Here is a 72,089-nt window from a genome sequence, read left to right on the forward strand (position 1 = left end):
GATGTGTTGCTGATGGTTCCACGTCTCTGTCCAAACGTGTACGAGGGACGGGGAGAGAGAGAGAATATTATATGTTTGGCTACCTAATGAAAGCTCTCATTGATGACCAAAAGCAAACTACATAACATAATACAAAATCCAAGTACTCCACTTTCTACATACAAAAAGTACATTAAAATAAACAAGCAATTACCCCTCTCTCCCCTCTAAATGGATAGAGAAAGAATGTTGTTGCTTTCAGTACATTTCAGACGAAGGTGTCAGAAGAAGTAAGAAGATATGGATTGAATACACAGAATATTCAATTACTAGAGAGAGAATATCGTTCATTAGTTGCTCTTTTTTTCCTTCACTGCTTGTATTTCCACTCCACGTCACCAGAGGAAGCGGAATATTCCATTTTTTACCAAAGAAAAGACGTACGTTATACGATCCACAGTTTGAAACTTTTACGAAAGTATTCTTTCTGTATACAAAAAAAAAAAATCATATTTTCATTGAAAAAAAAAAGAAAATCCCAACTTCTATTAGGATTCAGCTCTCATTTTAAAGCCTGCAAAATGACAAAATATTATTGAATTCTGAGATTATTAAGTAGATATATGCAATTCTTCTGCAAGTGCCATGTATTATGTCTTTTTGTATCACGCATGGAGTGGGTCTGGATCTGGACCCACTACTGCATGGACCGGGCCCCGCATGATGAGAACCATAGGATGGGACAGGCTTAAAATCCGATACCCATTTTGGACAGTAGAGTGGAGCTGGAGGATGTCCTCCCAGAGCGTGTACGCCTGCTCTACCATTCACGAGTGAGTCGGCTTGATGATGAGATGAGAACGTCCGAGTTCGACGCTACACCTACACAGTATACACCCTTCAATCCAGATCTTATAATGATTCCACGTGTAATAAGTTAAGAAGGTAGAGAAGAGAGAGGTGATGAGGGCATTTAGGTGATTGAAAGGGCAAAGACAAAACATACGAAATCGAAAGTCTGGAAGCCTATCTCAGACTCTCAGACAGACTCTCTCACTTAGAAGGGTGGGGGGCCGGCTTCGGGAATGTGAAAACTGAAAAGGAATGGAGTTAGGCATTCACCAACGGTCAGACGCGTAGGGCAAAGGGTAGGCCCCACCCAGTTCCCGCGCTAGTGGACACGTAGTTCAGGTTTTGTTGACGTCAACCGGCTGGGGGCATCGAGCGTGACGTCCAAGCGTCATCCACTGTCGTCCCCCGTCGCCACTTGTGTGGGGTTGTCCCACACGCATGCAATCATGCCTCGTGTTTTACTACTTTGGGCCCACCCTCAGCTGGAGCCTGGAGTGTGCTTACGTGGAAGAAATGGAATGGATTTTCGAATCTTCGAGGGGATCCATTGACGATGATGGACCTTCATTTACATCACAACACTTCCTTATAAAATATATTTCCTTAATTATTTAGCACAGCCACAAATAATTGAAGAGTGCACTCCAGTGCTCCAATCACCACGTCCCGCGTACCCTGCCCCTTCCGTAGCAAAACGGGTCCCGCGTATACATGTATCGACCAATCAAAACCCTTCCCTCTCAATGTTCTCCTATAAGGGTACAAATGTAATTTTCCTTGAATTTAAGAAAATTCTATTTTAAGGGGCACGACCGCCAACCCTGCTTTTCTTTTTCTTTTTTTTTTAAGCCTGACAAGTTTTATATATAACTAAATAAAATTAATATCTATTTATAATTACTATTATTAAGATTGGTGTGAATGTGTTTGTTTATTAAAGAGTAATAGGTTCAAGTCTCATCAAAGTTATGGTTTTTAAGTCATTTTAAATTTTTAACGAAGATATATCAGCTGAATGTAGTAATATATAATAATGACTTGACTTATTAATAATGATAAAGAAAAAAAAAGGAATCATCACCCAATGTTTGGTCACAGCTACCTGGGTCTTGGGAGGGATGAATCGGATCCACACCTAACTTTTGGCACACTGATGACATTCATGAATTTGAATATGAGTTCTCACACTAATCATTTTTTGTTTGATCCTATACCATTTATCTTGGAAGGGGGCCGATTAGAATCCGATCCATTTACAGCGCTACTGGTGTATATGACCCTATGATCCACTAAGGCACACTATTTCCTTCCTTTGAATTAGTGTTATATGATTATATTTGTGCTGAGTGTGCCTTATAGTGTCATGGGTATATACAAATTAAGTGGGTGTTTTAGGTAGCAATTTTTATATTTGGACATAATCCCTACAAGCAAAAAGCATGACCGAACCCTAATGCCATAAATTTATAAATTTATGCAGGGCCTAAGTTGATGTTTGTCAGGTAACATACATCAATAGGCAATAGCTATTGCAGATGTTCATTAGGTTTGGATATCCTAAGCGAATAGTACTGGATGTCTGCTAATTTCTTACTGCACCGAAATACAGAACACTGACTGATGAACACTAGGGATATTGAAGCCTGCAGATCATAAATGAATGACTAAGGTTACATTTGGACAAGTCTGTGATGAAAAACAAAAATTGAGTTTCAAAAGGTATTTTGTGCGTTTGGTAAGAGTTGTTGAATAACATGACACTCTGAAGCCAAAATATATCCAAACACAACCTAATTTTAGGCTATTAGGGGGCTTGATCTCACAGTCATAATTCATAAATATTAATGCTCCTTCATACAAAACAATACTACGTAAACAGCACATGGCACTGTATAACCAAAGACCCTAATTTATTTTTTTAATCAACTAATCATCTGCTTTAATTTGGAAACATATATAAAAAGTGGATTAGCTGTGATTTGGTGAAGATTATCATCATTAATTTTTTTTATGGGTTCCAGTCATCGTCATTTATTTGTTGTATATACAAACAAGAGTACTCCAATATCATATATGAGACATGAGGCAATGAAACTCATTACAACCTTCCCTCTTAAGGAAAGAATGAAAGTTTTGGATTCATCCAAGTGAAATTTAACCAACTTGGGTGGTGGAAGAAATGTATATTATTATCCTTGCTCTCAGATGTTGTTGTTTCTGTTGCAATTTGAAGAGATCATGATGAGGAAGAGGAGATCAGAGAGAGAGAGAGAGGTGTCAGTACGTGTGTCACAATCACTCGAATTGAAATAATATTTTGATACAAATGAAAAATCATGATCACACTCCTTCATCAAGAAGGTAGTGTGATATGCATGGGCACATACCTTGAGACTAGGGCATCAATGTACAGGTGTCAGCCCATCTGTCGTGGCCTGGTTTACAAGGATAAGTTTAGGTCAAGAACACAACAAATATCTCTCTATCTTCTATGATGCAAGCTTCCCAAGTGGGAATAGCCTGACGATTTCTGTTTTGGGTTAGCAAATCAATTCTGAATTGGGGGCTTGCATCAACATAATGCGTGTAGTTACTGATCAGTCCAGTATTTGCTTTCTTCTTGTGGGAGAGGAATTGGAGCTGCAAACCATCCAAATGTGAATCCACAACATCCTTTATTTTATGCAAAGAGATTGGGTCGATCCACATTAATTCCACACCTCTTGCATCATCCTCATCATGGTATTATCTAAGTATTCATCATTAATTAGTAGTACCAAGATTAGCTTAGAGCTGATTGAAAAAGGATGAATAACGTTTCGTGTAGCACATCTTAATCTTATATACGTCAAATTTGTCACGTGTAGCAGCTGGCCGTATCATACGGTAGATGATGTGGATGCCTAAATGGGTAGCTTAAACGAGTCGTCACTGTGCTTTGACTCTGTAGCCCAAACGGATCGAATTACTCATTCTCTTGCTTTTGCTTGCATCCGTGATGCACTCGCCTGTAGTAGTGGTTGGTGAAAATGGATAACAGCTGAAGTTGGCTGAATTAAACGACTTATTAATTGCTTTGTCTTTTAGTGGATATATATATATATATATATATATATATATATATATATATATATATATATATATATATATATAAGATAAAACAACCATATAGCAAAAGTAGTTAGGAACATAATACTCAACCTAACAAGTCATTCAGCCATTAAGGAGCTCACAACTTGTTTAAGTTGTCTTGAAGCGATGTAAAAATTTACGTCGGTTTGGTTTTGTGGATAGAGTGGAGTTTTATGTCATAAATTGATGTAAACTTTATCAGAAATAAAGTTTTATATTCATTTGCTTATTTCATGTTTTTGAAAGTTCAATGATAACTTTTTTAGGTTCGATAAAAAACCTTATCAATGTATTTTTACATTGATGACATTACATCGCTTTCAAATGCAGCTTTAATGATATTTTTTTTCCTTTTATATATAGTCATGATTAACTAAGATAAGCAAATAAATCATTTGGTTCATTCACTTGAGCCGTTATCATCAAACATGCCCTTAAATACATGGAGGTTGTGGAGGAAGATAACAAGGTAGATGGAACCTAATGAATCAATTTTTGTTGATGTATCGATTTTTTGGCTAAGTACCTCGTCATTTGGTTTGTTTCCAAGTGGCTGATGACTCAGAGGCCAAAGTGGAGCTACCCTAGGTGTCGAGCTGCCTGTGAGGTGCCAAGTTGCCTGTGAGATGCTGATCTGACCACCTGGCGAGCTAGATTGATGACCTTCATTGCTCTTTAGAGATCTGCAAGGAACCAAATGTCAGAGGACCCGGGGTGGCTAACCCGGCGAGGTCGCTCTGATGCTTAAGTCAGTACTCTCATAATAGACTGCGAGCTAAAAATCACACTGTATGAAAGCTGGAATTTTCTTACTTGCTTGCTTGCTCAATTGCCCCTTGTCATTGGGGTTGGTGCCTTTATATAGGCCTTGCTCGTGTACCGCCCCCGAGATCTCTGGGAGGCCGTGTCTAACTGGTCTGAGATTCGTAGAGGTAACCGCCATGCATGTTGACCACCCTCTAGATCGTTTGGCATGTGGGCCAACTTCTAAGGATCGTGGGTGCGTTAGGATATGCATGCCGAATTTGTCGGTGAGCATGTCTCGCATGCTGCCAGGTTGCGCCTAGGCCAGGCCGCTAGGTCGCGCCAGGGCCAAGCCGCCAGGCCATGCCTGGGCCGCCAGGTGAGACACCATCAACTTGGCTAAGGCAAGTTGTTGCCAAAGTGGTTCCGGGTGTCACCTATTTGTTCTGAGGTGCCATGTGTCACAATATTATTGGAAGGCCAAATCCGCTCTCATCAGGAGATCCCCCAAGGTCAAGAGGATTAAATTAAAATAAAGAAGTAGAAGAAGAAGAAGAAGAAGAAGAAGAAGAAGAAGAAGAAGAAGAAGAAGAGGAGGAGGAAACATTTAAATGATTGTATCATCATATTCGTAGAATTTTCAAGTGGTGGAACAACCGTGGTCCATGGGGGCTAAATATATGGAATAGGTCAGTACTAATCTTGATGAAATTTATGATGACCTTAATTAGACTTTCAACTCAAAAGGTCCATGAACATATCTGCAGGTTGAATGAGTGTGACTAGGCCAATTCCAAACTACATTAATTAACAATCTATTATCTATATGGGTTTGGTCAGACCTTAAAATTCCCTTTGAGGAATGAGGATTTCATCAATTCTAAGTGGTCACAATGGGCCCAAACGAACAAGGCATTTATTACTAATAGACCCAACAACAATATTAAATAAGAACAGAGGAAGAACTATAGCAAGCAGGGTTTAATTAATTAAAGAGACTATGATGCAATAAATTAAACATGAGAAAACACACCAAGGTTATTTCAGTGGAGGGCCCACGTTGAGAGGATCACCATCAAGTCTAGTCTCATGCATGCACCACATCAAAAAGATGTCTATTATTTCTCTGATCCCACAATGCATCTCTTCAGCACAAATTAATGGCATTCTTTAATTACTGGTATATTTTATATCTTGCTTCCTCTAATTTTCATTACAACAATGCTAGAGAGATATATAGGTGTGAAATGGTGCCAATCTATGGCAGTTCATACACGGCTAGCAGTAGGCAGTAGCTGCTGTAATGCTGTACCACCATTCACACAAGGCCCAGCTTCATTTGGATCAATGGTCCAATATCTGTAATGCTATTATTGCTCTCCTAAAGTTCTCTCTATATCCAGTAGCATACTACCATTAGGGTGAGAGATACTGGCGAAATCCATGGGCTCCGTAATAGAAGGAGCTATGGCCTACGGCTAGCCGCGATTCTGCGAAGAGCCCAAGCCCAGTCCAGGTCGATCTCACAGATTAATATTAAGACTCAGGGTAGCGCTTGGCTTAGTTTGGCTCGGTCAATTTAGATTGCTTTCAAAGGATGCTACAGATGACTAAACTTGGACCGTGTCAAGCCCACCAAAGCTTGGCTCAGTTTGATTTAGCTAAACAACCTTAGATTGAGGTCTCTGGGTTGACTTGCAAGCCTGAAAATTGAACTCGGCCGGGTTCAGCTAAACTGGACGTGAATCATGATTCAATGTGTTTGACAACCTCAAGATAGAATTCACATAAGCTAGCCCATGCTTGAATTCATAAATTTGGATTTCTATATAGAACTCAAATTGTCCTCGGACTCAACATCCATTGGTTTTGGATGTTGAAATTTCTTCTGGTGAGACTTTTTTTATTCCTTTTGTTTTAGGTTCGAGATGATGTTATTTACATTTCTACATTTGTATTTTTAATTTACAAGATTGAATGAATGTAGCTATCTTTTGAGATTTATAGAAGAAAAGAAAATTAGTAAAACAATAGTGTTTCAGCATGGAAATTTATACTTTATAGAACATTAAAACACCAACTGTTTAAGCACCATACTCGTTCCACAGCAAAAGTTGGAAAATATCAAAACCCAAAATACTATTGACCCCGTCAAAGGCTCAGTTTCATTTTCATCATGCTTGGTTAATCAAATTAAACATCGAAACACGTCCTTTTACCCATTATTAGAGTTACAAAGAGTCTGGAATCGGATTGACCTGTCTCTACAGTCAAATTACTACAATGACTCCTCATGAATGATAAGATGACATGCATGAAATTAAATGCATTGCACCAAGAACCCTTAAGATATTTTACAAGGAATTGCATAAGCTTGCTGATTGCACCAAGAACCCTTAATTGATACCCTGGCTGCACTATCAATTCGTGATATTTATCTGTTAAATTCACCAATCAAAGTAATAAAAGATCTGTTAAATTCAGTTCTCTTCCAATGTCAGAATCCACATCATTACAGTTCTTTGTTTCAAATATCATTTCTGGGAAAACAAAAAAGTTGGGTTCTGCAGGTTATGTGATTTATACATTTATAGCACATTAACAAAGTAATTTAGCTAGCTCCAATTGACCAGTTGTAATACTTTGAACAACTCAGGATAATGCCATGCATATTTCATGCCATGCATATTTCAGGCAGAAAAGTGAAAAGAAAAGTAATTAAGCATAAAAAATGTGGACCTAACTTGGCCACTGGAAAGCATTTATCACTAAAGAATCATCAACAAGCACATAATAAAAAAAGTAACTTTTGCCAGTTGTTTGAATTTTGAAGGTCTAATTTTCATGCCCAAATTTCATTTGTTGCTAAAAGAAAATTTGAGATTGATTTCTCTTCCCTGTCATCAGGTCAATAGATAATGAATGTTGAGGTGGATAAGGTTTATTCTAAAATTTGGCCTTTATTTGGTGTGACTTCACATAATTCATCATACATGCATTTCTCTTATTCTCCTTCTTTTTAATTAAGTTAATCAATATATACATTCATTGCAACCTTGGCTGCCATGACTTCAGCCCGTCACTTTCTTCTCACTTTATGCCCACTACTTGTTTGTTGTGAAATACTAGCAGGCAACCGCTGATCAGCTGCAACATTACCCCGCTACTGACAATTTTTGGAGCCATACATGCATTTCTTTTTGGTTGGTCGATTTTGATGATTTTCAGAAAATCGGCCAAAAATCAGTTTTTGAATTCAACCCTCTTTTTTTTTTTGTGATTTCTTGAGTTCTAGTTGATTCAGTTTTTCTGAAGATGACATGGCATTGAATAATAACTATAATACAAACATAATCGGCCCTTGAGAATCATCATCGATGTCAAACATCACCAATAACTTTTAAGGGGTTATCCTATCTTCTTCACCTTGAACTTGAACTACTTTTAGTCTATTCTATTGATTTTATATATATTCATTTAGCAGCTTCTTTAGTGACTCCATCAATTTAAGCAAACCTTTTTCTGTACCTCTTCTGCCCAACTTTTAAAATTTACTGTTGAGGAAGGAACATACAGGATCTAAAAACGATTGGCAAATGGAAAAGACAAGAACAAAACAAAGAAGACAGCAATGTGTTGTAATTAGTATATTCAAATTTGAAGAAAATAGAGCACTCAAAGCACAAATACAGATTTATGTGATTTGGCTTATAACCTGCACCCGTGGACATCTCTCTCTCTACCTCTATCTTGAGATACAAGATGGCTTGTTGCGGAAGATACTCATGACAACTAAACCCTAATAAGGTTCACTTGTGGGTTGGATTCAAATATTGACAAGGGGAGCGGATTAGCTGGAGATAAAAACATACACACCCAGCTAAATTACCTATCACAGTTGAACACACCAGTATTCAGTGTAACTGGGTCCCAGATGGAGCCCACAGTGAGCACTGGCCGGCTCAACTGTGATAAATATATAGTTCAGCCGGTTCAACTGTGAGCACTGGTGGTTAATAGTGGATTCTCTGCTTCTCGACTTAATTCGGGGTAGATCATACAACGAAATTCATGGCATCAAACCCAGTTTGTTATATATCCAGTTTATGTATGGATGGACCCAACGCGCTCAGTACCCCCCCCCCCCCCTCCCAAGGCTTCAGTGGATTTGGCCTCTCTATGTCATCTTCATGAATCCTTCAATTATGCTATTTGCAAACAAGACAAGCTAAGTTCTCAAACAAATAATAGAGATCCCATGCTGCATGATTCCGCATACATATGATCTCTCCTTTTCATATACAAAACTTTTATGTGTTTCGCCATTACTTTACAATTAACATGCTGGCGTTTGGTTTATATATTAAAAAAAAAAAAGGAAGAACACGACAAACAAGTTATATTCTTATTCAATTTCTGGAAGTGTGAACCTTTTCCTTTCTTCTGGACTTTTGTTATACTTGTATTAGCATTCAAACTCATGATCAATGATAATTTCTCAAGTTTTAATCATGAATTTCGTGTAGAACATGAAAAATAATAAGTGGATATTCGTTAAATTTGCAATCAACTTGAGAATTTTTTTTTATTCATCTCTTACTTTTCTTCTGAGATCTAAACTAATTAATGAATACATGAAATTTAGCTATACTACTAAATTCTTGGTACAAGAGCGAAAATTCTCATACACCACATACAACGGCTGTGTGCTGAAACCCCAACTCCCAAGTAAACCTTTTTTCTAGGCTATAAGCAACTCAACTACATTTTCTGTTGAAGGCCTGACGTGAATTTTATATAGTTTATATGTGGCTTAGAATAATCTGGATATGGATATAGAAGGATGACGACTAGGGGTTTCTATTTTATTGTTTGAGTGTATCTGATCGAGAACCTACTACCCCTTTTCATGCTTTCTTTAATCTGCGAACAATAACAATAATGGCCGGGCATCTATAAGATATGGATGAATGAGTGACGACGACTTCACATAATAATATATTGATGAATTTTCTTTTATAAACTTAATTAGTTGATAGACCGTGTTCTTCTTTCCCATGTATTCTCATTATTAAAAGATATTTGGCTCTGAAAACAACATCATCATCATTCATCAATTACCCAATGAAAACTGAAACTGATGCCAACTGAAATCCTCATCAAATGCCAACAAAATCCACTTGGACCCGTCCACCACCTGCTTGTGTATAAGCATGTATGACTTCAAACTTCAATCCTCTGGGATTCCAACTTCCAATCATAAAGCAAGTCAAACAATATACATGAAGAGGAAGAGGAAGAAGATGAGTTTTGCACGAATCTTCTTCACTTCACTTGCTCTGACCAACCACCAGTTTCCCTCCTTTTTGAACCACACCCACAGAGGAGAGGAGGAACACTTCAAATATGAATTTTATATATATATAAATTAATTAATTAAAATTCTGTTTGGATAGATTTTTATTAAGTACTTCTATACTTTTGAAAGTATAAAAGCACGATATAGTGTTTGTATTATGAACTTTGTACTTTTTGCTTTTACATTTTTAAAAGTATGAAAAACTTCAAAAACACAAAATCAGCTTTTTATACTTCATGCTTTGGCGAAATTGTGCTTCTGTTTTCGTGTGAACGGGTGGTTATATGCAACCACCCTTTGATAAAACTATCAACCCTACCTCCACTCATGGCTGCTAGAGTCAGACTGCCATGACTGGTCTCAAACCCCAAAACCACCGGAAACCATCACCAAAAGTGCAAACAGATGTGTTTTTGCCAAACAAAAAAGGATACTTTCATTTTGAAAAACATATTTTTCAAATATTTTTACTCAAGTGATTTTAAAATAAAAATACCAAAAAAATAAAAGCATCTTATGTACTTTATACTTTGATATTTTTAAATGTATAAAATTATAAATCTATCCAAATATCACGCGTAAATTATAGCAAGGGATAAGATGGATGGGGTTCCCACGTAGTCTAGCTAAAGGTGGACATAAAGAGTGGGTGCCCTACTACCCTTCTTTTAGTTATAGACCAGTGATGGTCTTAATTAATTCCAATTTATTGCATTATTCCTTAAACTAGAATTGTTTTGAGAATTTTATGATTTATTTTCCTCACAAGATTTTATTGGTTTTATGTACCGAATCCCTTGTGCTACAGTACCCTTTCTTGAATTGTAATAAATTCTCCCACCTAGTACTGTTGAGGTGGAAGATATTCTTTTATTAGCGTCGGCGAGAAGAAGCCAAAGAAAGAATGTATTCAACGGAGGCTGCCAAAGGGAGAGGGACCCCACACACATGTAGCAAGGTCATCAGATAAGTGGGCCACCACCTAAGCCCATGTGTGGTGGCCGGTTTCAGTTCATCTAGCATTTTTAATTAGTAAATTCTATGGACGTCAGTCAGGGACTTGAGCTTTATGCTTGGGGTTATAATTAGCATAATCATCTGATTAATATTTTCTTACCTCTTTAGACGTCATTGGAAATGGATAACTAATTGGTCAAGGGCCTCAAGGCCCATAGATAATAGGATGTAATCTATCCTCTGGATGATAATTAGTTATATTATCCATGTTGGGTCCTCACTGTTGTGTAACCTGATTGGTGGAATTACTTCCGAAGCTGAACCATCATCCATTTCATAAAAGTAAATACTGAACAAACAACGTCTGATATCTTTCTTGCTCATGTAACTTGGGTTCGAAAGTCACCACAAATTATACTAAATGTATGGTATGGTAATTAAACAACATTTCATCACATGTCTGTAACATAATTTTGCTTTTGCACCTCCGAGTAGGAAACAAAGTAATTTAGAGGAAAATTTTTGTACAATTGTTCAACAAAAGAGGCTGGTTTTAACCAAGCCAGATATCACTGAAAATCGAATAGTGGGTTGATGAATATTGGCTGGTTTAAGACAGTATTCTGGTTCACTTGAAACTTGCTGGTTGGATTTGGGAACTGGAAATCCATATCGCCGGAATGAAGTATGCCAACGTCGTGACTGTTGCTTTCATCGGTTGTCCAGAACTCGATTGGTGGTGAATTCAGTGCTGAATTGTCATTTAAAAGGTGAGAAATGGATAGGTACTCCACCTCCAGAAGATGGGCTAGAGAACACGTCCTTGGAAATATCAAAGGTTGTTGTTGTTCACTAGCATCTAAACTGGTTTCTGCCGTCTCTTGAAAAGATGATTCCTCTTTCTGCTGCTCCACGGCTCTTCCCAAATGCCTCTTCCTATAAATCCTGCAGAGCACCCAGTCGTCCAACTGGGAGTTGCATGAAAACAGAGTTACTCATCAAGCAATTAAAATTGTGATCAAACCAAACACCTAAAGGGAAGTAAAACCCTGCATGAATATTGAAAGCTCTGGCCGGGGTATTATTCTATTAATTATAAGCCTTGTCATAGAGATGCAACAGAACTTACTTTCATGGATCCATTTAGTTTGTTGGGGCGTCTGCTTGAACCATCCAACCGATACTCATGCATGATCCAATCTGTCTTGACACCCTTGGGCGGCCGTCCCTTATAAAACACAAGAGCTTTCTTCACCCCGACGTACGTAGACCCACTGTGGATTGCCTTGTCCGTGCCGGTGGCCTTCCAATAACCCGAACTGGTTGCTCGATTCGGCCGCACCCCATTTGGGTATTTCCGCTCCCGTGAGCTGAAGAAATACCATTCTGTCTCACCAAATTCTGCTTTTTCTACAAACCACAACCAACTGGACGATTAACTTAGAAACAAACAAACAAACTATCAATCTATGACTTATTAGTAATCAAAACGCTGAGCTTTGCTTTGTAATAAACCCAATACTAACCAGGTAATTCCCACGGATCGAATTTATAGATATCGACTTCCGGGATTATGGACACCGGACACGGCATCGATCTCGCTTGATTCCGAAGGTAATACATGATCAATTCCTCGTCAGTTGGATGAAACCTAAACCCAGGAGGGAGAGCACACTTCTTTGTCCCCTCCATTGATGAAGGATGATGATGCCTACTGAGTTTATCACCTGGAACAAAGAAACAAAACAACCAAAACTGCAGCTTTGAAGGGAATGAAAAAGGATGTTGGCTTCTGAAATGTTCCAAGGAGTAGAACCAGTAACCTTCTTATATCGGCTTTCTGTTTTTTTTTGTCGTTTGGCGCAGGTGGGTTGTATTGTTGAACTTTGACTCGTACTCATACAACCTCGGATAGGCCCCATCGCGAGCACAACTGATGGGGGCACGCTTCGAGCAGAGATAGCTCCTACGGTTGCCGTCGACGGTCGTCGACCCACTTCATGAAGGTGACACGTGTCTTTTCATTAAAAGGAGAGACTACTACTAGATAAGCATGGACTACTTGGGCCTTTATTGGTGCACATCAGCCCATTGATTATAGCCTTTTTTATCATGTTCCGTGGACACGTATTAAAATTTCAGCCGAATTAGGACCAAGGTGTCACGTGCCATGAGTGGATTGGATTAGACCTAATCAATGATGTTTGGGTGTGAGTTAGGTTGATAACAAAGTAATTAACGGGATAATTAATTTGATAATACCCATAAAAAGAAAAAGTGAAGAGATTTTAACTGTTCAATCTATCATTAGTAATCTTAGTTCCACCCTAAAGATAGAATGAATCCTCACCGTGGATTAATGTTAAATCCACGAACAGGATGCTTATTATAAGGGGATTTGGAGGTGGCTGTAATTTCAAAATTTCGAGGGGAGTAAAAAGATTAAAAGAATATCCGACGTAACTGAGGCATCTCGCATCTGTGCACGGGCCCCACGCACCTACTTATTATAGATGCGAAGTAAGAACACAAGTACAGCAGACCGGATAATGCCGTATACAATCGCAATGCTAGTCTGAGGTGATCATTATCATTCATGATTCATTCCATCCATCCATCAACCGTCAGTTCCGAGAAGAAGAAACTTCGAAGTTCAACCAAATCAACCATGTTGGTGGGGCCCATTTTAAAAATGGGTTGGCCCAAACCCAATCATCTTTTGTATTACAGTGACTTCAACTTCAACGGCTTTCGAGTTTAGAATGTGGTGTCTACCTGATCCTATCAAAGTTTTGGGGGGTATAACATCAGATGGCCCATTTCCCAACTGTAGATGATAAAACGGTGGCCCAATTCCATAAATTAGATGTAGAATGAACCCAGCTTCGGACCAAACTGAGTTCTATAAGGCCGGCGCTGATATATGCTTTAGGTGTCACGTCCAGTTGATTGACTCGAGCCCTAGGCCATGTAAATCTTGAAGTGAATTAATAATAATAATAATAATATTATTATTATTATTATTATTAAGTGTAATGGTGCTAGTCTCTTTGGCACGTTGGGTTGTAAATAAATCGGATCAGATTCAATTTGGAAAAAGTTAGTTTTAATACCCATCCTAACAAATTGGATCAAATGAAAAGTATAATGGATCAAATTGAAATATACTCTGATTGAATCCATTAGTTATGAAATTTAATATTATATATTATGTATATTTTATATATATTGTATCTTATTATCTTATATAAATATTAATATTATATTATTAAGATTTTTTATTATAGTTCAGTTCAAATCAAATATCCCATAATATATTTGAATTTGAATTCAAATCATAAACTTGGAATCCGAAAGACTCTTGTCAATTGGGTTCTTTATCAAATCAGATCAGATATACTCTTTACTGAATCTGATTCAATCCATTTGCAGTCCTATTGCCACATACCAACTATCACCTAGGGGTGACCAAATTGTGGGCCTTTTTTTTAAACCGAACTGGTATTACCGGTAATCAAAGCTGATCGGTTAATCGATTAATTGGTTCAATTAACCGTTGCTTTTTTTTTGTTTTCTTTATATTAATAATATATATTATAAAAATATATAAATATTTAATAAAAACTATAAATATATATTATTATATTTTAAATAATAAATAATATATTATATTTATATATAATGCATATTTATTAATTTATAAGATATACAAAATATAATATATGTATATATATAATATAAATAAATATACATAAAATATATAAAAATATATATACCAATCGGTTTAACTAACCATTAATTTTCTATATTGGTTAATTGACACTGAATCGATACCTTTGTTTTTTTTAAAATACCAAATCAAAATCGAATTGACCAATTCCATTAACTAGAACTTTCAATTCGATTTCATCAATTCGATTCAGTTTTCCGTTTTCGGGATTTTTTTCTCACCTCTAATCACCCAACTATCGTGTGACAATGGGATTTGATCTCAAGTCCCCACCAAGGCACTACAACCAGGCAGAGAGACCTTATCAACTGAGCGAGTTGGCACCGTCAATGAATTAAGGAAAGTGATGACGTAACTTTAAAACCCCACAAACAATAATGGCTAATTGGATTATTCCTTCTAAAAAGTTGTGGAGGGGATGAGAAGAAATTATTTTTTCTGACAGTTGGTTCCTTTCAAAGAACATGACTTAATATGCTGTCTTAATCAGAAAAAAGAAAAAGAAAAAGAAAAAAAGACTCATGGAGGGGAATGTTTATCTACCAAATATTGTTATAATGGTGGCAAATGAACCATAAGGCCTGAACTTTGACAAGTCAGAACACGATAACAAGCTAAGATTTACAGCCCCCAGGCAAGACTCGGCCAGGTTTTGAGCATTACCAAAACCAATGTGTTTGACCATGAATTTGCTATTTTGCTTGCATATATTTGACCAATCCAATAGGAAGTTGGAAATTAAATCAAAGGAATTTCCTTTCTTAACTTTTTAGATTAGGTTTGGTATGCGGCAGAAATGGAGAAGTGGGGTGAGAAATAATACTAGAATCCACTATTTTATCCTGCTTTTTTTTTTTAATCGGTTTAATGGATGAGATACTTCTGCAAGCCTAACCTGAACCTTACGCGGTCCAAATTGAACGTTTACGTCATGGACTTGCATTTTCTGAGCTTGGACTAGGCCTGGCCTTGGCTTGGGTATGAATTGGGGTTGGTTTGAAGCTTCAATTAGACTCTTTATATGGTCCACACTCCACACTAACCCATATTGAACGCAAATCTGTATGACCGTATCAAAGTGTCTTTTTCCCCTTTTCTTAAAAGTTGGGGTTAGCGGCGTTTTTTTATTACTACTAATATAAATAAAAGGATAAAATATTGAAAACTACCCGATACTTTATAAGGTTAATGATATTTAGGTGCCTGAAGACAAAGGGTTATCTTGTGTTTTTCAGATTTCTACACTTCCGCTACCACTGTTAATATTTCATCAATCTCTCTTTTAATTCTCTTTCTTTTTCTAATAAATAAAAAAAAAAAGGAAAAAGACACAAATGTCAATCCAGATTAGTATCCTGTACTTTAAGATTAAATTGACATGTTTTGAAAGTTTAAGTATTGAATTGACAAGTTTTAAAATTCAGGAATTAAAGTGACACTAGGCCCAAAGTACACGATATTAATATGTAATTTTCCTTATTTTCTGCTAGAATCAACACTGGTAAATGCTTTTTCATCTTTTAATTCTCTTTAAACTCTCTTTCATGAAAATTTGGATTTGAGGAGTGATTTCTCTAAGGTTCCAAAAGTCTTTCCAAGAGATGCTGTTGTAAGGTATATGACTTGAAGAAGTTTCAGCTACTTCATCGTTAAGAGGCTTATAAGCAGATGCACAAGTGAAACGGCATTGTGGGGTAAATTTCCATATCACCTGGTCTTGTAAAAATTGCGCATTAGCAGGAAACTCAATACTAAGAATCTGAGAAGCCGTAGTGGGCTAGAAATTTGAATAGACGAACTGAAAATTCCAGTTACCATTAACAGAGTTAAGTAAGGACACCACCTTATCTGTAAAGCTAGATCTTGGGTTTGGGAATAGAGCATTTGAAATCCAAGGATCTCCATAGATGCTTGTATTCCATAACCTTATCATTGATTCTACAGCATGCTGAATAGTCATTGCATTCAGCCAAACCTTGCTAATGAAATCTTTTGGACGTATCCCTATATTAATCAAATAAAAAAACTTACAAATTAAATGATAGTTGTCAAATAAAAATTAGGGATAAGTGGACTGCAATCCACCTCAGAAATCTGAATTGCAGCCCCCTCCTACTCTACTAGTAGCCCCCCCCTATAAACCACATTTTGCCCATGAATTTGACATCAATCAATGGGCAGGATTAAATCCACCCCTAATAATCTTAGCTCCACCCTAGGGGTGGACTGAACTATAAAAACCCCTAAATTTTATCAAAATACAGGTTTGGTACTTACCATGGGATGGTCATTGTCTAGTTAAACAATAAAACGAAATACATAAATTAATGTGAACCGTCAAGCCATTTATGGGTTGAATTATTTACTGGTTTAATTGGACAGATAGATGGTTCATTGCAAGGTTCAAAATATCAATATAGGGCGTATCGGCCTGTATCAGTACTGTTTTTTTTTTTGTTTTTTTTTTTATTTTTTGAATCTGGTTCAGAGGGGCCAGTCTACCCCTGAACCACTCGCTGACCCTAAACATCCATTGTAGGGGTATATCGGAAAGGCTCTAATACAATACGTATTAGCCAATAAGGGCCGATATGTGATGAAAATTTGATCTTTGGTTCATTTACCAAATCAACAGTTTTTTTTTTCTTTTTTTTTTTTTTTTTTTGTCTTGGGTCGTTGGGACGTTTCTGGTGAAATGGAACTGGTCTTTTGGATAAAGCGTTGAACGGTCGAACCGTCTGGATCAAAGACGGTTTGAACATTGGTATACAACATACAAACGAAAAGAAAGAATGACACACATCGCCATCTTGTTTGTGAGATGTGCGGCTGCTGTTTAGTGTGGGTAGGGGAGGCCAGAGAAGTGAGTAGGAAATCTGGGTCCAAACGCAAAACGGGTATTATCAGATCAACAGGCAGAGCCGCAGAGATACTATCCCCGGTTCGCTCCTCCTATGCATTTGGAGTCGGGATCTCCTGCCCACGACAACTCTGTCTACATTTATTATTGCAGCATGGAGAATATAGTATTAATACAGGATACAAATAGCACAGCTCTTCCGCTAGGCATACATGGAGAATATCTCATCCTCGGATACAAATCAGAACAGCTCTTCAGGTTCCATTCTGAGACCTCTGTTTGACCATTGTAATCATTTTTTCACAAATTAGGGCGCAGTTCTCTTTCCCAAGCACGTTTAAATTCATCAGAAGGATACAAATCAGACATTAAATCTAAAGTTGCACAAAACTTACAAGTGATACCTAGAAATGATTCTTTCTGTTTAGAAAGTTGAGTTATTGAGTTTGAGTTGGTCTTGATACTGCAACGTTGTCAATCTCCCTCGTTCAAGCTCAATTGCCTCCGGACTATGCGCCTAGCATGGTATTATTTGTAGTACTTTTAAGAATTTTGTTCTTTTTTTTATTGCGGATCATTTGATTTTTAAATTTAATGACTCGTTTTTCAGTTGCAAATCTTAGTGGCTACACATCTGTCGTAGCATTATACTGTTAAGTCACCATTTGGATGGTTGGGGTATACCGCGAATCTGTTGCACTATCCCGTTTACTTGGTTTGGTTAGAGGCACTTGGCGATGTCTAGAATACAATGTTCTTCTGTATGCTTTAGTTAGCTACATGACTATTATCTAATTTTATTTATTATTTACTAACGTCATGGACACTCATACTAAAGCAGTTAAAGGTTTTAATACAAATGTTGTTATTTCTGTATTCTTATTTATTTATATTTATAAAATTGTATCAGAAATCTACTATCAGATGCGCAATATATAGAGTAAAGAACAGTTACACCTAGATGCGTAGAGGTGGGTGGTGGATTATTTCTTGATTTATTAATATTGTTAACTTGAGGAATTATTGTGTCATAATGTCCACATATAATCTCTATGGTTTCTTGGGAAAATTAAGTTTGCCATTATTGTTGCATCAAAGTGTCTTTAAATGCCCAATACACAAGTCTCCAAACATGGGGAGTTGTGAAATTTGGTTCAGTTATTAATAAAATGATTTATTTTTCCAGTTTATCCGCTTTGAACCTGGGAAAGGTGATGAAACTCTGTTTTGGAAATTTTGTCGGTGTGGAACATAGTTTTCAAGGTGCCAAGGCGAGGCTAGGTGATGGGATTTTTTTTTTTTTTTGAATAAAAAGCATTAATCCTAAGGAATTGGATTAATCACATTGTTGGTGTAGAATATAGTCCCCGCTATCTTGCGACTGTTTGATTGGGAATTGGAAGAGATTTTGGGACTGCTGGAAACTCTTCAAGATCAGAACATTGACATCAATCTGGAAGATGAGTGGAGATGAAAGTGGAGTGGTGGCGGGTGCTTTTCAGTCAAATCAATGGTCATCAAGCTCAACAGTTCAGGTGCAGTAAATTTTCCAAGCAAGCAGATTTGGAACCCAATTAGCCACTCCAAAGTCAATTTCCTAGTCTGGACTATGGCCCTAAATAAGTGCCTGTCTAGAGCCAATCTAGAAAGAAGAAGAATGCAGCTCTCAGATGCTTCTTGTGGCCTTTGTGGGTTGCAGCCTGAGTCTGTAGAACGTCTGTCTCCACTGCCCAGGTGTGGGATCACTTTCTAAGTGCTGTGGGGATTTGCTGAGTGATGCCGAATTCTGTCAACAATTTATTATGTTGCTGGAAGATCAGGGGTTTGAAGAAAAATGGAAAGCTGGTGTGGATAGCTATCCCTGCTGCTGTCCTTTGGTCCATTTGGACTGAAAGAAATAACAGAATTTTCTGTAATAATTTGAAAAGTCCAGATGAGATAGTGCAGAATGCAGTCAGTAAACTGTTCTCCTGGGTAGCTGTCTCAGTCCAGATTTCAAGCATATGAATGTATCTCAGTTTCTTAGGACTCAGTCTATTTGGTGTCTGTAGTTGGTGTTGAGGTCTGGTCTGTCCTTGTATGGACAGATTTCTATTGTACTTCTTTCATTCTCAATAAAACTACCTTACCTTTCAAAAACAAACAAACAAACAAACAAACAAACAAACATGTTAGGCTATCTTGATATTTCTAAATTGTCATAGTAAGATAGTAAATCCTAGAGGCAATCTCTGTTTTTTCATATGTTAATGGGTTGTTGGTGTGATTTTTGGGGTAGAAACAACTGGATGTACTACCTGGATAATTTGTTTTTTCATTTGATTTATAGCATGCCTGTGTTTTATTAGAGGATTGCAAGTGTTGTGACCATGTGAACACATTGAAACCAAATCACCCAGGCAAGCTCTCACTGGGAGATTCGGTTTTCATTTGGTTGATAGCATGTCATGTTTTATTGGAGGGTTAAAAGAAGTGTTGTGACCATGTGTAGCCATTGCTCCACATGTTAAGCTATCTTTTTATTTCTTGGTTGTCAAGGTAAGGGAGTGGACACTAGAAGCATAGTTTTCAAGGCATCAAGGCAAGGCTAGGTGATTTTTTTTTTTTTTTAATAAACCCATCTTTTACTATAAATTGTCACCTAATCACCTAATCACCTAAGTGATGGTTTTTCTTTTTTGAATAAAAATCATGAGTTCTACAGCAATTCCTTAGGTTCCATAGCAATCAACAACCATCTTTCACTATTAATTGTCTGTAATTTTCATAAAAATGTATAAGCTGTATTTGAAACATAGAAAATCAACATTCATGAAAAAATGGAAGAAAAGAAATTTCAAAAAATAGAGGTGTTGAGCCTCTATTTTTTTTCCTAGGAAAAGAAGAAAAGAAAATGAAGTTTTGAAGTCTTCAAGGGTCCAAGTTCTTCCATTATCAGTTTCAAGGCAATAACATGTTGATTGAACCCTAACAAATGAAAAAAATAATAAAAAGACACTAGCATTTTAACTTAAGCTAAATAATTTAGTTTAATAATGTCTTTATTTATTATTATAATCTCAAAAAGTTAAGAATATAAAAGTTCCCAAGGCACCTGTGTAGGCATTGCCTTGACAACTATGATGTGGAAATAGACCTCTATGTAAGACTTACCCTTCCATCTTTAGTCAGGCAGCCAATAAAGAAGCAACTATTTTGGATTGTTATGACTTCACCAGCGGCAAGGTAGCTTGGTTGCCCTCCCCTGGGTGCAGTGTGTTTGATTAGGAAGCAGATACATTGCTGACACTGCTAGAGGAACTGAGTCAGAGAGGGTTAAATCCGAGCAGTAGGGACAGAAGGATCTGGATCATATCCAAATCAGCAATTTTCACAGTGAAATCTTTCTATGAAGTTTTGTAAAGGTCCAATGTCCAGGGATGATCCTATTTCCTGGGGTTGGATTTGGAGGGCTCCTGGTCCATCTAAAGTACAATTCTTCCTTTGGAAAGCCATCTTAGAAATAATCTAAACGATTGACAGATTGCTACAGATGGGCACGAACTTACAAAACAAATGCTGTCTTTGCAGTTTAGAAGAAGAATCTTCAAATCATTATTATTGCTGCACTGCCCTGTGACTTATAACATTTGGGTACATTTCCTTCAACTGTTCTGCACTGCTTGGGTGATGCCTAGTAATCTGACTGATCTGTTTTCTTCTTGGGCTGCATCAAGACTGCGCAAAAGAGGGAATATTTTGTGGAAGATCTCCACTTTTGCTATTTACTGGATGGTTTAGAAGGTGAAGAATAAAAGGATTTTTGAGGGGCAATCCACTTCTGTAAAGCTGAAAGAACTCTTATTCATTGGGCTTCCATTTTGAAGGACCTAAAGGGAACCAAGCTAGAGACAATTGGGTTTATCTAGTTTTCAACCTAACCTTCAGCAGCTAAGTCTCTGTATTTAGTCTTTTGGTAGATTGAACTTTACAGAATGTTACTACTTGTACAGTTTAGAAATCCCTGTACAGCGGAGGAAAGCTCTCCCTCCCCTACTTTTGTTGATAAGTTTTACAGAATAAAAAAGAGATTTATATTACATAAACAGGAATTGATGCATAGAAGGTTTGCCAATTAGAAGGGGAAGGATGAAACAGGTAAACCTTAAGATGCTGTACTAGAATAGGAAAGGAATGTAAAACTGGTAATCTGGTATATTATACTAAGTAGTTATAGTCGTAAAATAAATGGTTTTATGGTTGTTTAGGATTGTTTGGGACTTGGGAGTTGTTTAGAATATTGGGTCTGAACCTGATGCAATTGTTTCTTTCATGTCGGATTGATCTTTTTCTTTCTCTAGATGAAGCCATAGATGGTCCTTAGAAACTCCAATTTATCTTGTGCAGTTCTAGGATTTTTTAAATGCAAACACCCACAAACTAGTGCAATGTACAATGGAGATACCATATATGTACTGGTTATCTATTTCTTCTTTGTATGGTCATACTGGGAAGTGGCAGAATACCACATATATACTATTTTTTTTTTTTGGGGGGGGGGCGCTTTTTTGTGCCATGCACATTGTTATGGATGCATTCCTCGGGAAAAAGTATCATTGCCGCCGGCAGCAACAGGAACCTGACCCACTGCCAGCAGCAGCAGTGATTCAATGATCCTCATCCTACCCAGTTCGGCAACAGCAGATTAGATTAGATCATCTTGCTTGTTCTTATCTTATTCTATTGCTCTTATCTTATCTTATTAGTGGATTATCAGATTAGGATTAACTTATCTTATCCTTAGCAAGATAGAACTAGAAGTCTCCCTATTCAGCAAGGAGACTCCCTAAGATTAGGACTCTTGTAATCTCTTATTTAAGGAGACACCATTATTGAATGAGATATCGAATATTCAGTTAAAGAAGTGAGTTAGGAGAGTTGGTGATCTCTTGAACAAATCACCAAGGTGCCAAGATAGGTTCATCAAGAGCAGGAAGGAACAAGGGAAAACAGGAGGTTTTCCTTGTGGACCGACCCGTGATGAGATCCTTTTCTCAGGCCCTCAACAACTTGGTATCGGAGCAAGGCGTCATGGGAGATCTGAAGCAGCTGCCATCCAGGATCCACGACCTCGAGCACCAACTCGTGGAGACTAGTTCAGAAGTTCGTGAGATCAAAGACGAGGTAAGGGAGCTACGACTTCTAATGGAGTTGTTCCTTTCTAACAAGGAAAGGAACACTGAAGGAGGGACAGTCACTAGCGGCTGCCGACCAGATCTGTCGGAGTCTTCCGGCGAACAGCAGTCCGTTAGCCAAGGAGCCGCAATCATCCCCAAGTACAACAGGTTGGAATTTCCGTCGTACAACGGCAACGAAGACCCCTTGGGCTGGCTGTATCGGTGCGAGCAGTTTTTTCGGAATCAGCGGACAGATGACCGGGATAAGGTAAGTCTCGCCGCCTTTCACTTAACAAAGGAAGCACAACTTTGGTTCTGTCGGTTAGAGCAAGAAGAACTCGGGCTCGGTTGGCCCCAATTTAAGTCCTATTGCCTTCTTCAGTTCGGACCCCCACTGACCAGCAACCCCCTAGGTGAGCTGATTAACCTTAAATAGACCAGAATGGTGACAGAATACCAGCGCCAATTCCAAATCCTCCTCGCGAGGGCATCCTCCGTGCGACCGGACCAGCAGGTGGACATGTTCACAGCAGGGTTAGCAGAACCCTTGCGGGTGGATGTCAAAATGCAGAATCCCCCAAATTTGGTTACAGCCATGAACTTAGCCCGCGCATTCGAGCGCAAGCTGTAGCTCAACCACGAGACCTACAATGTGGGTAGTCCACCGAACTCATGGGCACCTCCAAAATCAGCGACAACGACCCCCTCGTCGGTAGCCGGCCGGGAACTGAGATCTCACACAACCACCACCTCTAGATCGGTGACAAGTGCAGGTAGCAACATGGCCGCTCCACCCATTAAGTGGTTGACCAGGGCAGAAATGGCAGAATGCCGAGCGAGAGGCCAATGTTTCAATTGCGATGACCTCTACTCAGCAGGACATAGGTGCAAGAAGCTTTTTTGCCTCCTAGTCGATGAGCAAGAGGAGGAGGAAGAAGAACCCGTCGTATTCGAGCCGGAGATCTCCCTCCATGCGATCACCGGTATTAAAACCTTTCAGACCATGCAGTTACAGGCACAGATAGCAGGTCAACCGATGCGCATTCTTGTCGATTCAGGGAGCACACACAACTTCATAAGTGAACATGCCGCCCTTCAGTTAAAACTACCAATGGAACTCCGGCCACGACTACAGGTAGCCGTTGTGAACGGTGAAAGAGTTCACAGTCCGGGAATCTGTAAGAGCGTTCCGATAACGGTCAATTCTGAACTATTTTTTGCTGATTTATTTGTACTCTCCTTGGATGGGTTCGATGTTGTTCTTGGAGTCAAATGGTTAATTACCCTAGGCCCGATTTTATGGAACTTCAGTGCACTCACAATGACATTCCACCTAAATGGAAAGCAAGTTTCATGGCACGGTTGCAGGGTTAAAGAGAGGACACCACAGGTCCATGCACTTCAGACAGAACCGGCGACCATGGAAAGACTCCTCGCCGAGTTTTCAGATATATTCCAAGAACCCAAGGGGCTCCCTCTTCCCCGAGCATGCGACCATCGAATTCCTTTGGTGGCAGGTTCAGAACCAATTGTTGTCCGGCCTTATCGCTACCCTCACCTATAGAAGGACGAGATAGAAAAGCAATGTACAGAGATGCTGAAACAAGGGATCATATGCAAGAGTCACTCTCCTTTCTCTTCTCCGGTTCTGTTGGTGGCAAAGTAGGATGGAACTTGGAGGTTCTATGTTGACTACAGAGAACTCAACGGTCGGACGATCAAGGATAAGTTCCCTATTTCCGTTGTGGACGAACTGCTGGACGAGCTACATGGTGCTCAGTACTTCTCTAAGTTGGACCTCAAGTTCGGATACTTCCAGGTTCGCATGGCTCCCGGTGACGTGAAAAAGACTGCCTTTCGAACCCACCATGGCCACTTCGAATTTTTAATCATGCCATTCGGTCTCTCCAATGCCCCATCCACATTCCAGTCATTGATGAATGAGGTATTTCAGCCTCATCTGCGCAAATTTGTTTTAGTATTCTTTGATGACATCCTCGTTTATAGCAAATCATGGGTAGAGCATGTGCACCATCTGCAGACCGTTTTTGAGCTCCTGCGCCAACACAGATTCTTCCTCAAACGGTCCAAGTGCTCCTTCGGGGAGCGAAGGTTCTTTATCTCGGCCACGTCATCCACGGGCAAAGTGTGACGGTTGATGGTTCCAAAATTCAGGCTATCAAGGAATGGCCCAAGCCTCAATCTGCCAAGGCCTTACGCGGGTTCTTCGGATTAACGGGTTACTACCGCAAATTTGTACAGAATTATGGGTTGTTGGCGGCCCCGTTAACCAACCTATTAAAGAAAAATTCCTTCCGGTGGGATGACGCAGCCGATGCAGCTTTTCTAACACTGAGAAATGCCCTATCTTCCACCCCAGTCCTGCAATTACCAAATTTCGCTCTCGAATTTACAATCGAGTGCGATGCCTTTGGAATGGGTATCAGAGCCGTGTTACAACAGCAAGGGCACCCGATTGCTTTCTTCAGCCGCAGACTGGCCGATCGGCACCTGAAACTTCCTGCCTATGAGCGCGAACTAATCGGCCTAGTCCGAGCCGTCCAGCACTAGAGGCCGTATTTGTGGGGGCGGTCATTCGTCATCAAAACTGATCATTACAGCCTCAAATACCTGTTGGAGCAACGCCTCACCACTTCCCCACAGCAGCATTGGGTTAGCAAACTGCTCGGGTTCGATTTCCGGGTGGAATACAAGGAGGGATCCTCAAATCGCACAGCCGATGCCTTGTCTAGGCGAGATGAAAACGCGATGGCTCTGTGTGCAATTTCCCAACCCCGGATCTACCTGTTAGACGACATTAAGAAGGCAACGCCACAGTATCCGGAATGGTCGCTCTTGGTCCAGAAGATCTAGTCCGGCACTGCCAACTCCAATTGGTCGCTTCACGACGGGTTGGTACTACATAAAGGCCGAGTACATCTTCCGCCTGACTCCCCGTTGATTTCCACCATCATCACTGGCGTTCATAACTCCACCCATGAAGGCGTTCAGAAGACGCTACACCGCGTCCGGGCTGATTTCCATTGGCAGGGTATGAAGACTTCTATTTGGGATTTTGTCCAGAATTGCTCCACGTGTCAACAGCATAAATGGGAAAACCTACACCCGACAGGCCTCCTTCAGCCCCTTTCGATCCCGATACAGATCTGGGCCGACATTTCCATGGACTTCATTGAGGGACTACCCAAGGTAGGTGGCAAATCGGTCCTCTTCGTGGTAGTAGATCGCTTCTCTAAGTATGCCCATTTCATCCCTCTATCACATCCGTATGGTGCCACTTCAGTTGCCCTCACCTTCTTTACACATGCTTTCCGCTTACATGGGTTACCAGAATCCATCGTCAGCGATAGGGATCTGGTTTTCACTAGTGCCTTCTGGAAGGAATTATTCAGACTGCACGGCACCACCCTGGCCTTCTCCTCAGCTTATCATCCACAGACCGACGGTCAGACGGAGGTGGTCAACCGCACGATTGAGATGTATCTCCGTTGCTTCGTAAGGGATCAACCGCGACGGTGGGTGGATTGGCTTCCTTGGGCCGAGTACTGTTACAACACGGCCTACCATTCTTCCCTCGGCATGACTCCCTTTCGCGTCGTTTATGGCCAGGACCCTCCTCGCTTGCTGTCCTATGAGCCCAGTTCTACTCGTTTGGAAGAAATTGATCACTCCTTACAAGAACGCGACGCCCTCCTAGCCGATGTCCACCTTCGCTTACAGCAGGCCTAGCTCCGCATGAAGCTCAATTATGACAAGCACCACTGGGAACTGTCGTTCGAACCAGGACAATTTGTTTGGTTAAAACTCCAGCCCTATCGGCAACGCTCCTTGCGCCACAGGGCTGCTCCGAAACTGGACCCTAAGTTCTATGGGCCCTTCAAGGTTCCACCAGCTGGAATTGTCGGAGAGCAGCCGGATTCATGATGTTTTCCACATCTCCTTGCTGAAACCATTTACGGGTGATCCTCCGGACCAAGTCCCCTCCCTGCCGCCCTTGAAAGATGGCAAACTTGTTCCCCAGCCTAAGGCTCTCACCCGCTCTCATTTCAATCGAGGAATTCTTGAAGTCTTGGTGGAATGGGGTAGCTTACCATCGGCCGAAGCCACCTGGATTCCATTGGCAGAGTTCCAAGCCACATACCCGGAGTTCGAGCTTGAGGACAAGCTCTTAGTCTAGGAGGGGAGTAATGTTATGGACGCATTCCTCGGGAAAAAGTATCATCACCGCCGGCAGCAACAGGAACCTGACCCACTGTCAACAGCAGTAGTGATTCAATGATCCTCGTCCTACCCAATTCGGCAATAGCAGATTAGATTAGATCATCTTGCTTGTTCTTATCTTATTCTATTGCTCTTATCTTATCTTATTAGTGGATTATCAGATTAGGATTAACTTATCTTATCCTTAGCAAGATAGAACTGGAAGTCTCCCTATTCAGCAAGGAGACTCCCTAAGATTAGGACTCTTGTAATCTTCTATTTAAGGAGACACCATTATTGAATGAGATATCGAATATTCAGTTAAAGAAGTGAGTTAGGAGAGTTGGTGATCTCTTGAACAAATCACCAAGGTGCCAAGATATGTTCATCAAGAGCAGGAAGGAACAAGGGAAAACAGGAGGTTTTCCCCGTAGACCGACCCGTGACGAGATCCTATTCTCGGGCCCTCAACACACATCCCCCATGAACATATTGCTTTTTGTTAATATAACCATAGTTAACTTCCTCAAAAAAAAAGCATAAGCTAAGATGGGGCTATTTATGGCTCATCTGCTTTAAACTGTAGTCAACAGGTGTGCTTTTGGTTTCACTTCCAATTGGGGTTTGTATCTCATTAGATTCAAAATCATTTAATTTTCTTTCTCTATGGTCTTTATTCAAGTATTAAGCACTGTCTAGTTTATTTCATCTCATTAACTTTTTCTTAGTTGTAGATTTTCCATTTGTACTTTAGTCGCTGAATACTCTGCTTGTTATAAATACTAGGTTTCTTTTCTCATATATGGAAAAGCATAAGCACATAATACAGCATGGTTCAACATGCTATTTGTTTTTCATTGTGCAATTATACTTTACAAAAAACAGAAGCATTTAATACAACATGCATATAAAATGATGCAAAAACAGAAAAAGGTAAAGACATCCTTACACCTCTGGATATTATGGTTTTATTTTGCCGTTTGCTGCTTTGGGAAATGCATTATTTGTGTTGTTATAATATGTTGTTTTGTTTTTGAATTATCTGTAGGATCATCTTTTATGTTTGTACTCGATAAAATATACTGTTCAATGCACCTTTAATCTTACTAAGTGGTAGACCTGCTTTTACAGGTTGCTGCAATGAGTGACATAGTAGAAAGTTCTTCTGCCCCTCAAGGTCATGCAATTAATGCCTGACTATGTATCATCATCAATCCATGGATATGGTCTCAAGAAAAGTTCAAAATTTTGACACGACACGCTCTGTATTGGGTATGTCGTATTGTATCAGTGGCCATCGATATGCCTTTTTTAAGGATTTTTCCAAAAAGGGGTGTTATTAAATGTTAAATAGCAATAAAACCATGTCCCTGTAAAAAATATGAAATTAAAAAAAAAAAAAACGTTTTTATTCACCTGAAACAATATGCGTATTAGGTGTTTTGATATTTTGAACCTTGGTCTCAAGGGAGATCAATTGTCCTCGGGGAAGATTTCTGATTATGGTTCACTAGAGAGACGACAATACAGTGAGCAGACTGCTTATATGGGGCAGAAGTTGCAAAGTCAACCTAGTAGGCAATATGCAGACTCTATTGGCCTTGGTTCTCATCATCAGGTATGAAGATGTAGTTCTTCCTTTCTTTTTCTTTTATATGTAATTTATGTATGCCTCCACTTTTATAATCATTTTCTTGTTCCTTGTCATTTTATGTTGCTCTGTCATACAATCTGAGCAAGGTTCTTTGGACTTAACAGCACCCTGAGATTTGTGGACACATTGGTCAGGTAAAATTGTATCTGGTCTGACTACAAATGGACTTATACTTCATTTACGATTTTTTAAGTCTTACAGTACATATTCTCATTTGTGGTAAAATCGTCATTAGGGATCTATGTGTCGACAGCATCTCTAGATGAAAGTACAAGGTATTTTTCAAGTGCCACAAGTACTAGTCCATCTAACTTATGGTACTTTCTGTTAACATCGATAGTCTATGAACAGTTTTAATATGTATTCCATAAATGGACAACAACCCTCAACTTTGCTCAGAATCTTGAGGATATACGAGTGCAATGGACTCACTACAATGTGGAAATGCTACCTTGATGTCTTGGCCTCACTGTTATGCAAAGTTGGATTACTGATCACTACGACATTGGAGGGAATTTGGTTTATGTTATTGTCTTCTTTATTGTGTTTTCTAACCAATCTTGTGCATCTCCTACTTTTTAACTTCTGTAGGCTGGAAATGAAGACAGACAGGATGATGCACAGGTTAAACCAGAGGACTTAGATGATAAAAAACATGAAGCAGGGGAATCTGAGGGTGAGATTGAAAACTGATAAAAAAACTTCTGAGATGGAGAACAAATCTGAATTGAAAAGCAAAGAAAAAGAGGCTGATACGGGTATGTATAAGAAAGCAAATCCATTTGTTAACAAGGAACTATTGCAGGTCTGCATTTTCCCCTTTCCGTTGGTCTCCTGCTTATTGGTCTGATAAGTTATGCAGATTATGTTGTAATTTTTATGTCATTTCTTATGACTGGGACTATCCATTTTGTAGACGTTATTTTCTTCTTATTCAGGTTGAAGATTTGAGGGTGGTTCTTCACAACTTGGAACCTTTAATATAGTGATGCTAAGGTGGGTTCCTTGCACCTAGTCAAGCAAGGAGGTTTTTCCCCTGGTTTTGCTCTTCTATTCTTTTTTTGTTTCCTTGAAACCTTGTGGTGATTGGACCTGCTCATGGTTCAGGAGCTTGCCCAAAGTGCATTATTTGAGGGTGACACAGCTAAAGATAATTGCATTCTCTACAATAAGCCGCTGAGGCTGCCTGACATCGGAAGTTGGTCAACTGGGTATTCGGGGGCATTGGAGTAACAAAAGGATAATTTTCTTTAGGTCTGGGTGATGTTTGTCTTTCAGCTATTGACTCCTGCTCCCGGCTCAGCAACAGTTTAAAATCTGTGAGAATCTTGCATTTTACAGCAACTTTAAAGTTTTGATTTCCTCCACAAAATTATTTAATTGAAATCTAATTGTCTACATTTACATGTTCAAGCATGTAAGCACTGAAGGAATTTGGTTGATTTATGTTCCAAAGCCCAAATTACAGTAATTGCTTTCTGAAGAACTAATAGTGAATTTAGCTGCCTGAATATGTAGACGTGTTAGACCAGATCTTATGAAGGAAAAAAGAAATCTTGAGAGCACACATCACAAATTCATGGGAAGATGTTCCCAATGTGCAGCTGGATACTTTTATGTTAAATTGATGGGAACATGTTCCCAATGTGCAGCTGGATGCAGTCAGTACTCTCAGGGTGTCTGCACAATTTTTGCCTTCGGGAAAGCCTGTCTTGTTTCAGGTATCCATTCTTAGATTGAAAAGTGTAAGATGCTGGTGTTTTCATACTCGGATGAGGGAAATGGGTATTTTTCACCTCTTAGGATTCCAAATTTGGAACTAGAAAACTATCTCTAGTTTCGTCGAACAAAGAACAACAAAAACATTCATAATGTAGATATAAAAGGTTCATAAAAAATTCTCTTTGCACAACAATGGTGAATCTCACAAGTGTTAAAATTCTCTTTTGTTGTAATTGTATGAGTTTTGGTGGTAGGCCTGCCCCCTGCTTGTATTTATGGGGGTATAGCAGTAACTACCACTCAGGTTTTTATGACCTGATGGCACGGCCATTGAAGTTTAACCAGCGAGTTCCAGTCCGATGGATACCTCACTGAAAAGTATGTCCCAGCGAGTGGCTGCGTATAAGTTGTAGCCTCAAGAGTCTTTGACAATATTCTACCAAAAAGAAGGGTCTTTGACAATAAATACGTGACTGAGTCTTATTAACAAAGCCATGTGAATAATCTCTAAGCAGAAAGAAGATTAGTGTAATAATCTCTCAAGGAAGAGAAATTACAGTATCCTAAATTCCTAACAGGTTCAATCATGAATTCTGCTAAGCTCAAGAAAAGCTTTCATTGCTTGTTTCTTCAGCACTCTCCCGTAAACCCCTCTTCCCAACTTAAGTACTCTCTCCATCTGGACTATTCCACCTCCACCATTTCTCTTCAACCCTTCCACCACCACCCTCAAGACCCTCTCGTCAGCACCTACTGCCTCTGCCACACTCTCTACCACAGCCTCCATTGCTGGAATCCTTATACCCCACCTCCTCATTGACTTGTCTGATCTGAAAGCACCCGAAAATGCAGCCCAAAAGGATGCCCTCAAGTACCCCTTCTCCTTCCCCTTCACCATCCATCTCCTCATGTTCTCTTCCAATCCGACAACAACAGCACCCATATCTAAGCCTCTCTCAGCGGCTGCCTCTGACTCTCTTATCTCTCCTCTACAGTTGATCTCTTCCTCAAACTTGCACCTCCTACATCTACAATGAAAACCCCATGTTTTAGACATCTCCCTGCGCTTTTTTAATGGTACAAGTACATCGAAATAAGCAGATGTGATCTCTTCCCCTGCTTTGATGTCTCTGGAAGCATGGATTACCACGTGATCCCCGATGTGCAAGCGTCTCGCATTTGGGTTGCAAGAATGATTGATGAAGGAAGCCAATATCCATAGCCCAACCCCGTAGTAATCGCTGTTCTTTCCAAGAACTTTGGCTGAAGTGGCGTCCTCGGTCAGAGAATTCACATCCAAGATGTTAACGATGCTACCCACATTGGGCTTCTCCTTCGAAAATAATCTCTCGTCAGTTCCATCAGGCTTAAAGAGACTAATGTCCGGAATTTCAAGGCCATCTTCGTCTTCTCCTCTCGACAAATTACGAATCAGGTGGTGGGTTTTGCTGCATTTTGATGCAGCATCGAGAACTTTATCTACCAAGTCCTTCCACATAACCAATCGAGCACCGTCACTCGAATCTTCGCCGGGTTCTGGCAAGATACCCCTGCCCGTGGCCACTGCTTTAGTGACCAGCAACAAGGTCCCAGCCTCGATATCCTTCGTGGCAAATAACCCGCGGCCGCTGTGCTCTGATTTCTTTATCTGGATTACACCTATGTATTCTGCGAGTTCCGGAGGTTTTCCTCGAAACCCACTCAGGACCCACTCCGACAGATCGAGAACCCCTGTCCTTGACTGAAACTCAAGTTTCTTGCATCGATCCAGATATCCATGAACAGTTTCGCAGTTCCCACCGATCTGAAACTCGACAGAAGCCACTCGCTTGAAGCAATCTGAAGCCATCGAGTACCGATTGAGAACGAGCAAGATTTTGCCTTTGCAGAGAAGTGTCTTGGAATGGGTTGGTTCTATCTCCAGTGCTCGGTCGCAATCCTCCAACGCATCGGAGAGATACCCCAGTCGTGTTCGCGCCTCCGCTCTATTAGAGAAGGCCAAACAAAGGGACTTGTGGAGCTTAGAGACCTGCTCTGTGCCAGACATCTCATGGAAAATCAAGAGCTGTTCTTGACAGAGAGATAGATAGTAGACAAGAGATCCGGACTGGTCTTCTTTTGTCATCTTTTGGATTTTCAAGGGAAAAGGAAAAAGAAATGCAAAGCATGATGGGTGTCCTGTGTATTTAGTCCACTTATTAATTAATTAACCAACGAGGGCTGGCTCGTTGGTGTGTTAGCGGGTTTGTTTTAATGTTGAAGCGGAATCAAGTCTCTCAACCAGCACTATGGAGAAAAAGGGGTCAAGGGAAAATTATTAATAGTGCATACCACTGAATACCAGTGGCGCACCACTCTCTAGTTGAGTCATCAGGCCCTCTTCCTCCTCCAGCTGTGCAATTTAATCTCCTTCCTTGGCTGCAGGTTCTCAGAGCTAGCAACCTCGGTCTGATAATCCAAGAACTGTGTGGTTTTGATTGGAGCGCTATGAACATCTGATGGAGGAGTTGAGCTGCTTCATTGTGTTGCAGACTAGCAGCTTTTCTATATATCTACTGACTTCAGTTACCCGAAACATGGAACCTATTGAATTACACCAAGACTGAACGAAGCTACAGAACTATGAGCTTCAGCTCCATGTTCATATATAGTTTGAGGCAACTGACGGCGATCAAACTCTTCCAAAATTTGGGAATGACTTGCCCCGCTACTTGACAAGAGCATCTGCTTATCTATCTGTTGGTTATGTAGTAAAGTCTTAAGAAGATAAAATAGGTGTTTGGCATCGGTGCTGGAAACATTGCACCGTTTTTTTGAGAAAAAAACGATGCTGGGCCTGTCATTGCACTGTTCGGAACTGGTATTGCCACATAAGCGTTTTTTGAGAAAATAGCACTGGTTTTGTTTGGTATCAGTATTGACAGCAACGTTCTCAATATTAATCTTACTATCCAACGTCCAAGATGATGCCATATTGATGTCATGTCATTGCATTGTTGGCAACAAGGCACCATTTTCACAGAAAACATCAAATTTGACATTGCTCTAGACCACACTTTCCCGATTTCCAAAGTGTGGTATGGAGCAACATTTTTTCTGAAAAAATGATACCAAATAAAAGGGCTCTGCTTCTGGCACTGTTTTCTGTGGCATGGTGCCTACATGACACCATTTTCTCAGAAAATGGCACCGATGCCAAACACTGCCAAAATCTGCAAAGAATCAAAGAAAAAAGAAAGAGAATCTGGGTTTTGAAGCTTCAAGAGGGGGCCCAAACATACCCATCTTGCAGCTTTATGCAAAAGCAACTGAGTAGAAGCCAAAATTTAAAAAATCAAACATTTTTGGCTGAAGTATTCTTAGGAAGCTCCAAAGAAGCTTCTCAAAAATAATAAAAATTCCATTGGATTTGAAGAAGGAAAACTATTTGGGAGCCCCTATCAGGGAAGAGTAAACAAGGATTCTTTAAAAAAAAGAAAAGAAAAGAAAACCCTTTTGTAGATATGATGACATTATTTCTCATGAAAGCCATTAAACTCCTATACTCGACCATAAATAAAAGGCAAAATCTATGGTGCATGAAAATACATCATATTAAATATCCACTACTATGACATAATTGAATTTTTTATGTAAACAAATTGTAAAAATCTCAAAACTCACTACAGTTGAACTCTACTTCAACTAAGTTCTCTATCCGGAAAAGATGGGAAAAGGACCATTAACTTGGTAAAATGGGCTCAATTCTGTGAGCCCAAACAACGTAAAAGGGTGGGGTCAAAAGAAAATCGCCCGGATCAATTTGATATATATGGCAAAATTAGGCTGGAAAGTGATTACTCAACCTATGAACCTGTGGGTCCAAGAGGTGACTCACAAATACTCGGGCAATTTGGGTAGTGGAGAAAAAAGGGAAGGAGTATTCTCTAATCTCTATATTAGCAAAAAGATGTTATTAAAAAAGGGAATTAATTGGAAGAATTGAAAATGAAAAATCAGTCAACTTTTGGAATACCCTTGGGTAGGTGAATCAAGTAGAGGGGAGGGGATGGAACAATTTCTAATCCTGGCATAAAGGTTGATGAGGTCATAAATCACCACGCAAAGGAATGGATAGCTCGAAAATCCTATTTTAGTTTCGAGAGAGATTTGGAATAGAATCAAACCTATTAATATTCATCTAATAGAGATAGAGATGATATAATTGTGTGGAGAGAAAATCTGAAGGGCAAGTTCACTCTAAAATCAGCATATTATCTTATTTTAGAAAATGGGAATGGGCCAATGGGGGAAGTTATGAAAATGAAAGGATTAAGGAGGTGTGGAAGATTAATTGTCCCCAAAACCAATCTTATGCTCTTCTCAAATAAGCTACCCTCAAAGGCTTACATGCGAGCCTAGGCATGAATATTGACTTGGACTATTCGGCACGGTTTTAAAAATTAATCGGACTGAACACGGAACCATTTTGGTAACTGGTTTTGGGTCAAATGGTCCGATTGTCCAATTTAAATAGATGGCCCATTCTGATTTAAAACTTAAAAGATTAAAAAATAATCAAAAACGTTATTCGGTAGACAGTTCAACCACCTAAATCAGTGGGTCATTAATTAATTCAACGGTTTTCGGCCCATAAATGATTTTAAGGTAAAATAGAACCAATTGCCTGACCAATTCCTATGCCAACCGGTCCAACCATCCGACTTGATCCGGTTTTCAAAATCATGCTACTCGATTGATGTGAGTTTGCAAAACAAGTTTTGGTGTTTCTCTCATCAGTGGTTACGTACTATTATGGATTGGTGACTTAAAGTCCAAAACGAAAACACGTACGAAGTTGGCGACTTAAAGAAATTAAAATATGTAATTATCCTCTGGAGATTGGAATAATAGAAATAATAAATTTTTTATAAAAATAGCAATGCCCCACTTGTTCTAGTCAGGGGCATTCATGGTCAGGTTTAATTGGATTTAGAGAAAATCTTGGATCAAACCGGAAAATTACAATATGAGAAATTCCGAGATCAGACCAAATTGTTTTGGTATAGAAATCAAATCAGACTAAGATTTTGTTTGATTTCATTTCTAAAAATTACTTCTTTTAATAAGTATTTCTTTTAAGAGTTAGGAATACACATTAATTAGTACTTATATGTGTTTAGTAAAAAATTGAGGAAGAAGTATTTTTTTTTAAAGAAGCACTTCTTTAAAAAGTGACCTCAAGGTTGTTGTTTTTTTTTTTCAGCACTTTGTGGAAAAGTGCTTCTTCCAATTGAATGGGACGTATCAGTCCTTGTTAATTTTTTAATACCCAAAATACCCCCATGCAAGGGTTTTCTTCCCTCTCCTCTCATTCGAACACAACAAACCAGGGAGCAACACCTTCAGTTGTAGGTCCACCAGCAACAATCAACGGTGAGGAAAAATGGCCGATAGACCTATCGTTTTGCCCTCTTTTTGTGTTTTTGTGAAGTTTTTCTTCGATTTGAAGCTATCTTGGAATTTTTTAAGTCTGAAACTCCCCTCTTTTTTGTGTTTGTAGATATGCTTTTGGACGAGTTTAACGGCAACAATCCCACCGTCTAGCCACTGGCAACAAGAAGGTTAGTTCGCCTAAACTCCTCCTCTCCATGTTTGGTGTTCTTTTTGGTTTTTTTGGATGATTATTTGTCTGATTCATTTTTTTTTCATATGAGAAATCCGAAATGGTTTTGCTTTTTTTTTTTTTTTGCATTGTTTATGAATTAGTTCCAATGCATAAGTAGGATTTTTTTGGGCAGTTTTTGTTAAAAATCATGCAAAAATTTTGCTAAAACTGGATGAATATTTGGTGATGTTAAACTCACATTGCATTTTGATGTGTAAATATTTGTGATGTTTTATTTTTATTTTTTAAATTTTGATTAATATTTCGTTAAATGTTTACATGCACTCTTGAATTGTGATTGCATTTTTTCATTATTTGATATGAATATTTGTTATGTTTTATATATCTTGTTGTGATTAATAATTTGTTAAATGTTTGAATTTTTTCAAAATTGTGATTGCATTTTTTCATGAATATTTGTTAAATTCACATTGCAATTTTTATTTCTTAAATTTAATGGTGAAGATTTGTTAGTAAATATTATTTAGTGATGTTAAATTCACATTGCATTTTTTTCATGAATTTTTATTGGTGATGCTTTTAATATTTTTTTTGAATGACCCAAATTTTCATTTTTTTTGAATAATCCGAATTTGGTCATCCTAATTTTTTTTAATTTGATATTGGTGGTGTTTTTTCTTTATTTTCTTGAATAATCCAAATTTTCAATTATTGCATTATTATTTAGTTGTATAATAAAATTTATCCTAATTTATATTTTTTTGAATAATCTGAATTTTCATTTGTTAGTAAATATTATTTGGTGATGTTAAACTCACATTGCATTTTTTCATGAATGTTTATTGGTGATGTTTTTAATTTTTTTTGAATGACCAAAATTTTCATTTTTTTGAATAATCAGAATTTATTCATCCTATTTTATTTTTTTTTATTTTATATTGGTGGTGTTTTTTTTCTTGAATAATATAAATTTCCAATTATTGATTTATATGTATAGTTAATATTATCCTATTTTATTTTTTGAATAGTCTGAATATTAATATGTATAATACATTGATGGTGTTTTTAGTCATCTTATTTTATTTTTTTAATTTGATATTGATGGTTTTTTTTTCTTGAATAACTTGTAGGTTATGGCTAGTAGTCAAGGGAAAATTGGGGGGAGCTCCCGGGCTAGTCCTTAAACTTGTAGGTTATGACATTTTTTTTTTTTGGAAGTAATTTATGAAAATTGGTCTTTAAAAGCACTTTCTAAAAGTATTTTGTGAAAACTATGCCTTAAAAGCACTTTCTAGAAGTATTTTGTGAAAAATGCACCTTAAAAGTGCTTTTTGGAAGTAGTTTTTATAAATTGTTTCTTAAAAACACTTTTTGAAGTAGTTATTATTATTATTATTATTATTATTATTATTATTATTATTATTATTATTATCCATGTAGAACTCCACGTGTGGGCCCATGTGAGCTCTCATGTGTCATGATGTGGTGATTTGATGATTTTTCATTGAAATGTATATTATAATTATACGAAAAGCATTGTTTATATGTATGAGTGAAGTGAGGGCTAAAAGTGTCATTTGTGCCAATATAAGCACTTGTAGGGAAAGTAGCTCACCAAACATCCACCCAATAAGTGCTTAAAAAACACAATAAGTGATTTGACAAGTGGGTCACAAACAACCTTAAGTGGTTGTTAAAATAAGCGCACTTTTAAAAAGTACTTGTGCAACAAGTGCTTCTTTTAATTAACACCCTCTTATTCACCTAACATAGCCTAAAACGTTTTAATATGATTCGGGAGCTTGAGAGAGTTAGAGAGAAGCTAATTAGTTTTTTTTTTTTTTTTGTCAGAGGTTGTTTGTTCAATTGTTTTGTTTAATTAAGTGTTTAATAGTTAATCATGTTTCAAACCTTATTAGATTTATTTAAGGCTAAAGAGTTATCTAATATGTTTTAATGTTAAATGAATACTTGTGTTGTGTGTATTACTAATTCGGTTCGATTTGGTTTACAACATAGTTTGGTTTTTGAAATTCAAATTACAATTTGAAAAATTCTCATATTACTAGAGTTGTTCGCAGGTTGGGTTGGGTCAGTTTAGTAGTGTTCTTTCAACTGACCCGACCTAATCAGGTTACCTATAGACCAAACCAACGCACATGAAGTCAAAGTGCTAATATATATATATATATATATATATATATATATATATATATATATATATATATATATATATATATATATATATATATATATATAATATTTTAAAATATATTTTATGGAATTATATATTTAAAACCAAAACATATATACAAATATATCGAAATATATATTGATGAAGGGTGATTTGACCCGATCTATGAAACGACGACATGTGGACACTGACCCGACGCAAGCGACAGCTTAGCATTGTGGCCCGATACAGCTAAGTAATGGGCCCATAAAGCAGCTCACCACAACGCAAGCTCCGGGTTCCCCGAGCTGCCCCCAAAGGGATATTCCGAGGCAACTTTAGCTCGCAAGCTAAGAAAACCAGCTCGCCCGAACTCCCAAGCAGACAAGCCATCCTGAGGACTAGTTCTACTAAGGGTACTCCCGAAGTATTCCGAGCTTGCTGCAAAGTAGCTCGGGAGTGGGTCGCACGAGCATTCCACAGGAAGCTTCTATCTGACAGGCCGTACCAATCAGACTGTGCCATATCCCTCATTGACGGTGCAGTCCTTGTCCTTTCGACAGTCTGCGCCCATGTCTTTCAGTGGGCGGAGGCGTGCCTGTCACTTTGGAGACGTGTCACTCGCCCGGGTAAGGAGTACGTCACAATGGCCATCTACGCAGCCCTGGCAGGTAATGGCTGTGGCAGGGGGTCCAGTGGCGGTTATGTCCGATCCCCCAAGGCACGCCCCTATAAAAGCCCTCAAGGCAGAGGAGAAACTTCTTCGGAAAAATGACCAAAAAATCTCTTGAGTACAGGAAAACTGCGCGACCTCCACTCTTAGCCTTCGTTTTTCCTTTCACTTCCCATACATAGTACTAACTTAAGCATCGGAGTATTCCCACCGGGTAAACCCCCGGGAATCCTTCGTTTCACCTTCTCAGGTCCCGCTCGTTGCCAGCAAGGAGCCAGTCAGCGGTCAGCTAGGAGTGCCTGGATCGCGCTACATCATTTGGCGCCATATGTGGGAATCGCTTCAAAAAGCCTTTCTCTCTAAACTTTTTCGGCCCTTCCTTCTTCCTTGAAATAATCCAACGCTCATGGCCCCCCTCTAGCAACGTCGGACGAAGCACGGAGATGGATAACTCCAGGGAACAACCCCAGATTCCTACTGTCTATATCGGACAGTTCACCGTCTCCCTCTCAGCGGACGGAATCCCCAGCTTAAGCGTGCCTCTCACAATGGAACCTGTCATCGCCCCACTTCCTGCTACAATCGGAACAACATTCATTGAGCGTTCAATCGTGCCCCCAGCGACCAGCCCGAACCAGCTGGAGGACTTGGTGCAATGCATGAGGGCCATGCAGGCTCAAATGCAACAGTTCCAACAACTTCAACTCTATCAACAACACGTACTGCATCAGGTCTCCCAGTATCAATATCAGCAGCAGTTCCCCCAGCTGCCCCAACCTCAGCTTCAGCAGCGTCAACTCTCGCCTCAGTGCCTAGCTTTGCAGCAAGCCAAATCTCGCCACCAGAACGAACACTCCGACGGAGGAGAGGACCCCCAAAACCTCCCAAAAAACCAGGCCTCCACCCACGACAGACGGGAGAGACCGGCTACCCCGATCTCGCCGAGGGCAGACAGGTCGGGAGGACCCTGGCTTGGCAGGTCTACGTTGCCTCGACAGTCAAAGTTTGGAACCCTGATCCTCGAAAACCTATTCGAGATCTTGGCAACAGATTCCAAGCAGGATCATTCTATCCGTAGCCATCACCAGCGGACTGGGCTACCCCCAGCGCAAACTGTCTTGGATAGCGCAGAAGTGAGTAGCACAAACGCCGAGCCTGTCAGGAGGCAGAGGTGTTGACGCCAAGCTTGCTGATCTGCCACTCGTGATTTGCCCGAGCTCATGGGCAAAGAAGAGGTAAGCTTGGCTAAAGCCAAAGCTCCCCTTCTCTTAGTTCCGTCCCCCCTATCTTCCAAACTCCTAGCAGTCCCAATGCCGAATGATCATGTAAACGCCTTTCAGTCACAGATGCACCTAGCACGAGCCAGCGAGTCGTGCATGTGTGTGGCCTTCTCCACTACTTTTAGGGGAGTAGCCCGCATGGGGTACCGAAACTTGGCGACCGGGTCAATAAAAAGTTGGGCGCAGTTCACGCAAGCCTTCGCGTCCCACTTCGTCACCAGCAAACGCTGCCCGCGAACTGAAGAAAGCATCTTCAACGTAGCACAAAGAGAGGGAGAGTCCACCCGGAGCTATATCAACCGGTTCAACGATGCTTGTATGCAAATACCGCGCCTGGATCCTACCATATGCCTTGCAGCAACCAAGAAGGGTGTGAAGCACAAAGAGTTCAAGTGGCACATGGTCGTCAACCAACCCGCGACCCTAACCGAGTTTCTAAAACTTGCAGATAAGTTCATAGCCACCGAAGAGGAGATCAACCATAAGGGTGAGGGCGCACCCGAAAAAAGGAAAAGAGAAGAGCCTTCCGGTCAAGAGGACACGCGAAGAAAAAAGGAAACAGTTTGGGGTGCGAAGCCGGGTCATTTCTTCCGAGCTCCTGCACCGGACTGAGCTGATTACACCCCACTGAACGCGAAGTGGGCCGAAATCCTGATAGCAATCAAGGATGCCCCATACGTGAAGTGGCCACCCCGTATGAGGGGAAACCCCAATGAAAGAAATAAGAGTTTGTATTATAGTTTTCACAAAGACCACGGTCACAGTACCAAGAGTTGTAAAAGCCTCCGCGGCGAGATAGAGGAGCTTATCCGTCGCAGATATTTGAGAAACTTTGTACAAAATAATAATAACAATAATAATAATAATAATAGTAATAATAATAATAATAATAATAATAATAATAATAATAATAATAATAATAACAACAACAATAATAATAATAATAATAGTAATAGAACAGGTCGGCCAGGGGAGCACGGTAGAGACGCTCCGGAGTCCAATAGCAGACCGGCCGAACAACCGTAGAGGCAGCCTCCGGAGGAGAGGGCAGTACGGGGGACCATCCACATGATAGTGGGAGGTTCGATCGTTGCAGGTTGCACCTTAGTAGCAGCTCGGACGTCAGTTCGGGAGGCCGTCTAGGAAGAGCAGAACCCTCCGAAGCGACCGAAGATGGGAGATCCAATTTTCTTCATAGAAGACGATGCGCGAGGAGGTTCATTACCCCCATGATGATGCACTCATGATAAAGCTAAGGATCAACGACTTCGAGGTCAGACGCGTACTCGTGGACTCAGGCAGCTCAGCCGACATCCTCTTCAAAGCTGCGTTTGACCAACTTCAGTTGCAGAGAAGCGATCTGAGGCCTACGGACACCCCTTTAGTGGGCTTCAGCGGAGAGGAAGTCTGCCCCCTTGGGAAAATAACGGTACCTGTAGAGATCGGCACATGGCCTTGTGTGGTCAGATTCGAACACAACTTCTTGGTGGTAGTGATCCCTTCTCCCTACAATGCCATAATAGGTCGATCGATCACCCATGTCCTACACGCGGTGGTCTCCACTTACCACTTGGCTATGAAGTTCCCAATGGATTTCGGTGTGGGAGTAGTGCGGGGCGACCAGCTCGAGTCCCACAAGTGCTACATTGCCGCCCTAAAGGGGAAAACCAAGGTGACCGATGATCTCGAACTGGAACGACCCATAGAGCAAGGGGAAGAGTGTGCTGTGCCCACTGAAGAAACAGTCGCGGTCCCGACCTCGATAGTAGACCCAGCTCGGATTCTCCAGATCGGTGCTTCCGTCCAAGGGCCCCTACGATCCGAACTGGTAAGTTTCTTACTTAGATTTTTTGCATGGTTCGTGGCAGAAATGCCTGGTATAGACCCCGGACTCATAACTCACAAGCTGAACACTGATCCTGTAGTTAGGCCCGTTAGACAGAAGAAATGCAACCTAGCCCCGGAGCAATGGAAAGCGGTCAACGAGGAAGTCAAAAAGCTCATCGCAGCGGACTTCATAAGAGAAGTCCAATACCCGAGTTGGGTAGCCAACCCCATCCTGGTAAAGAAGGCCAACGGCAAGTGGCTCATGTGCGTCGACTACACCGACTTAAATCGGGCTTGCTCGAAAAACTACTTCCCGCTCCCCCAAATCGACCGTTTGGTGGAGGCGACCTCAGGGCATGAGTTGCTCAGCTTCTTGGATGCCTATTTGGGCTATAACCAGATCAAGATGGACCCGACAGACGAAGAAAAGACTGCCTTCATCACAGAGTTCGGCCTCTACTGTTACAAGGTTATGCCCTTCGGGTTGAAAAACGCAGGGGCAACCTTTCAGAGACTTGTAAATAAATTGTTTGCGTCGTTAATCGACAGAAAAGTAGAATGCTATGTAGACGACATGGTCGTCAAAACTCAATTCTCATATGAATTAATACAAGACTTGCATTCTGTTTTTGAAATTTTGCGTAAGTTTAACATGAGATTAAATCCGAACAAGTGTGTGTTCGGCGTGACCTCAGGTAAATTCCTGGGATACATCGTTAACTGGCATGGCATTGAAGCCAACCCGGATAAGGTTAAGGCCATCTTAGACATGAGACCATCCCGTAAGTTGAAGGAGGTTCAGAGGATGAATGGTCGCATAGCCGCCCTGAGCCGCTTCATGCCCAAATCGACGGACCGCTGTCTGCCATTCTTTAAGGCAATCAAGAGCAAAGGGTTCGAGTGGACCCGAGACTGTCAGCTCGCGTTTGACGAGCTCAAGAATCACCTCTCTAGTGTGCCGATCTTAACCCGGCCCGAGGAGGGCGACGTTTTAGAGCTGTACCTCTCAGCGAGCGACGAAGTGGTCAGTTTGGTACTAATAAAGGAAGTAGATTGGGTCCAACGACCCATCTATTATGTTAGTAAAGTATTGTAGGGAGAAGAAATGAGATACCCAGAGATGGAGAAGCTAGCATACGCATTGATAAATGGAGCTTGGAAGCTCCGCCCATACTTCCAAGCTCATATTGTTATCGTCCTTACCGACAAACTTCTGAGGCAAGTCTTGCTTAAGCCTGAGGTCTCTGGTCGGTTGACGAAGTGGGCCATTGAGCTCAGCAAGTATGACCTCCAGTACAAGCCGCGAACTGCCATTAAGGCCCAAGCCTTAGCAGATTTCATAGCCGAATACACATTCAGCTCGGAAGTTCCCAGTCCAGTTGAGCGCGAGGCTACCACCTCGGGTGAGCCCGGAGCTCCTGGATCGATCGAGTCCAAACCCCGTGAAGTAGTAGCCAGTGTGGCACCTCTCCTAGCTCGGCCAACTACGAGCTGGGATGAGGAGCCCTGGATCTTTCACGTAGATGGCACCTCGAACCAATAGGGCAGCGGTGCCGGAATAGTTATGCACGGCCCAAGCAACATAAAGCTGGAGTACGCGCTATGCTTCGAGTTCGGGGCATCCAACAATGAAGCAGAATACGAGGCATTGATAGCTGGACTAGCTCTAGCCAGAGAAGTAAAAGCCAAGCACATTGTTGTCTGCAGCGACTCCCAGCTTGTGGTCAACCAAGTTACCGGTGAGTACGAAGCTCGCGAGCCAACCATGATCGCCTACTTAGCCAAAGTCAGAGAGGCCCTGCTCAACTTCCAGTCACACTTTATCAAACAAATCCCTAGATCAGAGAACGCCGAGGCCGACGCCCTGTCCAGGCTAGCCAGCACCAGCGACATCACCATGAGAACCGTATACATAGAGGACTTGCCTCGGCCTAGCATTCTCAGGGGGGGCAGAGGAGGTCGCTCTCGTCGTTCAAGCAGAGCCAAGCTGGATTGACCCGCTCACGAGCTTCTTACTACACGAGACCCTCCCTGAAGACCGCAATGCAGCTAGAAGGGTGCAGCACCAGGCAGCCAAATATGTCATGATAGACGAACAACTATATCAGAGATCTTACACGCTCCCCTACTTGCGCTGCTTGCGACCTACCGAAGCCAAGCTTGTACTCCGCGACATCCATGAGGGTCTATGCGGTGCACACTTGGGGGGTAGGGCCCTCGCCCAAAAGGTACTTTGATAAGGGTACTATTGGCCAACAATGAAGGCAGACACTATTGAGCTCGTCAGAAAATGTGAGAAATGCCAGAGACATGCCAATATTCACCACCAACCCGCTGCCGACCTCAAGTATCTCACCAGCCCGTGGCCCTTTGTGCAGTGGGGCATCAATCTGCTCGGGCCATTCCCGCCAACAACGGGTGGAAGAAAGTTCTTAGTAGTGGCGGTGGACTATTTTACCAAGTGGGTAGAAGTCGAGCCCCTCATGATGATCACAACCCGAAATGTCCAAAACTTCTTTTGGAAGAACATCGTATGTCGTTTCGGACTACCTCGGGTATTGATTTCTGACAATGGCAAACAATTCGAGGACATCAAATTTCAAGATTGGTGCAGAGACATGGGGATCCAACAGAACTTTACTTCAGTCGCGCACTCTCAAGCAAATGGTCAGGCAGAAGTCACAAACAGAGCCATCCTCCGCGGACTAAAGGCACGACTGGACCGAGCTAAAGGATTGTGGGCAGATGAGCTACCTAGTGTCTTATGGGCCTACCGAACCACAGAGAAGACCGCCACGGGAGAAACACCCTTCAATATCACCTACGACACTAAAGCAGTGATTCCCGCAGAGATCGAAGTACCTACGTTGCGCCTGGAATCATACAACGAGCAAACAAACGAAGATGAGCTACGTACCAACCTCGACCTACTCGACGAAGTGAGGGACCTCGCGTACATTAGGACCGCAACCTACCAGCAGAGGATAGCTTGGTACTATAACATCAGGGTCAAGAGGCGAAACCTCCGTGTTGGCGACCTGACCCTTCGTAAAGTTATGGTGCCTGAGCCCGGTGCTGGCAAGCTCGGGTCCAACTAGGAATGCCCCTACCAAGTGAAACGAGTGCTTGGGGAAGGAACATATGAGCTCGAGACCCTCGAAGGGAAACAAGTACCTCGAGCATGGAATATTGTCAACCTGAGGCAATATTACCTGTAAAAATCAAGCGGACCACGCGTCCCTTCCAAAGCCTAAGGGCCAGAATACTGAGCTAACGTGACCTCAGCACAAGAAGACCCCAGTCGCCACTTCGGCCTAGGAGAAATCCAAGAGTGGACTACGGGTCCCTCCCAAAGCCCAAGGGCCAAAACACCGAGCTAACAAAGACCTCGACGTGAAGAAAAGACACTTTAGTGGCAAAGGCAAGGTATGAAATATTAAAAGCGTAAGTAGCTCGGGTTTAAACCCCGTGAAGCATAGTTCATCCCGATACGTTGGTCGAACTGAGAAATAGCCAACCAATGCTTAGCTCAGGCATACGTTGTAATCACTCCGTGATATAAAACAGAGGCCTTAAACGTGACAAATCGGGATAATGCCTACCAAAGAGCCCTACTTCAAGTATGTAACTTTAACAGCTCAAGTGATGAGATTGCTTTAGTAAAAATAAAGGAAGTCCATCATACTTAGAAGAAGGGAGAAACTTTCATTCAAAAAAAAATGACAAGTGCAATAATCAAGTTAAACAGCTCGGGAAAGGTTCCATCATCATAGGGCACAACCGCCCAACTGACAACTTGTGAAAGACGGGGTTTACGGCACCCGGAAGCCACAGAAGCCCAGAGAAATGCCACCTCAAGAATCCACCTCCTCATCCTCTAGAGAATCGGGCTCCTCTTCATCCGCCTGGTCCACTGTCTCAGGAGACAAACCCTTCATAGTAATGCCGTCGAGGTTGAGCTCGGAGAACTTCTTCCGGACCAGCCACTGGTAGAGCTTAAATCCTGAGCGGTATGACCCCGAACCATACTCCCCCTGGAGGTCATGAAATTCCTGGGAGTCTTTAAAATCCCATACCGCTTTCTCTCGCTCAGCCTCCACCATCTGATCGAAGTTTCGGGTCCGGTTCAGAAGAGTGGCCTCCAAGTTGAGCAATGGAAGCCTACCGACGCCCAGGACAACATCGTTTTTTGAGTCTCAGGGTCCATCTCGACCCCGAGGTCCTGGATAGCGCCCCTCCAAGCAATGGGGGAAAGGGCCACCCCTCAGAGTTACGAACCACAATGTAGTCCCGCTTCCAGGCGAGAATCTTATTCGGTAGCTCGTATAAGAGCTTATAGTTGCGATGGGGGGAGAGGTAATAAAAGCGCCTCTCCGGAGGAACCCCAGGAGCAACATTCTTTATACAAAGGATAGAAGCAAAAATATCAAGATCTAAAGGAAGACAGTAATCGTAACACAAAGATATAGTCCCAACCATGTTTCGAATGGCGTTGGGATGAAGTTGGTCAATGGTGATGTTAAAATGATTTAGCAGCTCCACTATCAAGGGGTGCAGGGGGAGACGCAAGCCAGCCTCGAGCTGTTCCTGAAAGATTGCTATGTCATTGGGACCATGCTTTCAAGGGAAGTTGCCAGTAGGGAGGATGTAAACCAAGTCCCCAGGGAGACGAAAGTAGTAGATCAGAGACCTGAGTCTCTCCGCTGTCATTAAGGAAGGGCCAAAGGTATCAAGCTCCCTTCCCCTAGAAGTAGATGCCGTATCGCTAGAAGCTTCCCGAGCCTCCGGGATACGCTCCCAGGCTCCCCCCGAGCTCGAGGGAGCATCATCATCCTGGCTATCAACCCTGTGATAGACATGACGTGGGTACTTAGACATGGTTGACGACGATTGGGGCTCACCAGAGTAAGACAGAACGAAGTAGACTGAGGAACTCGAGTAAGCTAGGTGAAGTATGCGACCTCAGGATCCAAAGGATGGCGTGGAGGAAGGTAGGGCCCGAGGGGGGCCCCTATTTATAGCCCTCACCCTCTCAAACTGACAGCCCAAATCAAAGCAGATCCAACAGTCTGCAGATTTCCTGACCGCACGCCTTCTGAAAACTGAAGGTGATTGGCGGTACATCTTCCACGATTGAGGTAGTTGCAGCTGCACGACGTTCGGGATTAAATGCCACTTCTACACATTTTCGGAATCCAAAAAGTCAGGGAAGACAGAAGATCTCTTGATTCCCGCAAATGCATTTAATGAGGGTAGGCAATCAAGTTTGAATTTTGGTCAAATCAGCCCATCGCGCTTCATAAACTCCCAGTGCTAAGGCGATACCCTTAGCCCAAGGAGTGGGGGGCAATTGATGAAGGGTGATTTGACCCGATCTATGAAATGATGACACGTGGACACTGACTCGACGTAAGCGACAACTCAGCATTGTGGCCCGATACAACTAAGTAAAGGGCCCATAAAGCTGCTCGCCACAACGCAAGCTCCAGGTTCCCCGAGCTACCCCCAAAGGGATATTCTAAGGCAACTTCAGCTCGCAAGCTAAGAAAACCAGCTCGACCGAACTCCCAAGCAGACAAGCCATCATGAGGACTAATTCTACTAAGGGTACTCCCGAAGTATTCCGAGCTTGCTGCAAAGTAGGTCGGGAGTGGGTCGCACAAGCATTCCACAGGAAGCTTCTATCTAACAGGTCGTACCAATCAGACTGTGCCATATCCCTCACTGACAGCGCAGTCCCTGTCCTTTCGACAGTCTGCGCCCACGTCTTTCAGTGGGCGGAGGCGTGCCTGTCACTTTGGAGACGTGTCACTGGCCCGGGTAAGGAGTACGTCACAACGGCCACCTGCACAGCCCTGGCAGGTAACGGCTGTGGCAGGGGGTCCAGTGGCGGTTATGTTCGATCCCCCAAGGCACGCCCCTATAAAAGCCCTCAGGGCAGAGGAGAAACTTCTTCGGAAAAAAGGACCAAAAAATCTCTTAAGTATAGGAAAACTGCGTGACTTCCACTCTTAGCCTTCGTTTTTCCTTTCACTTCCCATACACAGTACTAACTTAAGCATCGGAGTATTCCCACCGGGTAAACCCCCGGGAATCCTTCCTTTCACCTTCTCAGGTCCCGCTCGTTGCCAGCAAGGAGCCAGTCAGCAGTCAGCTAGGAGTGCCCAGATCGTGTTACATCATATATTTTCTAATTTCTGGAAATATATATTTCAGAAATATATATTTGATATATTTCAGAATATATATATATATTTTCATATATATATATATTTATTATTTAAAACTAAAATATATATATATTTAACATATATTTTTTCACATAACTCGGTTCGGTTTCGATTTTCACATATGAAAACCAAAACCAAATCGAATTATCAGTTTGTTCATTTTTGCAACCCGAAACCGACCGATAGTGAAGAAAAGCTAGCCAACTCAGGTTAGGTCGGGCCGGATTGATCGGTTTGGATTTATTTGTGAACAGCCCTACATATTACTTCAAACAATTTTAAAGACCATTTGAGACCAAATCGCCAATTTTAGTTTAAATTATTCCAGTTTGGCGGTCTGAATAACCACATAATGTACACCCCAAGTTCTAGTGGAGAAAGTCAAAGTTGATGTTTTTAAATTCAAAACTCTCAACTTGATGAGAAGGAGAATAAAAAATGTTTTGGTTAAATGGAAAGGAATTGAATTAGCTAATGTGATAACTATGTGGTGGGTTATGGAACTAATGATAAAGCCCCACACCAATCATTAAATTCAATGATCCGGTTTATAATAATTCACTTTCTCATTTATCATTTATGGCATTGGGCGTTATCATTGATTCCCAATTTTAAGCGTGGAGGTGAAATGCAATGTATAGAATTGATTCCCAATTTTAAGCGTGGAGGTGAAATGCATTGTATAGAATAGATGGTCATTATTGCAGTGTTTGGCATCGATCTTGTTGCTTCAGAAAATGGTGACACATTAGCATTACATTGGAAAAATCAGTGCTCAAAAAAATGGTAACATGTTTGAAACCGTTTTTCTATAAAAAAACGATGCCCCAAACCATGCTTTGGGAGTCAATAAGGCATGGTCTGGGGAAACACCGAATTCAACGTGGTGCCCCAAACCATGCTTTGGAAATCAAGAAGGTGTGGTATGGGGAAACGCCAAATTCAATGTTTTCTCAATTTGGAGCTCGTTGCTTCCAAACGAGGACATGATGTGGTAGTGACGTAGACTTCCTATAATGAGTACCAGTGCTAAAAATAGATATGAAGCACTAGTACCAAATAGAAGGTATTGTTGTTGCCCCAAGAAATGTCCTACCTGGCAGCAACATTTCCAAACAAAAAAAAAAACACCATTTTCTTAGAAAATAATGCTTCCAACCCACACAATAGTGTTGTATATGCAGCATTGGTGCCAAACACATGCAGTGTAATGTTCGGTTGTCCTCCTCATAAGATGGAACCCATAAATAATAGACAAAAATGAAGTAAAATTGAAAATGACAAAAAGGGAAAATTAACTAAAGGGCATTTTTTGTATTTTTTGGCTTGTCTTGCAAGTCAATACGTCTTTTGGGCTATCAACAAATTGGAGAGAATTCACTCTCCACTCTCTCAACTTCAATAGTTCTCTAGAAAATAACAGAGAGCAGAGCTAGAAGGGGGTTTGAGAAGAAGAGTTTGGAAGAAGGAGTTTTACAAGGGCTAAAACAAGAAAAACAAATCAATTTTTAGCATCTCTTCTTACTTCCATTATTATGCTTCCACCTTTGGTGAGAGATTTCCTGTTTGATATCTATTTTATTGATGTTTTCTGTTGTTGGAACACAAGAGCTTTCTTGATGTTCATCATCTAATTGTGCCTATATAGAAAAACATTAATATCCCATTTTCATTAATGATAGTGGATGATTTGGACTTCGGCCCCATGGTTTTTACCCTCACATTGAAGGGTTTTCCATGTAAATCTTGGTGTCTATTACTCAAGGGTCAAAGTATCGGTATTGGGTATCGTATTGGATAAATCGGGTACGGATACGATATGGATACACTTTGGAAATGTATAGATACGAATGAAAGATATAGAAACGCTTGGATACACTAGTGAAATGCATACACATCACATAAATATATTAATAATTATCATTCTTTAAATTTTATCATTCTTTCAAAAGGTTATATGAAAAGAAATATTACAATAAACAATGTCGGGACTCTACAATATTCAAACATTGTACAATAATTATCATTCTTTCAATTTTATAATTATAGTTTTCAATTTTTATTAATTTTTGAGAATATTTATTAATTTACCATTTTATTTAAATAACAACTATTTTTTAAATAGTAAATTTGTTTTCATTTTTAGCATATAATATTTTTATTTTACACATAATTGTAAAATAAAACAAATAAATCATTTAAGGTGGATAAAATAAATTATATTTAATTTTCAGTTTTTATTAAATCTTTTGGGAAAACTAAATCTTAGGTTATTTGTTTCAGTTTTTATAATTATAATTTTCTATTTTCCATTAGTTTTGTTGGGAAATTTTATTTATTTAGTATTTTTATATAATAACTATTTTTTTTCAAATAATAACCATGCTTTCATTTTTAACGTGTAAAATAAAATATATAAATCATCTAAGGTAGATGAAATGAATTATTTTTATAATTTTTAGTTTTATTAAATTTTTTGAAATAATTAAATCTTAAATTATTTATTTCATTCTTCATAATACTATTTTTAAATTGTATTAAAGATGAAAAACAATTCAAAAGTACTCAATGTACAGTTTTGTTAAACTAGACATGGATATGCCTTCGTATCGGTGTGTATCAGACCATATCCACCAATATGGTGTGATACGGCCTGATACGGAGGCATATCATACCGATACGCATGACTCATGAAATACACATTCAGTCATAGTGTATCCTGTATCCATGATCATAGATATGAAGGGCGTATTGGGAGTATCGTATCGATACCTTAATCATTACTACTATCGTTGCTTGTTTTGTGTTTGAATGGTTTATTTATTACTACATATTTGTTATTTGTTGGTTAAGATATCTCTAATTTGCACAAGTATAGAAGGATTGTTCTTAACATGTAATAGGTTGTTTCACTCAATGTTTTCAATTTGTCATTGACCTAAATGGCTGAACTATTCCAATTATCACTCAAGGTAATTCTGATCCGAATAAACCCCAAAGCTGATAATGCTATAATGGTAAAAAACTATTGACTTGGTAAAAGAAATTATTGAATTTAACTGTTAATTGGTTTGACCCGATCAATGGGTCATACATTACAAATTACTATTCAAAGTTTGAGATGTCATAACTTTGCACTTATTGGTCAGGTTAAGGTGATTTATTATTATTTTTTTATTTTAGGTAATTTTTCACAATCTTTGTATTAAATTCCCTACCATTTTGGCAAAGAAAATGGCTTTTGTCCTCTAATCCTAATTTTTAATATAAAAAGGTAAACTAAAATAAAAGCATATATATTATATATTACAAATATATATATATATATATATATATATATATATATATAATATTATATATATTTATATATTACAGGTTGATCCATTCAACTTAAGCAGTTGAACTGGTGACTCATAACTCATAGGGAAAATGGTTCAGCCTCTGCGTTGATTTTCAAAACAGTGGTTGCAGTTTCCATGTAGCGATTTTTAGCTTTATGAGATGGGACCCGATCAAAGCTTCAGTCCGCACCCAAACCCATTCATGGGGTACCAAACTGTGGTGGCAGTAAGATTTGATCCAACTCACAAGTAGGTGTTTGGTGTCGATATGTCATTGTTTGAGAGATGTTTTTTGAGAAAATGGTGCTGTATGCATGAGGGTTTGTTGCATTGTTTTCTCAGAAAACAGTTCACTTTTTTTTTGTTTGTCATCGATGCTCTAACATAGGCTGTTTTCTGGGAAATAACACTGGTTTTGTTTGGTACCAATGCTTTATAACCATTTTCAGTATTGATCTACATTATCCAACGTCCAAGATGATGCCATGTCATTGCACCACTAGCAGCAATAAGCATTTTTTTGAGAAAATATTGAATTTGACATTTTTCAGACCACACTTCCATTTTCTAAAATATGGTCTGGAGCAACGTTTTTTCTAAAAAAGCGAAAACAAATAAAAAGCCGTGTTTTGAAGCACCACTTTTTATGACGTAGCACAGATGTGATTCTCCCTTACAGCCGGTCAAAAGCCCTACCAACTGAGCCAATATTTTGGTAGTGACGTCTCTCGTCATTCAAGTTATCATTCTAGTTTCCTTCCAGGAAATTCTCCTTTAACAAGGCTTTCTTTGGTTGCATACGGATGGAAATGAAGTAAAACATAACAATAATAGAGTTTGGAGATACTTATTCCTCGGTCAAAATGTAGTGTTCATTAATCCTAATTAATTAATTAATTATGATAATTACAAAAAAAAATTTAAAGACAAGGGAAAAAGATAACCATGTGGTCTGTGGATAATTGATACTCGGTTAAATATATATGATCCATATATATATATTCTGAAAACAAAAAAAAAATCCTGTTGAAGAAGGTGTGATTCTTTCTATTTTTTAGAATAGAAGAAATGAACGGAGGTGTATTGTATTCATGGTGATTCATTATAACAATAATGAGCTTACATGAAATCTAATTGCGCCCACGCCCAAACACTTGGTCTCCGTTACATCTTTGCTTCAGAATCGTCATCGACTCAGTTATGAGATTGATGTTGATCATGACATGAATGAATTAAACATAATAGATAAACACAGACCCAAATTTGGCGAAAGAAAGTAGAATATATGGAAGAAAAAAATTAGAGACAAAACCCCGTTTTAGAAATTAGAACCTGCGAGTGAAGAAATCAGCCACAGCTTCAGCCAAGCAAAGCACGACTCTCCACAGCACTGATATCAGCCCCAAGAAAGAAGTTAGGGACGGCATAGATATGCATACCTCTCTCTCTCTCTCGTTAACTCCGAGAAAGAGAGAATTGCATTTGGTTTCTTTTTGTCCCCTTTATCTCTTTATTCTTCTTTTATTCTGTGATTCTGTCTGTCAGAAAGCCAAAGCCAAGTTTATAGGCTATCGTCGACTGGTCAATTTTGAGGGGGGATTGGGATTGGGGAGGTCAAGACGAATGCTTAGATGATGATGTGGATCCATCGATCCCATCTGATTCGTTTTTACTTTTTAATTAAGTTTTTATCGCGTCAACGGCACTCTCTTCCCTCCGCAGAGGCGCAGACCGCAATAGATGCCGTAGTATGGTAAGTTCCATTATAAAATCATACAACCGGGCTGATGATTCTACGCGGACGTCCCCGTGATCATTGATCACGATCACAACCCAATAAAAAATCGAATCAGGACAAGTGCGTCCACACCCAGCACCTTCCATCCATATTTCTTATACTTGCTACATTAACCAATTAATACGTGACGGATGTTCTTCTTACCTACATAAATACAGTCATCCACACTTGTCACATGGACCTATTCATGGCCCCGCTACTAACATAAGGGATAATTACCATGATTTTGAAAACCCTATTGGATCAAACGGTCGAATCGGTCATGGCTCTAGGTCTAAATTTGGACCTTACAATTGTCCAATCGGGTTTTGGATTAAATGGTCAGACCGTTCGACCCTGATGGCCAAAACTGTTGTGCTTTTAGATCGCTTTTTAAAACCATGATAATTAATTATATATACAATATATGTTTAAGAAATTATTTAAATGGTTCATGCAGTTTCAAAAACCACTTATACTTTTTTATAATTCCATATTATTTTTGCTTTGCCTTTTTATAGTAAATGCGAAGTCAATGAGTCCAATAAATTGGTCTGGGTAGTAGTTTCAATACTGGTTATTGTTTTATCTTATGAACCATTGAGACCAACGGTTGGTCTTTGTATAATGCCTCGCCATAGGTTCAGCAATGGAGTGGCTTAATTTTCAATCAAATCTCTTCATCACCATTTTCATCCCCAAATATCGTAGCCACTTGCATGACCAACTTTGTAATATTTTCAAACTGAGCCTATGAATTCTCTACTTTGGATTGATGTGTCCATTTCTGCTACAAACAAGGTGTGTAAATGAATTATGAAATTATCCCCATAAAATAAGAATAAATGAAGCATGAAATCCAAACAAGAATTAACACGTTAATGGTTTGTAAAATTAATCAGAGGTATTAACAATTGATGTATTAGATTTCCTAGTTTATTGTATGATTTTAGCATATACGGAGTCTTGTTTGAGAGCTAGTGGAATTCGATTAGGATATACATCCGATCCGAATTCAATCTGATTATGGCTTAATGGTTGTTCAAAACCACCCTAAATATTATATATATATATATATATATATATATATATATATATCTGAATATCATCCAATAAGTAATAAAGTAAGAATCTGGGAGATCCGATCCGAATTCTGATTATGGGTAAATGGTTGTTCAAAACCACCCTAATTATGTTAATTATATCTGAATTCTAATTGGATCAATCTAAAATTTATAACTATATCACCATTTCACCAACCTCTACGAATATATAGAGGTTTCAAGTCTCGACCGGTCGGATCCATATACGCCATGCACTGCCGCGGGTGATCCAATCAGCCCGGCCCGGCTATCGCCAACAATCATAAAGTATATGTGATTGGCTTTTCACCATACTTTGACGACATGAGATTCGGCCGCCGGACTGCTCACTTCTAGTCGGATATCGCCCTTGTCAATCAAATTCCCGAGTCTCGACCTCGGCATTGGGATGCCTCTCGTGCTCTAAATGCGCGCATTACGGCATTAGTCTAGATTAGTATGCAGCTTCTAGGGCTTGTATCTACTTTCTCCATGGGAGGAAACAAAGAGCAGGAAAAGATCCACACAAAGATCGTATTAACCTCGCTGTCAGCCATGGTTGCAGAGACGACGGCATTTCCTATAGACCTCACGAAGACAAGGCTTCAACTTCACGGCGAATCCCTCCATTCCACTCGTCCGACCAACGCGTTCCGCGTCGTTTCGCAGATAATTCGGAAAGAAGGCCTGCTCGCACTCTACAAGGGCTTGTCTCCTGCAATTATCCGGCATCTCTTCTATACACCGATTCGTATTGTTGGATACGAGTACATAAGAAATGCAGTCCCGAATGTCCCTCTATCTCTCCCCGGGAAAGCCTTCATTGGAGGAATCTCCGGCGTAATCGCCCAGGTTGCTTCTTTTACTTATTTTGTCTTTTAAGTGTTCGGTGTAATAACTCAGTTGGCTTTGGAACATTGATTTACGTTTCTTATGCCAATTAGAACAGTTGTAATTGGTTAGTTGAGAAATATCTAAATATGGTTCTTGATCAATTTAAGGACCAGTTAATAGAACAAATATGACCATACCCCAAGTTCCAACCTCTTCTATCACGGCAACATTGATTTACTTTTCTTATGCCAATTAGAACAGTTGTGGTTTGCTAGTTGAGAAATATCTAATTATGGTTATTTATCAATTTAAGGACTAGTTAATAGAACAAATATGACCATACCCCAAGTGCCAACCTCTTCTTTTGCGGCAAGACAAAGAGGAGGCCTAAATTCAATGTCAGTAAAGAGAAATAGGTACTTGTCATACCGAAGTAAATACCTGAAACCAAGGATTTTGTTACGATCCATTTGTCCCATGTTGGTAGTATGGGATGCTAATGTGAGGTATCCCACATCGGTGGTATGGGATGCTGTTTTGGGGTATATTTGTGCTACTCCTCTGTAGGCTTCTATAAATTGCATGTGTACGATTATTTTCCGCTTTGGAGGAATCTTCATATTTTACTTTTGGATTTATTTCTACTGGAAGCATCAGATAATGGTCTTTTTTGTATGTTTCCATGTATTCTCTTATACATGGTTATCTACACTGGCATAAAGAATTGAAATTGGTAAGTGTACATCTTTATGGTGGGCCATGCACGGGGTAGCTGAAACCTGCCATTTGATAGGTTCCACCATTTAACTTTTCAAATTATCTGCTGGTAGCAGTATGACAGGATTATGAACTTTAGACCATTTCATTACGTTTGTTGTTGGTCTAGGAGTTTCTATGCAGGAGTAGGAACCATTAGATTGGCAAAACTGCCAAAACAAGATTCATGTGGCCAACCCCATATAGGAACTATTGGATTGGTACACAAGTAACTCTACTGTATGTGCAACATTGGCTGGGGAGTGATCTTTCACGTCTCCAATTGATGAAAGTGGTCATCCATTTGTTAAACAGCTTTTAGATTAATTTTTCGTTTCATTTAAACATTTCAGGATTTTACATCTCCAATATGGAAGGGGTCATTGCTTGGTGTAATGACAAAATCTCAGGCTGACAAGCATGAGAACATGGGTTCAGTCTGAGAACAATCACTTTGTGCAAAAAAAGCCAAAAGTTAGATTTGTGTAAGACCACCCTCCCAAGGACCAATATTGGATCATGACCTTTTACATCTCCAGTAGGGATATCATTGGATCTGGGTTTGGGTCAGACTATATCAAATTTCATGTCTGGTTTGGGTTGAGGTTGGCTCTAACCAAATTTGATCCATGACAAAATGACTACAAAAATATATAGCTTGCTAAGAACAGAGATGCTGTTCATGCGATGGGAGTGGTTGGGTTTGGTACTTTAGTAACCCTATTTCAACTAATTGGATGGACCCGTTAACATCCCTAATCTCCAGGATCAGTCTGGAAGCACTACTAGATCAGGTAAAGGATCTCTAGCTTCTTTCAAAACATTCTACAGCTCTTCTGGGGTTGAGACAGTTTTTAGTTCATTTTGATCTGAACTAATGAATTTTGGAAGTTTAGGCATCAAACTTACTAGACAGCATGGTCCTGATTGATGCAAACAAAGAAAACCCACTCCACTAGGCAATTAAAATATCTGATCATACTGATTTATAGTAGAGTGCACAGGTGATATCAATTTGGTCAGACTTCCTAAGGTGTGGTGGTAGTGGCTACTTAATGCATGATTGTGTGGATCTTTCAAAGGAATCTGACATTGTACCTTGGTTTAATGTTTTTAGATTACCTTGTGAACTACAGGTTGTGGCAAGCCCAGCTGATCTTGTTAAGGTGAGAATGCAAGCAGATGGTCTCCAAGTGAGTCGGGGTCTCCAGCAGATGATCTTGTGAGGTACACAGGGTCATTTGATGCTTTAAACAAGATAATAGGCACAGAAGGTCTCGGGGGACTTTGGAGAGGAGTTGTCCCTAATGTTCAAAGGGCATTTTTAGTGAACATGGGGGAGTTAGCCTGCTATGATCATGCAAAGCATTTTATTATCCAGAGTGAGGTTTGTGATGACAATATATATGCTCACACCTTGGCATCTGTTATGTCGGGTCTTTCAGCAACTGCTTTGAGTTGTCCAGCAGATGTAGTTAAAACAAGAATGATGAACCAAGCTGCAAGCAAGGAGGCTAAAGTCATCTATAAGAATTCTTATGATTGTTTAATGAAGACTGTGAGAATAGAAGGGTTAAGTGCACTGTGGAAGGGGTTCTTTCCTACATGGGCAAGGCTTGGTCCTTGGCAGTTTGTATTTTGGGTTTCATATGAGAAATTCCGGTATATAGCAGGTCTTTCCTCCTTCTGAATTCTGATAAATACTTTTATATGTAATCCATTTGTTAGTTCAATTAACTATTTAATGATCATAGCAAAATAACAGTTATTTAAGCAAAAGCTGGCTTTGTATCTATTTGACCTTCTATCCACTTTTTTTGGGTAGCAAGGAGTTTCTTAATGAAACCAATACAGTTACCTGTCACAAAAAAAAAAAAAAAAAATCACAGAACAATAACCATCCTTGGTGGCAGTTATCGACATAATTTATTTTGGTACTTTGGTTACAATATTGTAAGTCTACCTTGCAACAAATTTGGCCATGTTTAGTTCACTGTTGTTGGGCTCATGTTTTCAATTCTTGCTACCCAAGTATTTGGTTACAAAATTCTTACTATGGGCCTTTTTTTTTAAGAATGAAAATTGGGACATTGGCCAAAAAAAGGCTAGCCTGAGACATGAAAAATAACTGTGTTGCAAGCAAAATTTTAAATTCTCATTCTTTTGGTGTTCTCTTTCACTACTCTCTTTGAAGATTGATTATCTGATTCAAACTTTTTTGCTGTCGATATCTCTGTTACCTGCGAAGATCTCATCTCTAATATATCTGTTAAGACTCTATCCCTTCTATCTGTTTCTCTCTCTTTCTTCTCTCTGGTAATGCTCTCTTCATCCATTGATTCATTCATAAAACTTGATTATATGTTCCTCATTTGAAAAAGATAAAGGCTCATCATCAAACCAAATTGATTGAGCTTTGCTTCATGCTCATATTTATAAAGCAATGTTTAAAACGCGGAGGCATGACGCGTGGCGTTCCACTACCTAGAGGCATGAGGTGTAGTTCAGAATGCAAGAGGCGTAAGCCTCCCAAACACAAGGAGGTGTTAGCCTCCTTAAGAGGGGGGAGGGGTTAGGAGGAGGATGAAGAGGAAGGGGGAATCTCATTTTTTTTTAATAAAAATATTTTATATTAAGAAGAATTAAATTGCATAACATTAGTTGAAAGGGGGAGGTGTCTTGTTGAAGCGTAGGTGAGTGAATGAAGCGAGGGGAAAACCACTTTCTTTCCCCTTATCTTTACTTCAATTTTCTTTTCTTTTCATTTCCTTTCCTTTCCTTTCCTTTTTTTTTTCTTTTTTCTTTTTCTTTATGTCTTTTTATATCAAATGTGCATGAGGCGCATGAGGCGTACGCATCTAGCGTCTTATGAAAAAAGGAGTATACCTCAAAGGTGTCAGCGCCTCTAGCATACACCTCAGGGCATTTAGGGAGTGCCTCCAAGATCAGTGGGAGTAACATTATATTTTTAATACTATACGTAGATGATATCCTCTTGGCTTCTAATGATCTAGCATTGTTACTTGATACTAAGACCTTCTTGTCTAGGTCTTTTGATATGAAGGATCTTGGAAAAGCCTCATATGTTTTGGGTATTCAAATTCGACATAATAGATGTATGAAAATGCTGGGATTATCACAAGAAGGGAATATAAAGAAAGTGCTAGAGAGGTTTGGGATGGCAAATTGTAAATCTGGTGAATCTCCTGTTGTAAAAGGAGACAAACTGCATAAGCGGCAATTTCCGCAAAATGATTTAGAACGCAAAGAAATGACAAACATTCCATATGCCTCTGTTGTTGGTAGTATCATGTATATCATGAATTGCACCCATCCGGATATTTGCTTTGCTATTGGTTTGCTTGGTAGGTTTCAACATAATCCTGTAATGGATAATTGGAAGGTTGCTAAAAATGTTTTAAGATACTTGCAAAGAACCAAACACTTTATGTTAGTTTTCAACCAAATAGATCAATTGGAGATTATGGGATATGCTGACTCAGATTTTAAAGGTGATCTTGATACTCAAGTGTCCACTTCAGGATACATTTTCACTCTTGCCAATGGTGCTAGTTCTTGGAGAAGTCATAAGCAAGAATCTACATCCCTCTCTACAATGGAAGTTGAATATGTCTCATGTTGTGAAGCTGCAAGGCATGCTTCTTGGCTTAAGACTTTCATCATTGATTTAATTGTGGTGGATTCTATTCATAGACCTCTTCAGATTTATTGTGATAACACTACTGCCATACACTTAACTAAAGAGACACATCATCATGCAAGATCAAAGCACATAAAGGTCCAATATCGTTATATTAGATAAAATGTTGCTGAAAAGGAATAATAGTCTCTTACATGCCCACTGAAAACATGCTAGCTGAACCTTTGACTAAGGGTTTACCTATCAAACCCTTCCAACGTCATGTATCCAATATGGGTGTAATAGATACTAGTGAATTATTTTGATTAGTGGGAGTATCATGTTCATCTTGTTTTGTTTTGACATTGATATCATTTAATGTTCATTAATGATGATGACTCATTTGATATTTTATAATTTGTTCAGAAATATATATGTGCACATTTGATTTCCCACATGGGAGTTTAACTATCCATGTAGATTTGATGGCTTGGGCATTCATGGTGACTGGACATCACCTATTAAGCCATCACCGGATGAAATGCTTGCTGAAAGTAGCATTCTTGACCACATGGTTTGATATCCAAGTGACCTGTGTTTGATCAACTAATTGACACATGAAGTTTAGTGACCATATTTGGAGAAGCCCTTGATGGCTTTCCAAACCACCATTCCCACTTTGTTTTGGCCTATGGAAGGTATGCTTATAGATGCTTTGACCATGGAAATGAGTCACTATTGCATAATAGCGTAGGTCACTCCTGTTTGGGCATTTGTAAGGATATTGAAAACATGACTGATTTGATCTTGCACTCTCATAACACGTTTTTTTTTTCTTGAGTGGCCACTCAATTTCAAAAAAAAAAAATTGTTTCAACCAAATGGATGTTTTGTTTCAATTTTTTTTTAAACTGTGACAAACAGTAGGAGATTGCTAGTATTTGTCAATTTCAAAAAAAATATATTTATTTATTGGATTGACACTTGATACGTATGGGTCTATGAGAGTGTTTTGTAAATTGGAGATAGACTCCTATTTGGAGTGGGATTCTAAATGTGGTAGGACTGGATTGAGATTAGTTTGATGGGAAACTAATCTCTAGAGTCCTAGTCACCTCTGGATGGGGGTTATAAAAAACCACATAGTGGTTCTGGACCCATCACTGTTGGCCCCAAGATCCAGAGAGACCAGTGAATTCAAAGAGCTGACAAAGAAAGAAGCACAGCACAAGCATTCAACAACAATGGTCCGAACTCAGAGTGGAATGCAAATAGGTACGTATATCTGAATCTGATTTGTTTCAAGTTCGTCAATTGAACAAGTCTTAAAGCTTGCAGTTCTGAACTATGATTCTCTTTGTCCTTAACTAATATGCATTATGCGTTATCAAATAGAAACTAGAAGGAGAGAAAGCTACACATTTTGTCTGTAATTAGTTCTTACATCAGTCTCCAGTTTTATGTCTGTAATCATCTCAGAAACTAGGAGAGAAAGCTACCCACTTTATCATGGTTTGGTCCTAAGAATCTTTCAACGCCCTTATCCTTGATTTCATATGAGAGATTGAAGTAAAATGATATATTCCTCCATCTTGCAAAACAAATAAGGAATTTTACTCCACAAAACAACTGTGTCATTCAATGACAGAAAGATTAAAGAAGGCTCAGAATTTAGATTATTACCTGACTTCTTTATATATGGACTCCCAGAAATGATAGTGTAATCAGTTTTCTCTAAAATCTGTCCACGTATATGACTTGTTGCTTTTTGGATGTTTGTTTAGTACAACTGAGAGGACCTCTCAGTTGATGTGGCAATCTTTTTTTTATCAGAACAGAATTCATTATATACCTTACACCTAAGGTCTTGGTCAGAATGGAATGATCAATGATGGGTAAGTAGTGGTGTTTCTTCTTATATCATAAAATTTGGTTGTGTAAGGAAGGTCAGGGATGACCAATGATGGGTAAGCCTGGCTATGACTACCATGAGACCTGAATGAATGATGAAATCCACCCCATTAATCTAATTAGATTAGTTAGATAGATACAATGTTAAATAAAATGGGTCCAATGTTAAATAGATACAATCATTTTATTTGTTAGAATATCCAATCGAGAGTTTATCACTTTTAATTGCATATTCAACATTGGCGTCATGGGCATTAATTAAAGTGCAGATTACTTACTTGGTCTTAAAAAGCCGAGGGACCTTGATTTCATAGACCTTTCTTTGTTTATAGAAGAAATAGTTGTATCTTCCAACCTGAATTGCCCGTTCATCTGGGTTTGCAGGACCATATGCTTTCTTTTAACAATATTCATGTCAAATACAATGAGTAAAGTCAAATGAAATGGACATTACAGTACTTGAAGAAAGACACTAAATGCAGTTTTCATTTGATCGTCTGAAGATTTGTAGCAGGTCAATTAAATATGTGCCTGTCTATTGAAGCCATTAAACAAACAACTAGATTTGCATTTGCTTCAAGGCCTTATAAAATGTATTCCCATGTAAACTCTAATCCTCTTGCTCCCACCCAGAGATGTGCTAGTTTGTGTAGCTCTGAATCAGCAAAAGCCCATCCTGACAAAAGGAGAAATATATTGCACTAGCAATAGAGAGAGATTAATCTCAACCACGTTTATGTTCCTGCATGACTCCAAGAAGAAGTATTGAATTCGGTTGCTCATATTCCTTGTCTCTTCCTAATCTCATAAACCAGAAATAAAAGGGTTATGAGATACTTAATCGTCACAAACTAAGATTGCATGAGGTAATAAAGTTGAAAGTTCAAGCAAGATGAAGAATAATATAGAGATAAAAGTGAAGCTGAAACCTTAAAAGCTCAAGCCCAGAGACAGTAGAAGTAGAGACTATCCAGTTCAGAATATCAGCGGAGGCAATTGTTTCCAGATTCTAGAGTGCTTGAAATTTTTAGAGGGTAAATATTTAAACTACCCCTATATTTTAGCAAATGGACTAAAACTTATCCTATTATTTGAAAAAATATTTAAATTATCCCTAAGTTTGTTGGGTGTGGGTTCAGCTCATATGAGGGGCCCATCCCACCTTTATTTGCTCCCAAAAGGAGCCGTAGAGTGGAAGCCAAAGGCTCCCACCTTTCTGTTTTTGGGCATCATGTTTTGTAACCACCCGAACTGAGAAAAACAAGAGAGAAAAGAAAACACAGAACCGAGGGTTTTGGGGTTTTTTGAGTTTGTGAAGAAGAGAAGAAGAGAAGAAGAGAGTTGATTTTTTTGCTCCATTCAAGGCCAAGCTCGAAGGTGTTTCAAGCCTGTTCTTGATGATATTAAGTGTTGGAATTAAGAATCCCATTCCAATTCAGATTTGTTGATTCTTCCTTTCTCTAATTCTTAGTTCAGATTTACAACAACTTGGTGAGATCTAAACCTCTATTTGTGTTGTATCCACCTTGCATTTGGTGATGTTAGTGCTGTTCTTGTGAGCCAAGGATTATTTCCTTGATGTTTGTAAGCATCTAATTGCAACTAGAGAAGACTATTGTATTCATTAATTTCTGAATTAATGGAAGACTTTTACGGACCATAGATCACGTGGTTTTTCCCCGATTTTGGGGTTTTCCATGTAAAAATTCTAATGTGCTATTGTGTGGTGACAGTTATCTATTTTTCTGTTACTTGGCTGAATTGTTTACTTATTATTATTATTGTTAGCAAACCCATTTTGACACACAAACTTGGGGGAAAGGTTATTGCTGTCTTGGGATTGTTTTTACACTCATTTCAGCTACTGCAATGTATCTTCTCCAATAGTGGTATCAGAGCCAGGTTGACTGAAATTAATTATTTGTATTGATATAAATGGAGGAATCCTCAGGTGTTATGATAAAATTGACTTCCTCGAATTATGCCATTTGAAAACCCAGAATAGAGGACATTCTTTATTGCAAAGATTTATACTTACTCATAAGATGCGATGAAGCAAAGCCAAGTGACAAGTCAAGTGATGAATGGGGAATCATGCATGGGAAAACTATAGGCCAAATCCGACAATGGATTAACCGCAATATTTTTCACCATGTTGCACAAGAAACTAGGGTTGATGTTTTATGGAAAAAAATATAATCTATGTATGAAAGGAAAACGGGTTTAAACAAGACTGTCTTGATTAAAAAACTTGCACACTTAAAATATAAAGGTGTGACTAATATGCTTGAACGTTTGAGTGATTTTCAAGTTTTGATAAACCAATTGACTACTGTGAAATTGAATCTAGATGATGAAGTGCGGGCCTTATTGTTACTTGGTTTATTGCCAGACAGTTAAAAAACCTTGGTGGTTTTAGTCAGTAATTCAGCCCCTAATGGTATAGTAATCATTGACACAGTCAAAAATGCTTTATTGAATGAAGAGTCCAGGAGGAAAGAACAAGGGATTTATTCAGAATCTTAAGCTTTCGTAACAATGAAGAAAGAAGAAAGACAGGGAAGAAGTAAGAGCAAAGGTTCCCTCAACAAATATGATAAATCCAGAGGAAGGTCCAGGTCCAGGTCCAAGAATAATATCATTTGTCATCACTGTAATAAATCGGGACATTACAAAAATGAATGCAAGGTCTGAAAAAGAGATTAAGCCAAAGGGAAAGGTAAAGGCAAGAAAGAAGAAAAAGATACTACAGCTATTGTAGCCGAGGGTGATGTCGTTATTGTTTGTGATGATTACTATGTCAACTTTGCATGCCCAAACAGTGATTGGGTTATAAATTCGGGTGCTTCTTTTCATGTTACTCCCCATGATGAATTTTTCACAACTTACACTACAAGTGATTTTTGACATGTTCGTATGGGGAATGCTGGTGCATCCAAGATTGTTGGCATGTGAGACATTTGTCTAGATAACAATACTGGTTGCAAATTAATTTTGAAGAATGTTAGGCATGTTCCTGATACCTGCTTAAGTCTTATTTCTACTAGCATGTTAGATGATGAAGGTTATGCAAACACCTTCAATGATGGAAAATGGAAGCTTAGTTGGGGTTCACTCATTGTGGCAAAGGGAAAGAAGCACAATACCCTTTATGTGATGCAAGCAATGTTGAGCAAATGAGAGGTGAATGCAGTTCATGATTCATCCATTGAGCTTTGGCACCAGAGGCTTGGACATTTGAGTGAAAAAGGGCTTCAGATACTTTCCAAAGAAAATCGTTTTTCTAATGTGAAAGGTATGCCTCTTGACACATGTGAACATTGCTTAGCTAGCAAACATAGCAGAATTGCATTTCATAAATTTCCTCCATCTAAAATGCCTCATGTTTTAGATTTAATTCACACTGATATTTGTTACATGAAAGATAGATCACTTGGTGGTGCATTATATTTTGTGACATTTATTGATGACCACTCCAGAAAAGTATAGACATTTGCATTAAAATCTAATGATCAGGTGTTGGATGTTTTCAAGTATTTTCATGCCAAGGTTGAGAGAGAAACAGGGAATAAGTTGAAGTGCATCTGAGCTGATGATGATGGTGAATATAGGGGTCATTTTGAAGAATATTGTAGGATTCATGGTATCAGACTTGAGAAAATTGTTCTTAAGACTCCTCAACACAATGGAGTAGCAAAAAAAAAAAAATGAATAAAACAATTACTGACAGAATTAGATGCATGCTCTCTCATGCTAAGTTACCTAAATCCTTTTGGGGTGAGGCTATGAGAACTGCATTTGACATCATCAACATTTTTCCTTCAATTCCTTTGAAGGGAGATACTTTAGAGAGAGTTTGGACAGGAAAAGTCATATCATACAGTCATTTGAAAGTGTTTGGTTACAAGGCATTTGTTCATATTACTAGAGATGGAAGATCCAAGCTTGATGATAAAGCTAAATAATGCATTTTCTTAGGCTATGGGCACGAAGAGTTTGGATACAGGTTATGAGATCCAGTGGACAAGAAAGTGATCAGAAGCAAAGATGTTGTATTTCTTGAGGATCAAACAATTGAAGATATAGAGAAAATTGAGAAGCCAAAATTCTTTGTTGATATTCCAATTAACTTGGATCTGGTTTTCCCACCTACAGTTGATGGTGATCACGGAGGAGTTATACCAAATGAGCAGGATAATACAGTTAGTGATGAAACTCCTATAAATGAAAATACAGATGAAGTACAGAATGAACAGGTGCCTCTAGTTCTTTCACCACAAGTTTAGCCTAGAAGATTCACTAGAGAGAAAAGACCTTCCACTAGGTATCCTCTACATGAGTATGTGATGTTAACAGATGGGGGAGAACCAGAGACTTATCAAGAGGATATGTCACATGATAAGAAAGATGAGTGGTTGAAAGCAATGCAAGAGGAATTAAAATCCTTGCATGAGAATCACACCTATGATTTAGTAAAATTACCAAAGGGGAAAAGGGCACTCAAAAACAAATGGGTTTATAAATTGAAATCTGATGAGAGTAGCTCACAACTAAAATGCAAGGCAAGGCTGGTTGTAAAGGGTTTTAGTAAAAAAAAAAGGTGTCGACTTTGAGGAAATATTTTCTCCTATGGTGAAAATGTCTTCTATTCAAGTTGTAATTGAACTAGCTGCAAGTCTAAATTTGGAAATTGAACAACTTGATGTGAAAACTGCATTCCTTCATAGTGATTTGGAAGAAGAAATCTATATAGAGAAACCAGAGGGTTTCAAAGAAAATGAAAAGAAGATTTGGTGTGCAGGTTAAAGAAAAGTTTGTATGGGTTGAAACAAGTACCAAGACAGTGGTACAACAAATTTGACTCCTTCATGGTTGATCATTGGTACACTAGGACCACTTCAGATCATTGTGTATTTGTAAAGAAATTTTGTGATGGTGATTTCATTATTCTCTTGTTTTATGTTGATGATATGTTGATAGTTGGGCATGATTCTAACAAGATTGACAGGTTAAAAAATGAGCTTAGCAAGTCTTTTGCAATGAAGGACTTGGGACCGGCTAGATAGATTCTTCGTATGAAGATCTCTCGAGATAAATAGAATGGAAAGTTATGATTATCTCAAGGAAAATATATTGAAAATGTTCTTGAGAGGATCAACATGAGCAATGCAAAACCAGTAACTACTCCACTTGTAGGTCATTTCAATCTCAATACTAAATAATGTCCTATAAGTGAGAAAGACAAAACTGAAATGCAGAAAGTGCCTTATACTTCAGTGGTTGGCAGTTTAATGTGTGTTATGGTGTGCACGAGGCCAGATATTGCTCATGTTGTTTTTATAGTTAGTCGATTTCTCTCTAACTCTGACAAAGAACATTGGACAGTAGTAAAATGGATATTTAAGTATTTTAGAGGTACTTCTCAGATATGATTATGCTTCAAGAATAGTAAAGTCATGTTGGATGGGTACACTGATGCAGACATGACTGGTGATGTTGATTCCCGAAAGTCCACTTCGGGATACTTAATGACTTTTGCAGGGAGAGCAATTTCATGGCAATCCAAACTTCAAAAGTGTGTTGCATTGTCCACTACAGAGGCTAAATACATTGCAGCTACAAAAGCTTGTAAAGATATCATATGGTTGAAGAAGCTCTTACAAGAATTGGGCATGAAGCAAGAAAGATATGCTCTCTATTGTGACAGTCAAAGTGCTATCCATCTCTCTAAAAATCCAACTTTCCACTCAAAATCCAAACACATTGATGTAAAGTACCACTGGATTCGGGATGTGTTGGATATGAAGTTGTTGAACATTGAGAAGATTCATACTGATGAGAATAGTGCAGACATGTTAACAAAGTCCTTGCCTAGAGACAAATTTGACTTCTACAAAGAAGCTGTAGGCTTGGTGAAGCCCCCCATATGAGCTAGAGGGGGAGAATTGTTGGGTGTGGGTCCAACCCATATAAGGGGCCCACCTCACCTTTATTTTCTCCCAAAATGAGCCGTATAGTGGAATCCAAAGGCTCCCACTTTTCTGTTTTTGGGCATCATGTTTCGTAACCACCCGAACTGAGAAAAACAAAGAGAGAAAAGAAAACACAGAATCAAGGGTTTTGGGTTTTTTGTGTTTGTGAAGAAGAGAAGAAGAGAGTTGATTTTTTTGCTCCATTCAAGGCCAAGTTCAGAGGTGTTTCAAGCTCGTACTTGATGATATTAAATGCTAGAGTTAAGACTCCCACTCCAGTTCAGATTTGGTGATTCTTCTTTTCTCTACTTTTCAGTTCATATTTACAGCAACTTGGTGACATTTAAACCTCTGTTTGTATTGTATCCACCTTGCATTTTGTAATGTTAATGTTGTTCTTGTGAGCCAAGGATTATTTCCTTGATGTCTATAAGCCTCTAGTTGCAACTAGAGAAGACTATTGTACCCTTTAATTTCTAAATAAGTTGAAGACTTTTACGAACCATAGGTCCCGTGGTTTTTCCCCGATTTTAGGGTTTTCCACGTAAAAATTCTGGTGTGCTATTATGTGGTGGCTATTATCTGTTTTTCTATTACTTGGCTGAATTATTTACTTGTTATTATTGTTGTTGGCAAACCCATTTTGACACACAAACTTAGGGGAAAGGTTATTATTGTCCTGGGATTATTTTTACACTCATTTCAGCTATTGCAATGTATCTTCCCCAACAAAATTTTCTAATAATTGACAATGGTTAGCATCTGTTAACAGAATGATAGAAGAAACTATTATACTCTTTATTTTTCTTCAAATTTTCAAAATGGTAACATTTCTTCAACGTTTCTTATTATTTTGACTGATGTAGATTATATTTCTTTTAACTTTAGAAAAAGTGGATATTAATTTTCCTGTAAACTTGGACCTCTATATCTATATATTTCTCCTTAGTCCTTAGTCTATAACATTCTTTGTAAACAATTAGCTCACAACTTTCTTCTATAAAATTCCATTTTTTTTCAAAGATTTTCTCCTTTGCAATGTCCCTGCTTGATTCCAAACTTGTTTGTGAAAAATCACAGGAAGTCATGAATCCCTGCAAAAAAGACTATAGACTCTCCTTAAATCCCCCTCTATTCATCATCTGTCGTGTATTTCGCTATGTAGAAACTGAAGTTCTTGCTCTATTTTATTAGAGCTAGGTATTGATAGTCTGTGACTATGAGGAGATAAAGAGAGATCAGCTACCGAGAAAACCACTTGTTCCAATCTCATGATCTCATAGACTTACGAAAATTGTTATATTTGCCTTAGGTTATGTTTGGTCTTCGGTGGTCTTGTGAGTGGTTGATAAACTGCGATTGCAGTTTTCTTTAGGAAGTCCCATAGCTGTGAGGCTTAACAGACAAAGAAAACGGTGGATACTTCCGGGTAGAAGGTGACGACCCTAATGAATCGACTATGAAGGTGGCTGTTAGCTACATCAGCGCTCAAATTCCTTCATCGTTATTGCCCTGGCTTCGATGATCAACCCCTGGCACATTTAGGTTTTGATCTTCGGCCATCCTGGTCCTCAGGACCCAACACAACTATGAATCCTTTAAAAGATGCAAAAGGAGTTGATACGTCCTATCCACATAGAAAGCTTACCCTCTTCCACACATTACCGGTGGATGCTACAGCCGCTATCACTTTGGCTGTAGGAGGGGGCTTTCAAACGCATCCAAGCAATTGGTATCCGATTGAAACATAGAAACCATAGATTCGCGTCGCCTACTTGCTGAAAGCACAAATGGAATGGCTGATCATTCATTGTATGAAGTTTTTAAGACCTCACTAATCAGCCTTACACTTTTTAGTTCATAATGAAGGAAAAGGTAGGGAAAGAAAGGTAAAGACAGGGAAACCAATACAAGGTTTGTAAAAGGTTTCCCTACCTTTCCTTACATTTTCCTTCAAACCAAGCATAGCCTTAATATCTTGCTCCTTCTAGCTAAGCAACAATGGTTTGAGACTTGTAAACCTTCAACTTTGCAGAGTTTTCACGTGATGTCTTTCGGGAACAGTCTTAAGCTGTTTACCAGCCAGTACACGAAGATTCTGCTATTGGGAACAACCGTTCTATTGCTGCAAGCGACACACGGAATGAGGAAAGTGTCTGCTTCTCCAATGTTGACGACCGATGAACGATGATCGTGGCACTCCCAGCTCGGTTCGATCCATTGCCAATGGGTCAAATTCATGACTCTATTCAACAGCGTTAAGCCAACCAGAAATTGGCTTTAAACAGGAGAATTGTAGAGATGGTTCCAAGTAGAGAAGACAACGCCTACTTCTATTATAAGGACTGAGAGGTGAGTTCAATCGGCGCTTGTAAGATGTTTTGAAATTTTGAAACATAGACGTATAAAACATAAAACATCTCATGGGCTGCACGGGGGACCTAGCCTCCGTAGCTCGGTTTGGGCTAACATAGGCCCAGCCTGTTAGGGACAAACCAATCTTGGGCTAGATGCCTAAAAGCTCAGTTTCAAGAGGTCTTTGTCACTAAGGGTGTCAATGGACCGGTTTTGGACTGGACGGATTGGATGGACCAATAATATATATTGGATTGGATCAATCCGGTCCAAAATATTTATTAGATTGGACTGACCTGGTCCGTTTGTAATAAATTTATATTGGATTCGGTTGAATTAAGTCAATATCCGATCCATTGATATAAGATAAGAATTTAGGTGTCAATGGATCAAGTTTGGGTTGAAATCAATATAAATTAAAATGAATTTGAATAGACTGGACAGTTCAGATATTGAATTGGACCGGTCCAAAAAATTCATTGGATTGAATTGGACCTGATCCATTTGTAATGAATTCACATTGGACTAGATCGGATTGGCCAGTCCAGTTGACACCCTTATTTGTCACAAATGAAAGTACAAGGGGTATTTGTCACTAACCCCACCAAACGCGTTTTTGTACTTTACCCAAAAAAATCTAAATATTTCCCAACTGTCAACAATAAAATTAAAACTCCATGTAATTTTTCATGGTGCTTCATGTGGATACAACCATCAGAAAATTTTGGTCCATTTTATTTTATTCTCTCCCTTCTCTATTCATATCATTCCTCTTGTAGAAGATATATCAATGGATCGGATCTCGGATCAAACTGGTTTTTGTTGTTCTAAGCCATTATATAATTAATCTATATCTATATTACTAAATTACTATTAAAAGTGTAAATGTGGTTTAGATTCTAAACTTTTTTTTGACTAAATATCTCTGTTTTTTAATTTGGTCCCTTTTATAGTTATCCAAAGTCAGAGCATTAAAAGGAGAATTTGGAACTAATCTCGACAGGATAGGTTTTACTTCTAAAAACCTGAAATCTGCCTCAATTAAATAAAACCAACCCATACTCACCCTAGCATTCTCGACAAATCAAAATGGCCTCACAATAGAGTTTTCATCTACGCCCCAGAAGAGGGTGCTCCACAGCACATCCCCACCTTGTATTGGGAATATCTCCTGATAACAAATATGGGAAATGATGAGACATTATTGGAAGATGTTTCCAATACAAGGTGGAGATGTGCTGTAGGGCGCAGATGTGAACTCCTCAACCAATAAGGAGCACAAACAAGGTAGGTAGGTATATAGGTTAAGGGTCAAGTTCACTTTGAACCCAAATATGGCCAGAAGGCCTTGCCTGTAGTGTACCATTAATAACAACCATATAGAATTGGGCCGAGCCCATAACAGAAGTGGGGTTGGGAGTTCCATGCGAGTAAAACTAGTTATAGTCTATATGGAGCTGCATTATTTTATTTTATTTTCTGGTTAAAGGGAATTCGTAGATCTATAGAAGGCATAATGGCCGATAGAATTAACAGATTTCGCTAGGATGCAATTGGGCCTGATTAACCTGAACTGAACCTGAGAAAGTGGGTTGGGTTGGGTTAGACTTCGGGTTAGGATTAGGGTTCATCAATAATTTCAAGTTTCAGGTGCCGTACTCCCAATTCACGCCTCAACCTGACCTAACCCTACCTGATTTGCACCCATAAAAAAAAATCAAGAGCTCCACTAAACCATTCCCCTTTAAGAATTTAAGCCCAATGTATTCGAATTCATCCACCTTGAAACTTGAGTTTTTAGGATGGAGATGGATTCTTGTTTGGGCTCTTGGGAATGACCAGATTGGGGGTGGGGGGTGTCCTTTTGGTATAATAATGGAATAGGTTTAGGCCCTTTTATTCAGTACTTGAATGATGAAAATGTTCAAGACCAGGTAAATTTAGGGGTCTTAAAAAATAGAGGATTGCAAACAATATCCATTTGTCCGAATTCTAATTGTGATCCAAATTTATTGTATGAATTGTTTTTAGTTTTTACAAAATTATCATACATTCAAGTTTCCTTTAAGTTATTTTTAGTTCATTGTATTCATAGATTATAGGGTCTACAGTGTATTCTGAAATTTTTAGGGCACCACACATCAGAATTTCAACCAATCACATTTTCAAACATCACATGGTTTAGTTAAAAACAATGTTAAAGATATCATTGTGATTGTTTTATCATTGGTTCGTTCACATTTGAGTTATGTTTCAACATTTCC

The 72,089-nt window shown here is 39.4% G+C and overlaps 3 protein-coding genes and 1 long non-coding RNA gene across 8 annotated transcripts; 2 read left to right on the forward strand and 2 right to left on the reverse strand.

Annotated features, from left to right (window-relative positions):
• Positions 1–11,412: 11,412 nt before the first annotated feature.
• On the reverse strand, positions 11,413–12,954 carry LOC148863187 (NAC domain-containing protein 2-like). Its single transcript, XM_088974287.1, has 3 exons — positions 12,550–12,954; positions 12,153–12,433; positions 11,413–11,991 (listed from the first exon to the last, which is right to left on the reverse strand). The coding sequence occupies exons 1-3, from the start codon at positions 12,713–12,715 to the stop codon at positions 11,593–11,595; spliced, it is 846 nt and encodes a 281-aa protein (XP_088830413.1). The 5' UTR covers positions 12,716–12,954; the 3' UTR covers positions 11,413–11,592.
• A 4,596-nt stretch (positions 12,955–17,550) lies between these two features.
• LOC148863188 (uncharacterized) lies at positions 17,551–30,115 on the forward strand. Of its 5 annotated transcripts, XR_016109073.1 has the most exons (8): positions 17,734–17,871; positions 28,122–28,262; positions 28,459–28,608; positions 28,731–28,778; positions 28,880–28,919; positions 29,236–29,402; positions 29,583–29,640; positions 29,752–30,115. It is a non-coding gene; the product is annotated as an uncharacterized LOC148863188 (long non-coding RNA). The 5 variants fall into 5 exon arrangements; XR_016109076.1 differs by lacking the exons at positions 28,731–28,778; positions 28,880–28,919 and adding an exon at positions 18,042–18,138 and having other exon boundaries at positions 17,768–17,871; XR_016109075.1 differs by lacking the exons at positions 28,731–28,778; positions 28,880–28,919 and having other exon boundaries at positions 17,551–17,871.
• A 705-nt stretch (positions 30,116–30,820) lies between these two features.
• SDG35 (SET domain protein 35) lies at positions 30,821–32,449 on the reverse strand. Its single transcript, XM_088974808.1, has one exon. It carries the CDS (start codon positions 32,411–32,413, stop codon positions 30,947–30,949), a length of 1,467 nt encoding a protein of 488 aa, XP_088830934.1. The 5' UTR covers positions 32,414–32,449; the 3' UTR covers positions 30,821–30,946.
• Positions 32,450–54,147: 21,698 nt separating this feature from the next.
• On the forward strand, positions 54,148–57,726 carry LOC148863190 (mitochondrial uncoupling protein 3-like). Its single transcript, XM_088974429.1, is given in 3 exon segments — positions 54,148–55,209; positions 57,084–57,161; positions 57,164–57,726. Coding segments are annotated over 3 exon segments (945 nt in total). The 5' UTR covers positions 54,148–54,816; the 3' UTR covers positions 57,638–57,726.
• Positions 57,727–72,089: the final 14,363 nt, after the last annotated feature.

Source organism: Nelumbo lutea, chromosome 3 (assembly GCF_056320005.1).
Source record: "Nelumbo lutea isolate HS-2025 chromosome 3, American lotus-T2T, whole genome shotgun sequence".
Taxonomy (NCBI): domain Eukaryota; kingdom Viridiplantae; phylum Streptophyta; class Magnoliopsida; order Proteales; family Nelumbonaceae; genus Nelumbo; species Nelumbo lutea.

What these genes read in the sequence shown, in the direction of transcription:
- SDG35 (XM_088974808.1), bottom strand. Translation starts at nt 32,413, where the DNA reads ATGTCTGGCACAGAGCAGGTCTCTAAGCTCCACAAGTCCCTTTGTTTG.
- LOC148863187 (XM_088974287.1), bottom strand. Translation starts at nt 12,715, where the DNA reads ATGGAGGGGACAAAGAAGTGTGCTCTCCCTCCTGGGTTTAGGTTTCAT. An exon ending in CGATCCGTGGGAATTACCTG is followed by an intron (nt 12,434 to 12,549) that starts GTTAGTATTGGG and finishes TGTGGTTTGTAG; the next exon opens with AAAAAGCAGAATTTGGTGAG. An exon ending in AACTAAATGGATCCATGAAA is followed by an intron (nt 11,992 to 12,152) that starts GTAAGTTCTGTT and finishes TGCAACTCCCAG; the next exon opens with TTGGACGACTGGGTGCTCTG.